Genomic DNA, 70,917 nt, shown 5'->3' with positions numbered 1-70,917 from the left:
GTATCCATGCGGTGGTGGGCTACCTGAGTCCTCAGCCTTTAGTACTTATTATTATTATTATTATTATTATTATTATTACTAGCGTTTACCCACCCTTCTCTCTCTTTCCAACCGTTCAGAGCGGTGGCTGGCTACCTGCGTGCCCTCAGCCTGAGCCCCAACCACGCCGTCGTCCACGGCAACCTGGCGTGCGTCTACTACGAGCAGGGTCTTATCGACCTGGCCATCGACACGTACCGCCGCGCCATCGAGCTGCAGCCCCACTTCCCTGACGCCTACTGTAACCTGGCCAACGCCCTCAAGGAGAAGGGCAATGTAAGGAAGAAGACGGTGTGTGTGTCCAAGCAGTGAGAGACTGCTCCGTTATTCTGCATCCCATCTGCCAGTGTGAGGGGCATGACGGTCCCAGCAGGCCGCAGCAGTTGTCTGTCTGTGCCCCGTGCATGCCATGCCTGTGTGCCTTCCTTCACCTAATTTAGGAGATGAAGGGGGGGTGTTTTCTCCACATATACAGAGAGGAGATCAGACTGGGTGTGGTTAGATGGATATGCATGACACCCTGGTCTTCTAGCTGGTCTGTTTCATGATTGTTGAGAGGCCATCCCTTTCAACACTGCTCCAGACAGAAAGATTATCTTGAAGTGCAAACATCCCATGTTCAGCTACAAACAGGGTTGCAGATATTGGTTCCAGCTTTCAGTTAGCAGTGTTTGTGTAGCTGTTGTCCCTGTTGTGGGTCTCCCTTTGTTGGCCCTGTCTGGGCCTTGGCGTCAGTCTGTACGAAAATGTATGTTTTTCTGTGTGAGGGTGTCTGTCTGTATCTGTGAATGCGTGAGTGTGGTTTAACCCTGTGTGGTTTAACCCCGTCTCTCCCAGGTATCCGAGGCTGAGGAGTGTTACAACACGGCTCTGCGGCTGTGTCCCACCCACGCAGACTCTCTCAACAACCTGGCCAACATCAAGAGGGAGCAGGGCAACATTGAGGACGCCGTCCAGCTCTACAGGAAGGCCCTGGAGGTGAGACGGATAACCATAACTATGGCAGAATGCTCAAAGAAAGCATTGAAAGTAGCATTGAAAAGTATCTCTCCCTCCCCTTCTCTTACCTGGCATAATGGGTTTAAGGAATGCTGTTTACAGGGCCTTGTTTTTTTCCCACCACAATCTTAATCACGTCAGCTCTGTGTTCTCTTTAAGGAAGTGTAATTTCAGGATTTTGGTGGTGACTGAACAATTGTTGGTTTTTGTAGGTGTTTGCAGCGGCCCACTCTAACCTGGCCAGTGTCCTGTTATATATACTCTAACCTGAAGGGTGTCCACTCACTGCCCAGAGAGGGTGAAAAACGTGCTTTCGTGATGAAATTTCACTTCCTTATGTTATAAAATAAATTTTACCAAGACAAATGATTATTCATGTTCTGAATCGTTCAGCGAGGTCTTTCTCGAACATAGTGCCTTCGGAAAGTATTCAGACCCCTTGTCTTTTTCCTCATTTAGTTACGTTACAGCCTTATTCTAAAATTGGATCCTCATCAATCTAAACACAATACCCCATAATGACAAAGCAAAAACAGGTTTTTAGACATTTTTGCACATTTATTACAAATATAAAACGCATACCTTTATTTACAATGCTCCCGAGTGGTTCAGCGGTCTAAGGCACTGCGTCTCAGTGCTAGAGGCGTTACTACAGACACCCTGGTTCGATTCCAGACTGCATCACAACCAGACGTGATTGGGAGTCCCATATGGCGGCGCACAATTGGCCCAGCGTCGTCCAGGTTTAGCAGGTGTAGGCCGTCATTGTAAATAAGAATTTGTTCTTAACTAGTTAAAGGTTAAATCGTTAATTTTTTTTACATAAGTATTCAGATCCTTTGCTATGAAACTCTAAATAGAGCCCAGGTGCATCCTGTTTCCATTGATCATCCTTGATGTTTCTACAACTTGATTGGAGTCCACCTGTGGTAAATTCAATTGATTGGGCATTTATTTGGAAAGGCACACACCTGTCTGTATAAGGTCCCACAGTTGACAGTGCATGTCAGAGCAAAAACCAAGCCATGAGGTCAAAAGAATTGTCCATAGAGCTCTGAGACAGGATTGTGTCAAGGCACAGATCTGGGGAAGGGTACCAACAAATTTCTACAGCATTGAAGGTCCCCAAGAACAGTGGACTGATTATTTTTAAATTGACGTTTGGAACCACCAAGATTCTTCCTAGAGCTGGCCGCCTGGCCCAACTGAGCAATCGGGGTATAAGGGCCTTGGTCAGGGAGGTGACCAAGAACCCGATGGTCACTCTAACAGAGCTCCAGAGTTCCTCTGTGGAGATGGGAGAACCTTCCAGAAGGACAACCATCTCTGCAGCACCCCACCAATCAGGCCTTTATGGTAGAGTGGCCAGACAGAAGCCACTCCTCAGTAAAAGGACATGACTGCCCGCTTGGAGTTTGCCAAAAGGCACCTAAAGACTCAGACCATGAGACACAAGGTCCTCAGGTCTGATAAAACCAAGATTGAACTCTTTGGCCTGAATGTCAAGCATCACCTTTGGCGGCAACCTGGCACCATCCCTATGGTGAAGCATGGTGGTGGCAGCATCATGCTTGGATGTTTTCCAGCGGCAGGAAATGGGACACAAGTCAGGATCGAGGCAAAGATGAGCGGAGCGAAGTACACAGTGATCCTTGATTTAAAAACCTGCTCCAGAGCGCTCAGGACCTCAGACTGGGGCGAAGGTTCACCCTCCAACAGGACAACAACCCTAAGCACACAGCTAAGACAACACAGGCGTGGCTTCGGGACAAGTCTCAATGTCCTTGAGTGGCCCAGCCAGAGCCCGGACTTGAACCCGATCAAACATCTTTGGAGAGACCTGAAAATAGCTGTGCAGCGACGCTCCCCATTCAACCTGACAGAGTTTGAGAGGATCTGCAGAGAAGAATGGGAGAAAATCCCCAAATACAGGTGTGCCGAGCTTATAGCCTCATACCCAAGAAGACTCGAGGCTGTAATCACTGCCAAAGGTGCTTCAACAAATTATTGAGTAAAGGGTCTGAATACTTATGTTAATGTGATATTTCTGTTTTTAATGAATTTGCTAAAATAAGTTTTTGCTTTGTCGTTATGGGGTATAGTGTGTAGATTGATGAGGGGGGGGAAACCATTTAATCTATTTTAGAATAAGGCTGTAATGTAACAAAATGAGGGGTCTGAATACTTTCCAAATGCACTGTATAATTAACATCATATCCAAGAAGTTGGATTTTGTAACGTAATACATCTGATAATAAGCACTTAGCTCTGACAGAGCGGTGCCGGTTTCTAACCCCAACTTTTGAGAATTTTACATTTTGTGGTCGTCTTCAGTCGTTTCCGCAGGTCACAAAAAGCTACATTTATGACACGGACCGAGTTGAATTTGAAATCAAAATATTGGTATGTGCTCCATTGACGTCTCACATCATCAGACGCTTGTTTCTGTGAGAAATCTACTGAAAATAACAGGAATTTCACATTAATATTAAAACATATACTAAAATATGGAAATACACGTCTCAAAATTGACATTATCTTGCCTCATTTTATGTCCTGCAGATTTGATTAAAAAGGATGACCAGTTCAACAGGCAGGTAGCCTTTATTCTGGACAGAATCCAGACTAGCTCATGCCGTTTCCCAGATTTTTTTAACATTTATTTTTTTAAACCACTTTTTCCTCTGGCCTTGATTTAGTCACCCTGTCTGGTCATCCTACAAGGGGTCAAATTGTGTATTTGATTGGGCACCCTATAACCTTTGTGGTTGGTGTCTTCAGGTGTTTCCAGAGTTTGCAGCAGCCCACTCTAACCTGGCCAGCGTTCTGCAGCAGCAGGGGAAACTCCAGGAGGCCCTCATGCACTACAAAGAGGCCATCAGGTCAGCAGACACACACCCTCTGTCTCGCTCTCTTTCATCTCGTGGTTTTAGGGACGGTATTTCAAGGTACTAAATCTAGTTGATAGATTAGCGTCCTACTGATTTGTTTCTGTGTCTCTGTAGAATCAGCCCTACGTTTGCTGATGCCTACTCCAACATGGGCAACACTCTGAAGGAGATGCAGGATGTCCAGGGAGCTCTACAGTGTTACACCAGAGCCATCCAGATCAACCCTGCCTTTGCTGATGCTCACTCTAACCTGGCCTCCATTCACAAGGTGACTTTCACCTGCCATGTCAGTTATAACCCCCAATCCTAAATCAACTCCTATCAGACCTACAGAAGTGCAGTGAAGTTGATTTGTTGTTGGTATTACTCTCCTTTTTTCTGTCACTAATATTCCCCAGGGCCAAATTCACCTATGCTTTGCAATGTAGTTATTTAATTCATGAGAATATTAAAATGTATTTATAAAGGAAGTTGTCTTATGATTCCATTATTATAATATGGTAATCTCCCTCCTCCCAGGACTCTGGTAACATCCCAGAAGCCATTGCGTCTTACCGTACAGCCCTGAAACTGAAGCCTGACTTCCCTGATGCCTACTGCAACCTGGCACACTGCCTGCAGGTACACACACACACACACACACCATCACAAGTCTCCTGTGCCAAGTTACTGCAGATACACTTAAAGCCAAATTCTGATTTGAGACTCAACTGTAACTTGAGTATAAATCATGTATTGATGTGAGATATTGCCAGAGATAAACCAAGTAAGGCCCAAGAGTTACTGCTCCTGTACTACGTTTCTCTGATTTACATTTCAGACCGCCTCTCACACATCTCCCTCACAAACACACTCACACAACTGTCTCCTCTCTCCCCAGATTGTGTGTGACTGGACAGACTATGATGAGCGTATGAAGAAGCTGGTGAGCATCGTGGCTGACCAGTTAGATAAGAACCGGCTGCCCTCGGTGCACCCCCACCACAGCATGCTGTACCCCCTCTCTCACGGTTTCCGCAAGGCCATCGCTGAGAGGCACGGCAACCTCTGTCTGGACAAGGTACAGGCCCTCATCAAAGCAAGTACAGTATTGACCTTTTATTCAGGTGAAAGTTGGGCTGGGGTGCTTGCATGGTAAAGGGTAAACGGTAAGGCAGGATGGCTTGGAAGTTACTCGTCTGGTACATTTTAAGTAAACTTATTAGGCCCGTTTTGTCTTTAATTCAGTTAAAATGAATCAGTAGAAAGCAGCCTTGGGTGGCAGAAGGTGGTTGGGTTGCTTGCAGGGTAAAGAGGTTGGTTGAGTCATAGATGGGTTAAGATGAGTTAGGTTTGGGTGGTTAGTTGGCTGTTAGGACAGGTTCAGGCTAGTTGTAACTGTGTTATGGACGAGTGATCTGGTGTTAATCTGCCTTGTCTAGTTGGACCACCTGAAAGTAGCTAGGTTTAAGGTCATTATCTGACAGGCTATGATGTTCCAATGTCCATACTAGCAATCATTCAAAGTAGGATGCTAGTGTAGATTTGTTTGGAAGAGAGCCTTGGGTTATGTCTCAGATGGCACCCTTATCATTACATAGTGCACTACATTTGGTTAAAAGTAGTGCACTATATAGGAAATAGGGTGCAATTTGGGACACAGTTTATCAGCTGTGGTATAATCTAACGGCACACACACCCCCCCGTACCACCACAGATCAATGCGCTCCACAAGCCGGCCTTTGAATACCCCAAGGACCTGAAGGCCAGCGCGGGTCGTCTGAGGGTGGGATATGTCAGCTCTGACTTCGGGAATCACCCCACCTCCCATCTCATGCAGTCCATCCCCGGCATGCACAGCTCTGACAAGTTTGAGGTGAGGGGTTTCTTACTGTTGTAACTCATTACCACTAGAGATGCTGTCAGGCAGATTGGCAACAACCAGTGATTTCACATTAACTGATGTTTGCATACCTGGATTTGATTGTCATTTGAACAAATGTTTTATTCTCAATGAGACTTAACTGAAAAATAATTGATAAATGAATTTATTATAGTGACCAAATGGTACATTTTAAATTTGTTTAAAAAAAATCTTAGATTGAGATATAACAGCCATACTATACTGGCCGTGCATCTGTTCTAACAGTTGGTCGTAACATGGTTATAACATGTCTGGTTGTTGCCCTTCCCAGGTGTTCTGCTATGCACTGAGCCCAGATGACAACACCAACTTTAGGGTTAAAGTGGTGGCCGAGGCCAATCACTTCACTGATCTGTCACAGGTCAGTTAACGCAGATGGAGAACTGAATCTAAGTACTTTAGAAGCAGCTTCATTTTCTCTTCACCCTTTCCTCTATACTGTAGAACATAGAGCCACTCTGAAGCCACATTCAACACTTGAGAGTACTGCTTTTTAAATCCTCTCCCTCCATCTCCACTCCTCCTGTCTGTCCTCTGTCAGCTCCCGTGTAATGGTAAGGCAGCAGACAGGATCCATCAGGATGGACTCCACATCCTGGTCAATATGAACGGCTATACCAAAGGAGCCCGCAACGAGCTGTTTGCCCTGCGCCCCGCTCCCATCCAGGTGAGATAATCAGGCTTTATTTGGCCATGTTAGTTTCTTATGAATTTTAGTTAGTTATACATTTGACCTCCCTAAGAATATTGACGTAGGCATCCAAAGGTTTGTATCCAGAGGCACAGGACTGATAGTGACTGGCCACTGGTTTGGCAAGAATACCTGGTTTGTCATAAAGTCAGTGCTAAGTGATACTTCCCCTGTTTAGTGGCTGGGATACCAGCCACTACAGGATGTAGTGCTGCTGTGGACTGGGGGATTGCCGCTCCCTCACCTTTTTTTTTTATTTAATTTTTTCAATTTGAGAATGCATGGCGCTGTTAAAATATTTCAGGAAAATTATATTTAATTACCAGGGAAAATTTCATGAACGATTATAAAATGACCATTGCAATAGATATGTAGGCAATAACGGCCTATAGGTAGGAAAATGGTGGTGTCTTCTGTCTGGCGGTGGGGCGAGTGATTAACTGTGTGTGCAGAGGCACGTCGGTCGGAGGCTTGACCACTTTGAGAGGGCCAAATCTGACATGACAAGACCAGCCACAGACAGAACTCTACCAGGGTTTGCTAAAACATCTGTCCACAAAAAGTGTCATGGACTTGGGGCTCATGTACGACGCACTTTAACTCGCCATACTGTCCGAGTCCTTAGCTTACAAAAAACGTAGAACTTCTATTTGCTATGCAGACAAACTGATCCACTGCATGAATCTTGTCATCCCACCAACGTGATATAGGATCCAAATTCACTGTGTGTCTGCATTGATGTTCATCAAATGCCACGGACCCCTTCTCTATAGTGGAACCCAGAACCCTGTCCTTTCAGCACCACGATTCGAAGAGTGCTCAAATCACTTAAAACCGCCCTCGTCAAGATCTGCCTACGCCTAATAGTCCTGCTCATAACTTATTATTATTATTATTATTATTATAGCCAAACCGATATGGGTTTTATGGGTCCGATACAGATTCCGATTTTTGGGGGGACAACTTACTGATACGATAGTGCCTTCGGAAAGTATTCAGACCCCTTTTTCCACATTTTGTTACGTTACAGCCTTTTATTCTACAATGGATTATTATTTGTTCAGCAATCTAAACACAATAACCCATAATGACAGTGAAAACAGGTTTTTAGAAATTTTAGCAAATGTATTAAAAATGTAGAACAGATACCTAATTTACATAAGTATTCAGACCCTTTGCCATGAGACTCAATTGTTCCATTGATCATCCTGTTTCCATTGATCATCCTTGATCTTTCCAGAAATTGGAGTCCACCTATGGTAAATTAAATTGATTGGTCATGATTTGGAAAGGCACACACCTGTCTAAATAGCATCCCACAGTTGACAGTGCATGTCAGAGCAAATGAGGTCGAAGAAATTGTCCGTAGAGCTCCGAGACAGGATTGTGTTAAGGCACAGATCTGGGGAAGGGTACCAACAAATTTCTGCAGCATTGAAGGTCCCCAAGAACAGTGGACTGATTATTTTTAAATTGAAGAAGTTTGGAACCACCAAGACTCTTCCTAGAGTTGGCCGCCTGGCCCAACTGAGCAATCGGGGGATAAGGGCCTTGGTCAGGGAGGTGACCAAGAACCCGATGGTCACTCTGAGAGAGCTCCAGAGTTTCTCTGTGGAGATGGGAGAACCTTCCAGAAGGACAACCATCTCTGCAGCACTCTGCCAATCAGGCCTTTATGGTAGTGGCCAGACAGAAGCCACTCTTCAGTAAAAGGCACATGACAGCCTACTTGGAGTTTTGCCAAAAGGCACCTAAAGGACTCTCAGACCATGAGAAACAAGATTCTCTGTTCTGATGAAACCAAGATTGAACTCTTTGGCCTGAATGCATCATGTCTGGAGGCAACCTGGCACCATCCCAATGGTGAAGCATGGTGGTGGCAGCATGCTGTGGGGATGTTTTTCCGCGGCAGGGACTGGGAGACTAGTCAGGATCGAGGCAAAGATGAACGGAGCAAAGTACAGAGATCCTTGATTACAACCTGCTCAGGACCTCACTGGGGCAAAGGTTCACCTTCTAACAGGACAACGACCCTAATCACACACCCAAGACAATGCAGGAGTGGCTCCGGGACAAATCTCTGAATGTCTTTGAGTGTTCCAGCCAGAGCCCAGACTTGAACCCGATCGAACATCTTTGGAGAGACCTGAAAATAGCTGTGCAGCGACGCTCCCCATCCAACCTGAAAGAACTTGAGAGGATCTGCAGAGAGGAATGGGAGGAACTCCCCAAATACAGGTGTGACAAGCTTGTGTCATACCCAAGAATACTTGAAGCTGTAATCGCTGCCAAAGGTGCTTCAACAAAGTACTAGGGTCTGAATACTTTTGTAGATTTCATTTCTTTCATTTGCAAAAACATCTCAACCCCTTTTTGCCTTGTCCATTATGGGGTATTGTGTGTGGGGTGGGGGGGGCTATTTAATACATTTTAGAATAAGGTTACTGTAACCAAATGTGGAAAAAGTCAAGTAGTCTGAATATTTTCTGAAGGCACTTAACAGCGAGGAAAGGAAAGTGACATTTTTCCACATCGTTCTCATAAATTACCATCCAAATGCCCAATTGTCAAAAACACACTTCAAATATTGAATTCTTACAATGTGACAATTTTTATTTAATATCTGTTATCTGTGCAATTATCAGCCGATGTCGGTAAAAGGCCAATGTCTTCCGCCGACAATATTGGTTAAACTATATACCAGTCACGCTCTGCTTTGTTATGATGAAAATGATCACTTCTCACGATGGTGCTCGTTTAGTAGGCCTAAAGTTAGAGCAAAGCCGAATCGATGTCTTGCAAAGATCACAGAATGATTCATTTGTATGTTACGTAGCCTAACAGAACAGAATATAATGGCATACATTGTTACGCCATAAACACCACAGTCATTCCTTATACGAAGCTGAATAGTCAAAAAACAATCCTCATGAAACCAAAACTCAACCGTGTGCACCACAGAACAGTGAACTGGATGTTTCGCTGGATGTATACATCTGAAGCAGCCGCTCGGCATTTCCACTCACCACCAGACAGCCCGGTGGCTGGCAGTGGGAGAAGATGGAGTGACATGGATTTTTGGCCTACATTCTGCGACTGGCCCATTTTAATTAAATAGTTTTTCTCAATATGGTTTTCTGTTTCCAAATCTAGAATCTTTAGCCTCTCTAGGGCAGGTGGCACCAAATCGTCCCACCTACGTAACAGCCAGTTGAATCCTGTGGCGCGATATTCAAATACCTTAGAAATGCTATTACTTCAATTTCTCAAACATATGACTATTTTACAGCATTTTAAAGACAAGACTCTCGTTAATCTAACCACACTGTCCGATTTCAAAAAGGCTTTACAACGAAAGCAAAACATTAGATTATGTCAAGAGTACCCAGCCAGAAATAATCAGACACCCATTTTTCAAGCTAGCATATAATGTCACAAAAACCCAGAAGACAGCTAAATGCAGCACTAACCTTTGATGATCTTCATCAGATGACACTCCTAGGACATTATGTTATACAATACATGCATGTTTTGTTCAATCAAGTTCATATTTATATCAAAAACCAGCTTTTTACATTAGCATGTGACGTTCAGAACTAGCATACCCCCCGCAAACTTCCGGCGAATTTACTAACAATTTACTAAATTACTCACGATAAACGTTCACAAAAAGCATAACAATTATTTTAAGTATTATAGATACAGAACTCCTCTATGCACTCAATATGTCCGATTTTAAAATAGCTTTTCGGTGAAAGCACATTTTGCAATATTCTAAGTAGATAGCCCGGCATCACAGGGCTAGCTATTTAGACACCCAGCAAGTTTAGCCTTCACCAAACTCCGATTTACTATTAGAAAAGTTTGATTACCTTTCCTGTTCTTCGTCAGAATGCACTCCCAGGACTTCTACTTCAATAACAAATGTTGGTTTGATCCCAAATAATCCATAGTTATGTTCCAACAGCGGCGTTTTGTTCGTGCGTTCAAGACACTATCCGAATGGTAAATAAGGGTCACGCGCACGGCGCATTTTGTGACAAAAGATTTCTAAATATTTCATTACCGTACTTCGAAGCATGTCAACCGCTGTTTAAAATCAATTTTTATGCCATTTTTCTCGTAAAAAAAAGCGATAATATTCTGACCGGGAATCTGCAATTAGGTAAACAGACGAAAGAAAATACAGCATGGGGTCGACTCTGGGCACGAGCCTAAGCCCTTTGTCCTCTGATCGGCCACTTGGCAAAGGCGATAATGTGTTTCAGCCAGAGGCTGCCTCGTCATCGTTCAGCTTTTTCCCGGGCTCTGAGAGCCTATGGGAGCCGTAGGAAGTGTCACGTTACAGCTAAGATCCTAAATGTTCAATAACCAGAGGCAAGAACAACAACACCTTGTCAGACAGGCCACTTCCTGCATGAAATCTTCTCAGGTTTTTGCCTGCCATATGAGTTCTGTTATACTCAGACACCATTCAAACAGTTTTAGAAACTTTAGGGTGTTTTCTATCCAAAGCCAATAATTATATGCTTATTCTAGTTACTGGGCAGGAGTAGTAACCAGATTAAATCGCGTGCGTTTTTTATCCGGCCGTGTAAATACTGCCCCCTAGCCCTAACAGGTTAAGAGTGGAGTAAGTTTTGTAGACTGCCAAAGTTTCCAAAAATTCTGTTTAGGAGCGTCAGGGCGAATTGAGTTATTGCTCATGCACACTTCACAGATTAGGTGTTCCCTAACAGCAATATGCTACAACACACCAATAGGATCTTGCTAACTCGTGCTTGATTCTGCCCACCTCGTTGCTTATTCTGCCCGCAGATTAATTTGCTCCTGTTGGATATGTCAGACCACAACCACTCTTGGGTTAGTTATAAAAAATCTTTGTCATGTTCCTGTAGGCAGGATATACTGAGTGTACAAAACATTAAGAACACCTTAATATTGAGTTACACCCCCTTTTGCCCTCATAACTGCCTCAATTTTTCGGGGCATGGACTCTACAAGGTGTCAAGCATCCACAGGTATGCTGGCCCATGTTGACTCCAATGCTTCCCGCAGTTGTGTCAAGTTGGCTGGATGTCTTTTGGTGGTTGGGCCATTCTTGATACACACAGGAAACTGTTGAGTGTGGAAAAACCCAGCAGCGCTGCAGTTCTTGACACAAACCGGTACGCCTGGCACCTACTACCATACCCCATTCAAAGTAACTTAAATCGTTTGTCTTTCCCATTTACCCTCTGAATGGCACACACACACAATCAACGTCTCAATTATCTCAAAGGTTAAAGAAGGATTTTTAAGCCATCTCCCTGCCTTAATCTACACCGAAAGTGGATTTAACAAGTGACATTAAGGGATCATAGTTTTCACCTGGTCAGTCTGTCATGGAAAGAGCTGTTCGTAATGTTTTGTACACTGTGTGCTTTGAAACAAAATAGGCCTATAAGTAAGTGTAATAGTTAACACCATCTGCTTTAATTTGCTCATGAAACAGTAATTCAACAAGATCTAACTGCATATCCCCATGAAAGTGATTGAGATCAAAGGATTGGCAGGTATGCAGTTAGAATGTGATGAAGGATCATTCCTGATGGACAGTGATGATGGCCTATTTGGAAAATGGGTATGCCTAATTTGGTGTTTTAAATTAAAAATGAAATGTTCCTTAGGCAACAAAAAAAATCCTGTCACATTTTATTGGTCACATACACCTATTTAGCAGATGGTATTGCAGGTGTAGCGAAGTGCTTGTGTTCCTAGCTCCAACCGTGCAGTTATTAGTATCTAACAAGTCACAACTATACACACATTTAAAAGAATGGAATTAAGAAATATATAAATATTAGAATGCTCAATTTCGGAGTGGCATTGGCTAAAATACAGTAGAATAGCGTATGTATATATGAGTAAAGCAGTATGTAACATTATTAAAGTGACCAGTGATTCCATGTCTACAGGGCAGCAGCCTCTAAGGTACAGGGTTGAGTAACCGGGTGGTAGCCGGCTAGTGATGGCTATTTAACAGTCTGATGGCCTTGAGATAGAAGCTGTTTTTCAGTCTCTTGGTCCCAGCTTAGATGCACCTGTACTGACCTCACCTTCTGGATGATAGCGGGGTGAACAGGCAGTGGCTCGGGTGGTTGTTGTCCTTGATGATATCTTCGGCCTTCCTGTGACATCGGGTGCTGTCGGTGTCCTGGAGGGCAGGCAGTTTGCCCCCAGTGATGCGTTGGGCAGATCGCACCACCCTCTGGAGAGCCCTGCGGTTGCGGACGGGGGAGTTGCCGTACCAGGCGGGGATACAGTCCGACAGGATGCTCTCAATTGTGCATCTCTAAGAGTTTGTGAGGGTCTTAGGGACCAAGTCAAATTTCTTCCGCCTCCTGAGGTTGAAGAGGTGCTGTTGTGCCGCCTTCAACACACTGCCTGTGTGGGTGGACCATTTCAGATCGTCCGTGATGTGAATGTTTGGTCGTAGGTCTATTCTAAAGTGATATTCAATAGGCTACATCTGTCGGTACAAACTTTGATTGAGTAATGATGATGTCATAAATAGTGTACGCTCCTCACCCCACAAATAAATGTGCACTACACCAGTGCCGGGGTATAATTAATGTCCAAATAAAGTTCACACTGCCAACTGTTCTCTCTCCCTTTCACAGTGTATGTGGCTGGGCTACCCGGGGACCAGCGGAGCTCCCTTCATGGACTACATTGTGTCAGACAAGGAGACGTCCCCCTTCGAGGTGGCAGAGCAGTACTCTGAGAAACTAGCCTACATGCCACACACCTTCTTCATTGGAGACCACGCTAACATGTTCCCCCACCTCAAGGTGAGATTCCTGTTTATCCAGTAAACAAAGGTTTGTTGACGTGTGACTTGAGTGAACCATATTATGCAGCTAATGTACAGTGATTGTTTGAAATTGCAAGCCCTCTTGTTCTGCTGTAATGGATCAGTTTTATGTGTTAATTTTGCGTTTTGAATGTTTTGTGTGGAAATCTTATTTGCATAATGTTTTTAAGGTAGAGATGGCGATCCACCATCTCTACCTCAATCCACCGCATCCGCCTGTTTCGCACTTCCGCATCTGCGATGGAAGGCGACCGAGCTAGAGCGGTGTTTGTCAGACCATGAGACATTCCATAAATCGGTCTTCTCACAAAATCTTCTGTAGCGTCCGAATAGTTTGGGCTACACACTCAAATCAAATAGTGAGTCGATCCTTGGTATGACCTTCTTTTAAACAATTCCATATAGACATTTACATTTAACCCCCTCCCCCGGCTTAGACTGTTTAGGGACGAAAATAAGGGGTTATTTGTCTGTCCTATATATCTCAGAACAAACTTCCTTTTTGATTTTATTTGTCCATCATCTATGTAGTGAATCTGTTATTCAATACGTTTGTATGGGCACATTTTTTGTTAGCATTTAGCTAACCGGCTATGTGATTTCGCTATTAGTTTGTGCTAATTTTGTTAGCATTCTGGTAATATATGCAAATGAACTATTCTTGCCTTTTTAGCTCACCCTTGTGTGCTATGCCGGTAATACCATAATTCGCGGGATGAGAGAAGAACAGTATGAAGATATAAAAATCTGGATACTGCCCAGCCGAGCTGCTATTTGTATAGAAAGCAGTTCTCTAGAAACTCCCATACTACCTCACTTTTTATTGGAAGTCCAGACACCATCAGACTCGTTCTTGTTAGCAGTTGATGTTATTCTTCAATAACACAGACCCCAAAGCAAATCAGGGAGAGAGATTGATTTGTTCTCTTTGAATAAACCTTAGTAGTTATGCTGGGAAGTAGATGGTCGATGTTCATTCTTCCCTGTCTTCAATGATTCTCCACAGGATGTAATTTATAACCCCTAGCCTGTGGTTGACCAATTAGAATTCCTTGCAGTAAAATTGGGCCAATGACCAAATAACAAGTATCCTGTTTCAGGCTCAATGTATAGAACATTCGAACCAATGAAAACTTGCCACTTGTAGCTATGAGTCCAGGACTGAAAGCCCTACACAGATTCTAACCAGATGCTGAACTGAAAAATAACTATTTCCATTGATCGTTAATTCCCTATTAACCTCTAGTCCTCTGTGTTGTGTATTCTTAAAATATTCTTACACTCAAGACTTGCTGGTTCTAGAGGTTCCTCTGGTCTCCACAGAGTCTGGGAAGATTGTTTTGTTATTGTGACCCTAGTGCATGGAATGACCTGCAGGCCACTGAGTCTTGACTGTCTGGTCTCGAAGAGTCAGTTCGGGACTTTGATGAGGAATGTGGTGGAGAACTGCACTTGTTTTGATTGATGTGAAACGTTATGCCTCTTTTGAATTAGATTTTGTTGAAATGTGAAAGAGTAAATTGATAGTGTTTTGAGACTGATCCTGTTAATTAATTGTTCCCAGGGCACTCTTGAAAATGAGACCCTGGAGAAAAAAATATATATAAATTGCCTTGATCTGAAAGAAAAAGACAAGCTTTGATGAATGAAAAAGACTGCTTTTTAGATCTACAACCCTGACTTGGTTTCTTGGAACGACACTTAACATGCAGTTCACCTCTTCACCTCCAGTAATCTTGTGGTGTTTTCTTCAACAGAAAAAGGCGGTGATTGACTTCAAGTCAAACGGCCACATCTTTGACAACCGCATCGTTCTGAATGGCATCGACCTCAAGGCCTTCCTGGACAGCCTGCCTGACGTCAAGGTGGTCAAGGTGAGACATTGACCTGGTGAATAGCCCTAACCCTTCCTGGACAGCCTGCCTGACGTCAAGGTGAGACAGTGACATGGTGAATAGCCCTAACCCTTCCTGGACAGCCTGCCTGACGTCAAGGTGAGACAGTGACATGGTGAATAGCCCTAACCCTTCCTGGACAGCCTGCCTGACGTCAAGGTGAGACAGTGACATGGTGAATAGCCCTAACCCTTCCTGGACAGCCTGCCTGACGTCAAGGTGAGACAGTGACATGGTGAATAGCCCTAACCCTTCCTGGACAGCCTGCCTGACGTCAAGGTGAGACAGTGACATGGTGAATAGCCCTAACCCTTCCTGGACAGCCTGCCTGACGTCAAGGTGAGACTGCGGGAACATTCTGTGACCATATTTCCATTTGACTAGGACCCAGCAACTATTGGAGAGAGACCCCCATTGTCTATTCCTGTTCTTCAATTTGAACTGTGAAGTTTTAAAAAATACAAAAAAATTAAAAATGTATTGCCCCCTTTTATCCTCCTGAAAATAAGAGGAAAATAAATGCTTTGTAAATCACTCCTTCCTTCCTTTTTGTCGTCTCCTCTCCAGATGAGGTGTGCCAGTGGGGACAGTGGAGTAGCAGAAACCAACGGGGCTCTGTCCATGCCCGTCATCCCCATGAACACAGCAGCTGAGGCCATCATCAACATGATCAACCAGGGACAGATACAGGTCACCATCAACGGATTCACCGTCAGCAACGGACTGGCCACCACACAGGTACTGGAGGGGGGGGGGGGCACTGATACCACAACACAGGTACTGGAGGGGGGGGGGGACACTGATACCACTCACAGGTACTGGAGGGGGGGGGGGGGGACTGATACCACCACACAGGTACTGGAGGGGGGGGGGCACTGATACCACCACACAGGTACTGGAGGGGGGGGGGGGCACTGATACCACCACACAGGTACTGGAGGGGGGTGGGGGGGCTGATACCACTACACAGGTACTGGAGGGGGGTGGGGGGGCTGATGCCACTACACAGGTACTGGAGGGGGGTGGGGGGGCTGATGCCACTACACAGGTACTGGAGGGTGGGGGGGCTGATGCCACCACACAGGTACTGGAGGGGGGGGGGGGGACACTGATGCCACTACACAGGTACTGGAGGGGGGGGGGGGACACTGATGCCACTACACAGGTACTGGAGGGGGGGGGCTGATACCACTACACAGGTACTGGAGGGGGGGGGGCGCTGATGCCACTACACAGGTACTGGAGGGGGGGGGGGACGCTGATACCACCACACAGGTACTGGAGGGGGGGGGGGGCATTGATACCACCACACAGGTACTGGAGGGGGGGGTCACTGATGCCACCACACAGGTACTGGAGGGGGGGGGCACTGATACCACCACACAGGTACTGGAGGGGGGGGGGCTGATACCACTCACAGGTACTGGAGGGGGGGGGGGGGGGGGGTCACTGATACCACTACACAGGTACTGGAGGGGGGGGGGGGCACTGATACCACTACACAGGTACTGGAGGGGGGGGGGGGGGGCACTGATACCACTACATAGGTACTGGAGGGGGGGAGACACTGATACCACTACACAGGTACTGGAGGGGGGGGGGGGGGCACTGATACCACTACACAGGTACTGGAGGGGGGGGGGGGGCACTGATGCCACTACACAGGTACTGGAGGGAGGGGGGGCACTGGTACCACTACACAGGTACTGGAGGGGGGGGGGGGCACTGGTACCACTACACAGGTACTGGGGGGGGGGGGGGCACTGATGCCACTACACAGGTACTGATACCACTACACAGGTACTGGGGGGGGGGGGGGGGGGGGGGCACTGATACCACTACACAGGTACTGGAGGGGGCGGGGGGGCACTGATACCACTACACAGGTACTGGAGGGGGGGGGGGCACTGATGCCACTACACAGGTACTGGAGGGGGGGGGGGCACTGATACCACCACACAGGTACTGGAGGGGGGGGCACTGATGCCACTACACAGGTACTGGAGGGGGGGGGCTGATACCACTACACAGGTACTGGAGGGGGGGGGCTGATACCACTACACAGGTACTGGAGGGGGGGGGGGGCACTGATACCACCACACAGGTACTGGAGGGGGGGGGGGACACTGATACCACTACACAGGTACTGAGGGGGGGGACACTGATACCACTGCACAGGTACTGGAGGGGGGGGGCACTGATACCACTGCACAGGTACTGGAGGGGGGGAGACACTGATACCACTACACTGGGGGGGGGGGGCACTGATACCACTACACTGGGGGGGGGGGGGCACTGATATCACTACACAGGTACTGGATAAGAATGATTAGCAGAATATTTTGCTGGTTGAATGAAGCAGGGAGCAACCTTTATGGTTGACCTTTGATCCCAGACATGACTGTGGTCTGTAGTGTTCCATCTCCTGTATACTGTGTGTTTTCAGATACTTCCAGGGGAGGAGGTTGTAGTGTCAGGGTCTGTAGTGCTCCAGGTATGTCACACAGACAGGCTAGTACTGGAGAAAGACATTGGGTTACTTGCATGGGGACTTTGGGGATTTGACACCTGGGAAAATGGTTCCAGTACTTTAGACTGTTTTCTCAGCTCTGAGACAGAACAGGGGTGTAATGGAAACACTGTCACTATGCACTGGTCTCTCCTCTGACCCTCTCTCTGCCCCCCCAACTCCTTTCTCTCTGGTCACACATCTTTCCATCATAACCACCGCCTTGTCCTCCATCTCAGATCAACAACAAGGCGGCTACAGGAGAAGAGGTGCCTCGTACCATCGTGGTGACAACTCGCTCCCAGTACGGTCTGCCTGAAGACTCCATCGTCTACTGCAACTTCAATCAGCTCTATAAGATCGACCCTCCCACCCTGCAGATGTGGGCCAATGTAAGCATCAAGCTACAAAACACTGTTCCAATCATCCTGTTGTCTGAGGTGTTCATGTTTCTTCAGGAATTCCTCTTTTCCCTGACTCTCAGGGTGAAATGGCATCTTAGTCCCTATGTGATAGTGTATTAGCTTTGACCAGGCCCTATGCTCTGGTCAACAGTAGTACACTATATAGGGAATATGGACTCTGGTCTACAGTAGTACACTATATAGGGAATATGGACTCTGGTCAACAGTAGTACACTATATAGGGAACATGGACTCTGGTCAACAGTAGTACACTATATAGGGAATATGGACTCTGGTCAACAGTAGTACACTATATAGGGAATATGGACTCTGGTCTACAGTAGTACACTATATAGGGAATATGGACTCTGGTCTACAGTAGTACACTATATAGGGAATATGGACTCTGGTCTACAGTAGTACACTATATAGGGAATATGGGCTCTGGCCAACAGTAGTACACTATATAGGGAATATGGACTCTGGTCAACAGTAGTACACTATATAGGGAATATGGACTCTGGTCAACAGTAGTACACTATATAGGGAATATGGACTCTGGTCTACAGTAGTACACTATATAGGGAATATGGACTCAGGTCAACAGTAGTACACTATATAGGGAATATGGACTCTGGTCAACAGTAGTACACTATATAGGGAATATGGACTCTGGTCAACAGTAGTACACTATATAGGGAATATGGACTCTGGTCTACAGTAGTGCACTATATAGGGAATATAGACTCTGGTCAACAGTAGTACACTATATAGGGAATATAGACTCTGGTCAACAGTAGTACACTATATAGGGAATATGGACTGTGGTCAACAGTAGTACACTATATAGGGAATATGGACTCTGGTCTACAGTAGTACACTATATAGGGAATATGGACTCTGGTCAACAGTAGTACACTATATAGGGAATATGGACTCTAGTGCCATTTCAGACACACAGCAACTATTACTGACCATCTCTCCTGTAGATCCTGAAGCGTGTTCCCAACAGTGTTCTGTGGTTGCTGCGTTTCCCTGCGGTGGGCGAGCCCAACATCCAACAGTACGCCCAGAACTTCGGCCTGCCCGGCTCCCGCATCATCTTCTCTCCCGTGGCGCCCAAGGAGGAGCACGTGAGACGGGGCCAGCTGGCCGACGTGTGTCTGGACACGCCACTCTGTAACGGACACACCACCGGCATGGACGTCCTCTGGGCCGGGACACCTATGGTTACCATGCCAGGTGAGACAGAGCGTATGATCGCAGGACAGAGATGTTTGCACTCGTTCACTAGTCTCCACAAATCAAAGAGTTGGATTGGTGTTGACATGGGCTGGAGGCAGTTTCTTTGTCCCAGTCATTTCCTTTCTAATCTGTGATGGGAACAAATGCACACGACAGAGAAAGGAGAGATGATTGGGATGAACGGTTCTGTGTGCTGTAGTAACGGTGGTGGGTGAACGACAGGTCGGTCTTGTAAATGTCACGTGTGCCCTTACAGGTGAGACCCTGGCGTCACGCGTGGCAGCCTCTCAGCTACAGTGTCTGGGCTGTCCTGAGCTCATCGCCCACACCAGACAGGAATATGAGGACGTGGCTGTCAAACTGGGCTGTGACATGGAATAGTAAGAACCTCTAACTAACACACACTCCAGCTAGCTGTCTTTCAATCTCCCCCCTCTTCTCACACTCAATCTGTCTCCCTCTCTTCTTACCATTGCTGTAACTGACCCGGTTCTCCCCCCAGTCTGAAGATGATCCGGTCCCGTGTGTGGAAGCAGCGTATCTGCAGCCCTCTGTTCAACACCAAGCAGTACACTATGGATCTGGAGAAGCTCTACCTGCAGATGTGGGAGCGCCACGCCAGCGGCGGCAAGCCAGACCACCTGGTCAAACTGCAGCCCGTCGAGAGCAGTGAGAGCGCCTGAAGTCCCAGACCCAGGGTGCGTCCCAAATGGCACCCTATTCTCTCTATAGTACACTGCCTTTGACCAAGGCCCGAGACAAAGGTAGTGCACTACAAAAAGGAACATGGTGCTATATGGGACGCTACCCCTCGAACCAGACGTCCCATCGATCGAAGCACGTCGCCCCACCCTGACCTCCAACCCCCAGACCTCTTAACTCCAGTCCCTCCAGAGCAGCAGAAGCATCTGGGCTTGAACTCTGACCCCCCATTCGCCCCTAACCCACCAATCTGCCCCTCCTGCCCAAAGCCTAGCACCTATCTGCTTCCTTTTAGCCCCCTTCATCCCTGCCTCCCTCTTCCCTCCCCTGTGACTTGGACTCTTGTCTGTTGTAGAGCCTGCAGGTGTCTCGCCCTACCCCCTCCCTGCCATTCACCTCCTCCCTCGTCATCATATCCCATCCATGTCCGTTTCCCTGAGCCAGATTGAGCCAGAATCACTCTGCCCTTCACCTGAGACTCTTCCCCCAAACCACAGCATCCACACTGGGTACGAGAGGAACACCCTCCCTCCCTCCATACAGCGCCTAGAAGAGACTCCCCTTGGCTTTTTCACTTCCCTTCTTCTGTGTGTGTGTATATGGGACTCGTTAGGGCCTTGAGGTTTGAGAGTCAGTCCCAAGCCTCCATGTAATAATTGAATATGTAATAAGAGTACAAAGGGACTGTGTTGCACCGCAGTCTGAAGATCTAGTCACTCGTCTTGAACTAAAAACATTGAATCAGCTTAAACATGTTAAAACATTGTCTTTAATTTGCAGCTGCTCTTGGTTTTTCTCATCTTATGCTATTGGTAACTCTGCCAGGATATGAGTAGTTTCATTATCAGATTTCAGAGAGAAAGATCATAACCACTTCCTTCTCCCACCACCAAATGCCAACTTTTAAGGATTTTGTCATGTGTCAATGTAAGAAAACAAAAAAATAATCTCGATGGCTTTGTCCTCTTGTTCGATGTCACGCACTATGCTTGTTAAGACCAAACCTTATGGATAAACTGAACAGAGAGGAGTTTGTACCCCATTGGAATGGCCCTGTATTTCTTTTACCCTTAGTTATGCTGCTCCTCTCCCCATGCAATGATTGATTTTTATCACTCAAACCAGGAATGGCCTAGGTAAGTCTTTTCTGAGCAGTTTTAGTTTTGTACTCTTGTCTTTGTTTTATTGAAGCTCTGTCTGGTATGCTGCAAGGCTCTGACTCCATTTCTGTTGAAATAAAGAAATAAAGCCAACTTCTTGGAATGTGTTGATCATTTGGCTGCCTTAATCAGGGTAGTGTTGGAGCACATTCACCCATATTGCTTCCACCTTACAGATCTGTTTGGTTTTTCTCAATTTGGTATAAAAACTAATTTAGAACTTTCTTAACTACACAAGACACGATGGGAACTGGGGCATTTTTCAAAGCGGTAAATAGATTTTCTAAATGTAACAGCCTGTAGTAGTGTAATAATTACAAAACACAGCAAATACATTCATCAAAATAAAACTGCCTGCTAAACAAATAAAACTATATAAATACACGGACTCCCCTTCAAAGTAGTGGATTTTACTTTTTCAGCAACACCCATTGCTGACGTGTACAATTGAGTACACAGCCATGCAATCTCCATAGACAGACATTGGCAGTAGAATGGCCTTTAATAAAGAGCTCAGTGACTTTCAACGTGGCACCGTCATAGGATGCCACCTTTCCAACAAGTCCATTCATATTGTTTATGCCCTGCTGGAACAGCGCCGGTCAAGTGCTGTTATTGTGAAGTGGAAACGTCTAGGTGCAACAACGGCTCAGCCGCGAAGTGGTAGGCCACACAACACACGGAACAGGACCGCCGAGTGCTATAGCGCGTAAAAATCTTTGGGGAATGCCAGGAGAACGCTACGTGCCCTAATGCATCATGTCAACTAAAGTTTGGAGGAGGAATAATATTCTGGGGCTGTTTTTCATGGTTCAGGCTAGGCCTCTTAGTACCAGTGAAGGGAAATCTTAATGCTACAGCATACAATGACATTCTAGATGATTCTGTGCTTCCAACTTTGGCAACAGTTTGGGGAATGCTCTTTCCTGTTTCAGCATGACAATGACCCCGGGCATAAAGTGAGGTCCATACAGAAGTGGTTTGTTGAGATTGGTGTGGAAGAACTTGACTGGCCTGGACAGAGCCCTGACCTCACCCCCAATGAACACCTTTGGGATGAATTGGAACGCAGACTGTGAGCCAGGCCTAATCTCCCAACACCAGTGCCCGCCCTCACTAATGCTCCTGTGGCTGAATGGAATCAAGTCCCCGCAGCAATGTTCCAACATCAAGTGGAAAGCCTTCTCAGAATAATGGAGGTTGTTATAGCAGCAAAGGGGGGGAGCAACTCCATATTAATTCCTGTGATTTTGGAATGAGGTGTTCAGCGAGCAGGTGCCCACATACTCACTTCACTGTTAAAGTATGTATGAGACACCAAACTCGTTCGCAGGGAGGTTAACTCTTGAGGTCCCTCTAGTCTCCACAGATGTAGGTAAATCTGCGCGCTCCATTTTTTGAATAACCTACAAAGTGTCCATCATCTTGACACTGGTGCCTCTAAGGCAGTTTAGGACTTTAATGTTGAATGTGTTAAACGAGAACTGTTTGGATTAAATGTAAATAATTATATTGCCCAAAATCAGTGCCCAACCTCACTAATGCTCTTGTGTCTGAATGGAAGCAAGTTCCAACATCTAGTGGAAAACCTTCCCGGGAGAGTGGAGGCTGTTACAGCAGCAAAGGGGGGGAACCAACTCCATATTAATACCCATGATTTTGGAATGAGATGTTCAATGAACAGGGATCCACATACTTTTGGTAATGTAGTGTATGTTTACTTATTCAAGTGAGCCAGTGTTTTCAGACCCGCCTTGTTATGTTGAATGATTTCTTGTTTTTAGGCCTGCGAAACAAGATTCCCTGGTCTGATGAAACAAAGATTGAACTCTTTGACCCAAATGCCAAGCATCACATCTTGAGGAAACCTGGCACCATCACTATGGTGAAGCATGGTGGTGGCAGCATCATACTGTGGGGATGTTTTACAGCGGCAGGGACTGGGAGACTAGTCAGGATCGAGGGAAAAATAAACGGAGAAAAGTACAGAGATCCTTGATGAAAAACCTGCTCCAGAGGTCTCAGGACCAATACTGGGGAGAAGGTTCACCCTCCAACAGGACCACAACCCTAAGCACACAGCCAAGACAATGCAGGAGTGGCTTTGGGACAAGTCTCAATGTCCTTGATTGGCCCAGCCAGAGCCCGGACTTGAACCCGATCGAACATCTCTGGAGAGACCTGAAAATAGCTGTGCAGCAACGCTCCCCATCCAACCTGACAGAGCTTGAGAGGATCTGCAGAGAAGAATGGGAGAAACTCCCCAAATACAGGTGTGCCGAGCTTGTAGCGTCATACCCAAGAAGACTCAAGGCTGTAATCACTGCCAAAGGTGCTTAATTAAACAAAGTACTGAGTAAAGGGTCTGAATACTTATGAAAATTGGATATTTCTGTTTTTTTATTTGTAATACATTTGCTCAAATTTCTGTAATCCTGTTTTTGCTTTGTCATTATGGGGTATTGTGTGTAGATTGAGGAACATGCATCTAATCAATTTTAGAATAAGGCTGTAACGTAACAACATTTGGAAAAAGTGAATGCACTAATTTCAGCTAATAGTATTGAAGCGGGTACCCATTTTTTTGTGTACTACATCATCCAATTGTGTACTATTTCATCCATTTTGTGTGATAAGTTACAAATCCAATTGTGCAATATGTTATGCTTAAGATCCTGGAGGGCATCTTTAAGTTAAAAAGTACATACTGCCCACTACTTCATCACACACTGATTTTTATCTGCAACAAGTCTGTTTGGTGGAACCACACCACTGGTGGGTCAATGCACGTTTTCTTTATGCAAACTACAATATTTGCATGGAAATCTGTCGCCATGGAAACCTAGCTAATGTAATTTACATGTGGTGGTAGTGGTGCAATGTGTTGCTGCTTGTGCCCCCCCCTCACTGTGCTTCACACGGCCATTCTGCATGTGGCCCCGCACCTTGTCCCCCTCTTTCTGGAACAAGGGACATATATATAGATAGACGATTTAGTCAACTGATCAATATGTAAATAGGCAAATCTATAACGCACATTGTAAAATTAAGTCACGCTGGCAGAATACAACAAAGTTTATGGTAAATGTTTCACATAAAGGGGCAAGCTACAATTCAAACAATAACGCAGCACCCTGTCTGTTTTGGTGAAAAGCTGAGATATGGTGCTGGAGAAACGTAACCACTCAAATTCAGACCGTGTTATGGATGCAATGACTGACCATACATAACATCCACATTAGTTTCAGTTCAAAGCTCATGATCAAAGCATTTCTAAGCTATATTCTGAGTCTATAGCTACATAATTCATTTTAAAATTCCAATAAATATATAGCAATAGAAGATTGCCGCATTAACAGTGATTTTTGCACCACAATGCCGACCTTCATGTTATGGAGAAGGTTGTACTTTCTCCTTGTCCCATCACTTCACTCAGCTCTTGATATGTTTGACCTTGATGGCTGTTTTACACTGCACAGGGTCAAAGGAACTCTTCATCACTGTGCCATGGCTGCAAATAGATACCACAGGAGATAGCAGTAATATATAAATACTATTTGATTTAACTAACAAACAAGCCTAATCTGTGTCTAACCTACCATGTTGTCATCCTCATAGCCAGCAGTCTTGTGTTGGTAGAGCTTTATGTAGGGGAGACCGTTGTGGTGGATCAGCGATGACGCACAAGTTCCAGGATTCACAAGATACATGTACACCGTTGAGAAATATATTCAAATTACACACGCCTCAAAGTATTCTCTTTCAAGGCCTTTGACTCTGACCTGGCATAACCCTTTCTCCTCACTGTCAAATGAGAGCTTCATATAACCTTACAGGAAACTGATCAACCAATCAACTATTACATGGCTTCAATAAGGCAATAAATCACAGGTAAGACGTTCAGGCAATACCATCTGAATTCCCATAAATGTGCACATTTCAATAATCAGTGTGAACCCTTGTCCAAAGGACATGAAATTAAACCATACAAACTATCCTCCCCGAGGTGATTCCCCAGTGTCGCAAATCTCCAAACAATCTGTTTGACAGCTGACTTCCAAACCAGGAAGCGCCAGAATCCTCGCCAAACACGAGAGACAGGATTACTCAGGTTAATTACACAAACTTTTACAATTTCAGTGGTTAAAGCAAAAAAAGAAAATCCCTTGACTGAAATTTAAGTGAGATCCACTGTTTGGGGCTAAGTTAACCTCCCCTTTCATCTAAGAAAGTCCTGGACATCATACGTTTAAGGGAAAAGGGATAATTTGGTACATGTATTAAACTGAGTTTGACCAATTCCAGTGTCCTTGCTTAGGGGGTCCGGGGTCCTCCCCCGGGATCATTTTTATGTAGAAGGACTGTGAAGCTGAGTTCTAGTGACTTTTTTAAAAGGACATTCTACTCTAAAATCAATGACAAAATGTCACCATCTGAAATATAATATCCACCTCTAGAAATGGGCCCAAAAACATATTAGTAACAACGATGTTTAAATTATTTTCAGATATTGGACTATGCATAAAGCCTAGGCATGGTCCGTCCATATTATCAGATGAGCCATTAGCAATAAGCATCAGCACCTGTAGCCAACTGATGAAGCATGGGGTTTTATAATCTACATTTACCCCCATTGAACCAAACATCCTGATTATTATAAATATATAAATAATTATTCACAAAAAAGTTCTTTCTATTTAAAAAAAAAAGTATTTAACTTCCCTTTTTTCCCCCTTTAAGAGCTCTGTTGCACTAAACCATGCTTGAAACTGCATTTGTTTAACGATGCCACACGCAATTGAAGGAGTATAGAAATAAACGTGGTAGCAATGTAAAACTGGGTCCTCCCTCTTTTTTTTTATAAAGGACAAAACTGCTTTTAAAAGTGTTTTTGTGAGATTGCATTAAGAATTGCTGTGTATTAACTGCTTGTCAGAGTACCTGTTTCCCTTCTATGGCTCTCACAACTTGAATGCACCTCGAGAGGAACATTTATCTCACATAGAACACACAACAAGCAGACTAGGTAAATAGGTCAACTATTCTACTATATGTTTGTCTGATTTTGTTTTAATAAAAATATTACATGGCAAAAACAGTAGCACTGGAAAGTTCCATCCTGAGTGATCAAGTTTAGGCTTTGAAATACTTTTACAGCAGCTACAAACAGCTGTCTGAGTTAAGCTCTGTGCATTATAGAGACTATTTCATTCTGTTCATCTAAACATCAGTGTCATCAACAACCATGCATGTTAGTTCAGTGCATTTTTAGTGACGGGCGAGCAGCTTCATCACATTCCATCTCATTCTCACTGTAGTCAGAGGGATGTCCTCCTCTCCTCAGGATCCGCCTGCACTCCTCATCCTTCACACGCAGAATTTCTACACACACAGAGACGGAGAGAGAACATGATGCATCAAAGACTCGAACCAGGGTCCAGCGACTGTCACCCCAACATCTTAGCCGTTACGTAAAGTGATCAAATCAAACTTTATTAGTCACATGCGCCGAATACAACAAGTGTAGACCTTACCGTGAAATGCTTACTTAAAAGCCCTCATCTCTTCTTGAACTGCACTGTTGGTTAAGAAAATATTTAAACTTGAGAAAAAAGAATTAAAAGTAACACAACATAACAATAATGAGGCTCTATACAGGGGGTACCGGTACAGAGTCAATGTGAGGAGGCTATATACAGGGGGTACCGGTACAGAGTCAATGTGAGGAGGCTCTATACAGGGGGTACCGGTACAGAGTCAATGTGGAGGCTATATACATGGGGTACCGGTACAGAGTCAGTGTGGAGGCTCTATACAGGGGGTACCGGTACAGAGTCAATGTGGAGGCTATATACATGGGGTACCGGTACAGAGTCAGTGTGGAGGCTCTATACAGGGGGTACCGGTACAGAGTCAGTGTGGAGGCTCTATACAAGGGGTACCGGTACTGAGTCAGTGTGGAGGCTCTATACAGGGGGTACCGGTACAGAGTCAGTGTGGAGGCTCTATACAGGGGGACCGGTACAGAGTCAGTGTGGAGGCTCTATACAGGGGGTACCGGTACTGAGTCAGTGTGGAGGCTCTATACAGGGTGTACCGGTACAGAGTCCGTGTGGAGGCTCTATACAGGGGGTACCGGTACAGAGTCAGTGTGGAGGCTCTATACAGGGGGTACCGGTACAGAGTCAGTGTGGAGGCTCTATACAGGGGTACCGGTACAGAGTCAGTGTGGAGGCTCTATACAGGGGTACCGGTACAGAGTCAATGTGGAGGCTCTATACAGGGGTACCGGTACAGAGTCAGTGTGGAGGCTCTATACAGGGGGTACCGGTACAGAGTCAGTGTGGAGGCTCTATACAGGGGGTACCGGTACAGAGTCAGTGTGGAGGCTCTATACAGGGGGTACCGGTACAGAGTCAGTGTGGAGGCTCTATACAGGGGGTACCGGTACTGAGTCAGTGTGGAGGCTCTATACAGGGGGGTACCGGTACAGAGTCAAGTGTGGAGGCTCTATACAGGGGGTACAGAGTCAGTGTGGAGGCTCTATACAGGGGGTACCGGTACAGAGTCAGTATGGAGGCTCTATACAGGGGGTACAGAGTCAGTGTGGAGGCTCTATACAGGGGTACCGGTACAGAGTCAGTATGGAGGCTCTATACAGGGGGTACAGAGTCAGTGTGGAGGCTCTATACAGGGGGTACCGGTACAGAGTCAGTGTGCAGGCTCTATACAGGGGGACCGGTACAGAGTCAGTGTGGAGGCTCTATACAGGGGGTACCGGTACTGAGTCAGTGTGGAGGCTCTATACAGGGTGTACCGGTACAGAGTCCGTGTGGAGGCTCTATACAGGGGGTACCGGTACAGAGTCAGTGTGGAGGCTCTATACAGGGGGTACCGGTACAGAGTCAATGTGGAGGCTCTATACAGGGGTACCGGTACAGAGTCAGTGTGGAGGCTCTATACAGGGGGTACCGGTACAGAGTCAGTGTGGAGGCTCTATACAGGGGGTACCGGTACAGAGTCAGTGTGGAGGCTCTATACAGGGGGTACCGGTACAGAGTCAGTGTGGAGGCTCTATAAAGGGGGTACCGGTACAGAGTCAGTGTGGAGGCTCTATACTGGGGGTACCGGTACTGAGTCAGTGTGGAGGCTCTATACAGGGGGTACCGGTACAGAGTCAAGTGTGGAGGCTCTATACAGGGGGTACAGAGTCAGTGTGGAGGCTCTATACAGGGGGTACCGGTACAGAGTCAAGTGTGGAGGCTCTATACAGGGGGTACAGAGTCAGTGTGGAGGCTCTATACAGGGGGTACCGGTACAGAGTCAGTATGGAGGCTCTATACAGGGGGTACAGAGTCAGTGTGGAGGCTCTATACAGGGGTACCGGTACAGAGTCAGTATGGAGGCTCTATACAGGGGGTACAGAGTCAGTGTGGAGGCTCTATACAGGGGGTACCGGTACAGAGTCAGTGTGCAGGCTCTATACAGGGGTACCGGTACTGAGTCAGTGTGCAGGGGTACAGGTTAGTTGAGGTAATTTGTACATGTAGGTAGGGGTGAAGTGACTGCATAGATAACAAACAGATCCAAACCTCTTGAGTCACTAGGTGTTGGGTTAAGGTCAGATGCATGGAACTGAGCATGGAATGGACTCACCCGGAGCGTGGACGTCACACTGCCTGAGTCTGCACTTCTGTCTGATCTTATTGGGTCCTCCAAACTTCCTCCTGTCTTTACAGAAATCACACTGAGCACATTCCTCAGTCCTCCTGCATGGCTCACACTTCCCACACATACGGATCGAACGCTTCTGCACACACATGGGAATCACATGGGAATTACATGGAAATCACACTACAGTGTTTTTTCTGTATATAAAAGTCTTGGGCAGGTAGTATATATAAAAAAGATTAATTAAAAAAGGGAGAAACACTAAACTTAGCCATGGCAAAATGCATAGGATTGCAGGAAATTTGCTTTAAAAACACAAAAATTCCCTCCGATGTTAAGATCTCAAAAGTGTTCTTGCCCAGAGCCTGGAAAGAATTCAGCCGTGCCGACCCATCCATTGCCACACCCACCACCTAAACCCCTTTTTAATCCAGGATCTCCCCCCGGGTCACTTCTGGTGACTCTTTAAAAAAAACATTCTACTTACAAATTCATTCAAATTAAATTGTGAACACCATATTAAAATGTTATCCCTTTAAAAGACTTAGAACATGTAGACCAACAGATGCAGCATAGCTGCTTTTAATAAATAAGCTGAAGCATGGGGTTGGCATCTGCATTTACCACAAAAAACTCAATTCATCAAATATACATTGTAACTTAAAAGCGCGTCTCGGCCGAACTAATATATGCCGCCACGCCAAAAAAAAAAATATATATATATACACGCACAATAAATAAAGTCATAAGCGTGGCGGCTACTCTGCTAAATGAATATAGGAGAAACCTTGTACATTCTGAGGAATTTAAGTATTTTCCACACAGGCATTCTTTATCCTTTTTATACGTTTTTCATACATATGACATAAAAAATGTTTGAGACAAAAGTCTTCCTACACAAAAAATATTTCACACACCTTGCAAGAATAAGGAGCAGCATACGTTTTCCTAGAGGATGTCAAATGGGGCAACATTGTGGCCATCCTGCCTCCAGCACTGGTATGGAACCTTTCTCCTTTCTCTATCTGTTTTCTCTTTGATTCGAGTGTCTTAAACCCTGATAGCTGTCCTCCACTCTCCTCCTCATCATCACTTTCAATGTTTTCACTCTGAGCTGCAGAACAGTCTGGAGTTACTACAGAGAGGGGCTGAGAGTCACTGGCTGGTTCTGATACTCTGTAATCATCTCCATCAGGTTCTATTTTGATCTCTATAGATGTGTAGGTGAGTAGAGAGTCCCTCTCTCTGTCCTCCACAGTTTGGGTTTGGTGAAGATGTGAGTGCTGAGATGGGTTCTCCTGATCACAGTCACTTTCCACACAGGGAGAAGTGAATATGGAGTCTTTGGTATCAAAGGGCCCTAGAAGCTGCTCTTCCTCTTGACTGGTCTGTAGTTCCTCCTGTTCCTCTTTAATCTGTGTGGGCACTGGGTCCTCCTGAATCAGACTGGGGCTCCACTCCTGCTTACAGTGCTGCTGTTCCGGGGGAACCTCTTCAGATATGGGGTGAGTGAGCTGGTGGGAATCTGATGGAGGAAAAATAGGAAATATATATGCAAATTATTCAATAATTAGACATTTTTCAATCTAAAACGGAATCCAAAGGTCAATTATCTGGGCCCTAAAACATGCAATTATGAAATGTTGAATAATCTACCTAGTTATTTTATCATTTCTGTTTGATTTAGATTTTGATTCAACGATACAGTTGCAGCTACAGTGCATTCTGGGGATCCGTATTTTACCACAGCGCATTCGGAAAGTATTCAGACACCTTGACTTTTTCCACATTGTTACATTACAGCCTTATTCTAAAATGGATTAAATAGTTCCCATTAAATCCACACACACACACACACACACACACACACACACACACACACACACACACACACACACACACACACACACACACACACACACACACACACACACACACACACACACCCATGACAGAGCAAAAACAGGGTGACATGTATTAAAAATAAAAAATGGAAATACACATTTACATAAGTATTCAGTACTTTGTTAAAGCACCTTTGGCAGCAACTACAGCCTTGAGTCTTTGGGGGATTCTTTATTTAACCAGGCAAGTCAGTTAAGAACAAATTCTTATTTTACAATAATGGCCTAGGAACAGTGGGTTAACTGCCTTGTTCAGGGGCAGAATGACAGAGTTTTACCTTGTCAGGTCGGGGATTCGATCCAGCAACCTTCTGGTTACTAGTCCAATGCTCTAACCACTAGGCTACCTGCCGCCCCATAATGAATGGGCTGGACATGCCGAGAGAAGAGTTTCAAATTGGTCTGCCGTGTAGCATCGATCTATAAAATGAGCTGCTTGTTATGAAGATCATCCTTTCTACTGCTGTTTTTTCTAAAGATATACCGTCAGCCATGGAGAACTGCTCTCAACCAGAGTGACTTGACAACGGGCCAAGCACGCTACACAAACTGAACGGAAACGACATGTTATTTAATGAAAGGGGTTGCAGTCTACCATGAAGCGTTCATCCATGTAAACGGGTAAGAGTCTAGTTACAGTTTCAGATATACGTTTGTTAATTGTCAGAAAGCAGTTTTCATTGCAACTTAAAGCTTACTGTTAGCTAGCTGACGTTAGGTGTATGATCTGCGTAATAATATCTCAGAAAACCATTTAGCATTGCTAGTTATAGCCTAATATTAGCTAGCTAACATTGAACCAATGTTGTTAACTTTAGCTAGCTATGACAATGGTTTTTATTGCTAGTACACTATGGATTGGGATTATGGTTCATTGTTTAGCTAGCTAGCTAGCTACATGTCTAAACAAGACTCCACTTGGACAGATGATTACATGACCTTTCAAGTTAGCCAAGTGTGTCTGGGGGTGATTACGGCTTTCTGGACTGTCTTTCAGCATCAGTACAACAGACTCTCCTCCACCAGTCATACAAGGAGAATGGGCTGATGCCTCCCATCAAAAAGAGAGCTGGTCCAAGCAAGCACAGGTTACACCTGAAGCATGAGGACTTGCAGCGAGTTGTGAACTTCATCAACAACTATGCAGAGGATAATGCAATATTATTACCAGGACGCCACCCAGGACACAAACACTTATGGAAACTGCTGCCATCACGTGACATAAGCAGCGGTGTGGCGTCTCTACAAGGAATTGATGACAACACTTGTTATGTGAAGCATAAACACATTTTGATTATTTAAATTGACCTCCAACATGATTGGCACTACTTTAAAGACCTCACATTATTTCTGAACTTTCCAGAGGTATGTGTCCTCAGACTGTCTTCCTTCAGGAATCTGTGGGGTAGAAGTTTTCTCCACATCAAGCACTACGCCCAGAACACACTTGCGCTGGCAGTACCAGAGGAACAACTATCAGGTCTTCAGATCTGCCAGAAGCTGTTAAAAGTCAGCCGAGCTGAAGAAGCAAGAGCAGCATCACCTGCTTCTTCAGAGTGAGCAGTCTGTCTACCAGAAGATGGTTGCTGACTGCAAGACCACCTGTCAAGACTAGAGGTCGACCGATTATTATTTTTCGATACCGATTATTGGCGGGCCAAAAAAGGCCGATACCGATTAATCGGCCGATTATTATGATTTTTTAAAATGTATATATACACACACACACACACAGCTCTGAAGTGACAACGATACTGAAGACAAATACTCTCAACTGTTTGAATAATAAAAATAGAGTTTAAGTTACCTGTGATGAATGCTGAAAACAAAAACTAATTTCTATATGCAGGAAATCCTATTTTAATAATGGGCATGGTAAGAATTGACTACAAAAGTGCGAATCATAATTCCCATGACACCTTCTAGCAAAATCTGAAAAGCAGTTCCTTCATTTATTCCATAGGATATTTTTAGATTAACTTAAAATAAGGTCTGTGTTTGGTTTAGGCTTACACCACCTTGCCAATTTTATAACTGTGTAGATATCCATAGGATATAACTCTGATCAATATAAGCAAAGATACAAAAATTTGTAGAGTGGATTTATGAAAATATGTTGACAAACGTTACCTAGTGAGATTTACACGGGTATCAAAACGCCGAGGCGGTTTAAGCACAAAACACAGACCTTGTTTGAAGTAGATCAAGACATTCTCTATGGAAGACATGAACGGTAAAATAATGAAGGAACCCCTTTCAGGTTCAGCCGCAAGTTATTACAGGAATTATGACGCGTCGACTATTTCTCTCTAAACCATATATCTTTGACTATTACGAGCCTGCTGCTGCCTACCACCGCTCAGTCAGACTGCTCTATCAAATATCAAATCATAGACTTAACTATAATATAATAAACCTTAGGTCATTAATATGGTCAAATCCGGAAACTATCATCTCAAACATTATTTTAGTGACATACGGAACCGTTCCGTATTTTATCTAACGGGTGGCATCCCTAAGTCTAAATATTCCTGTTACATCGCACAACCTACAATGTTATTTCATAGTTCCGTAAAATTCTGGCAAATTAGTTCGCAACGAGCCAGATTCTGTATACCCTGATTCTGCGTGCAACGAACGCAAGAGAACTGACACAATTTCACCTGGTTAATATTGCCTGCTAACCTGGATTTCTTACCTTGGCAACGTAAAGCAGGTGGTTAGAGCGTTGGGCTAGTTAACGTAAGGTTGCATCCCCAAGCTGACAAGGTAAAAATCTGTCGTTCTGCCCCTGAACAAGGCAGTTAACACACCGTTCCTAGGACGTCATTGAAAATAAGAATGTTTTTAACTGACTTAAATAAAGGTTTAAAAAAAAAGAGTAAAAAATATATATTTTTAAAATAATCGGCAAATCGGTGGCCAAAAATACAGATTACCGATTGTTATGAAAACTTGAAATCGGCCCTAATTAATCAGCCATTCCGATTAATCAGTCGACCTCTAGTCAAGACCTGCAGTTCTCTCTGGGGGCCCTACTGAACCTACAAGCAAAGACATCAGGATGCATTACAGCTTTGACTTTAATCAACAAGTCAGCAACATTTCCTACTTTTATACTGATTAAGGACATAGATGGGATATATACAAACTACATATGGGAAGTATTGGGATTTTTCCAGAACATGTGTGCTCATTTCAGAGGACTTCACAGGATGACATGGCTGTTTATTTCTGTTCCAGTGCTATGACCTGATATTTACTGTTGCTATTGTTGGTTATGCCTATCGGGAATTTTCCAGAACAGGTGTGCTCATTTCGAGGAGCCAGCAAGAATAGTGCAATCTATATGTGCGTTTGGTTCATTAGACACCATTAGACATGCACCTGTCTGGGGAGTGGACATGACTGTTTATTTGTTAACCATTGCTATGGCTCTAAAGTTTCCATGCCCTAATGTGAAACCAAACTAAAATTAGTGCAAGGCAAAAAGACAACGGTGGCTAAATGCCAGAGGGGATGAGTCATTAAGAGGAGTTGTGTGTGACATAAGGATGAAACCTGTATAAAGAGTGTGTGCCAAGGCTGGAAAGTTAGTTGTTTTCATGAACCAGCTCAGCTTTTATTATATTGTAATAAAGTCTATTTGAACTCACAGGCTCCGGTATTTGAGAAATATTATTGACTGAATATTTCCACGACAGATGCAGGCAAATGCCTTTCACTGAGCTGTGTAAAGACAGACTGACAGGGGTGAGACAATTCATTTTCATTTCTTAATGTTAGTTGTTTCCAGGTGCACTATCCTTCTGACCCTATGCAGCCAGGTCCCATCTACTATCCTTCTGACCCTATGCAGCCAGGTCCCATCTACTTTTTAACTCAAAATGTGGCTTGTTTGGTGTCTGCTGTGAAGGAATACCACAAGTCAACTACTTGATTGATGAAGGCATGTCACATCCAGCAAAGGCAGTAGCACAGTCAAACTACATGCACCATTTCTTCACCAACTAAGGAGTTGGGGAAACACGTGGGGACCTGAATTGTGATAACTGCAGTTGCCAAAACAAGAACAAGTTTGTGCTTTGGTATTGTGCCTGGTGGACCCTGCACAAGCTCCACCACAGTCTGGACCTTCACTTCCTGATCCCAGGCCACACCAAGTTTGCCTCCGACTGGTGCTTCTGGCTCATCAAGCAGCGCTTTTCAGAAAGACCAGATTGAACACTTTCTCCAAGATTACTAGTGTTGTGAAGGACAGCACAGTGACAGGGGTCAACATCCCACATCTGGTTGGACTGGAGGATGGTACAGTGCTGGTGGAAAGCTACGGCTGGCAACAACACCTGACTCCATACTTCAGGCCACTGCCACAGATCAAGCAGTACCAGCACTTCAGGTGAATATCATTTATTGTATGAGGTTATTCTTCTAATCTAAATTTGGGAGGTGAATTGTTCTTCTACATTTTTTGTTTTACAGCTTCGATGCTCTGGAGCCTGGTGTTGTCGCCAAGGAGCTTTTGGACCCAGTCGGGACCAGGTTTCAACTGCTGCGCAACGCTGACATCCTTCCTCCCATAGATGGCCTGCCTATACAAGCATCACCTGGACCGGACACAGCTAGACAAATTAATATTTTTGAGAGATCAGGGAGTTTTGCGACAAAGAGGCTATGGACATCACATGCCCTGCACCAAAGTCAAGGGCAGGACAGAAACAAGCTCTCCAAATATAGATTCCCTTGTTCATGCGTGGTTCGGACTGACCAGTTTATCACTGGGGGCGAGTTCCCAGTCATCAGCACAATCTGCAGTGTCTCTATTCACATGACTCTCCTAACACACAAACACCATACGTTGCTGCTGCTATTATTTTATTATCCTGCTGCTTAGCCACTTTACCCCTGATTGTATGCATAGAACTCACCACTGATATCATTATTGATATTATTCTTGTACTACTGTATATTATTTTGTTATTTCTCTACTGGCATTGACATTGTCTATTTTTGATATTGCTACTATGCAAGTAACCATTTGGCTGTACCGTTTGCACCTTCGGTAGAGACCCATCCACTTGGCAAGATGTGGCTGGTAGTTACAGCATTTCTTTCACATGACCCATGTTAGAATAATTTGTATGTGTTAAGAAAATGACTTAATGACTGTTCCACTCTGTTATTATAGAATAGGGTGATTTGTTTGAGAATAATGGGATGATAAAATCAGGATATGGGGAGATCGGTTAGGATTGTAAAACTGAGGTTATATCCTTTAGTAGGGATGTAAACAGAGTGAAGCTGTAGAGTAGGTAATAGAAAAACATTGGAGGGTTTCAAACCAAGAGGGTCATAAAGGGGGAGGGGAGGTGAAAGCCTTGAAGAATGTGGCAAATTTTATGATTCTTTGTAGTGAGGGGAAAAGTACTGGTTGTTTGAGAAGGGAGTGGACTAAAGATAGGAATATGTGTGTATTATAAAAGGACTGAGTCCTAATTTTTGACTTTAGAACATTCTCTGAATAAACTGTACAGACCTTTGGCAGAAAGCTGAGTCCTTGCCTAATTATTCTTAACCCAGTGTCTTACAAACCTTGGGGATTAGTCAAAGCTTATTGAATTATCATTGGGATTCAAAATTTCCGTAACACCCATCAATTTAAACAAGTGTGTCTGGGTAAGGCGTCATCTAATATTTATAAAATATTTTTTTATCATCTGGGGTCTTTCTGTTTTACCGGTAATTTTTCCTTATTGTAGGTTACTACTTTTAGTCTTAATCTTTACCTTTAGCACATGACCTCACGTGAATTCCTAGAGATGGGTGGCTTTACACGGAACCCAAACCGACTGCATGCGTGGGCCATCGTTCATGAATTTATTTTGTCCCCCCTTCACCAAACACGATCACGACACGCAGGTTAAAATATCAAAACAAACACTGAACCAATTATATTAATTTGGTGACAGGTCGAAAAGCATTAAACATTTATGGCAATTTAGCTAGCTAGCTTGCACTTGCTAGTTAATTTGTCCTATTTAGCTGGCTTGCTGTTGCTAGCTAATTTGTCCTGGGATATAAACATTGAGTTGTTATTTTACCTGAAATGCACAAGGTCCTCTACTCTGTCAATGAATCCACACATAAAACGGTCAACTGAATCGTTTCTAGTCATCTCTCTTCCTTCCAGGCTTTTTCTTCTCTTGACTTTATATTGCGATTGGCAACTTTCATAAATTAGGTGCATTACCGCCACTGACCTTGTTCGTCTTTCAATCACCCACGTGGGTATAACCAATGAGGAGATGGCACATGGGTACCTGCTTCTATAAACCAATGAGGAGATGGGAGAGGCAGGACTTGCAGCGCGACCTGCGTCAGAAATAGAACCGATTTGTATTTTAGCCCTTGAAAAGCAGACGCTTGTTGGTGCGCGCGAGCAGTGTGGGTGCAATAATTGAATGACAGATTTCTAAATTTATTTTGCAACGCCCACGCACACGATGCGAGCGGTGTGGTCAGTCTGTTAAACTAGAGGGTGTGAACAATGATTAATGGGTGTAGACAGGGGCAAGAATCTGATATCAACTTTGGAGGGGACAATTACATGAAATTTTCTCAAGAGCAATTCCTGAGGGGGACACCAAAAGTAGTGCTGTAACACATAGCCTACATTGTAATATGGTAAATGTATATTGAGGAACCAAAGAAATAAGGTGTTTGCCGTACTCCTAACTACCGGTACCCAAAACTACACAACTAATCACAACAGCAATACCATTGCCTTTAACAAATCTTAGTTCAGTCACAAGTTTAAGTTGAGAGTGGGGGTATCCATAGCATTTTCCAATTATGTTCCTATTTTACAAGTCAAAAAAATGGAGAACCTTTCATAATGTTGCCAAACAAAGACTCAACAAACTTACCTGAGACTCCCTGTCTCTGCCAGTCTGTCCCTGCATATCTGTCCCCAACTCTGCTGTCTGTGTGCCATCTGTTGCCTGCTCTGCCTAATGACATCATTGTGAAACATTTCCATTAGAATTTCATTTCTTTCTTATGAACATTTTATCAACTAGTCTTTGAGATATTAGGCTACTAGGGTTCTTACTATGTGTTTTGGTGTATTGAAAAATACTCTGATGTCCGTCTTTTATTTTTCTGCCATTTTTCTACCTGGCTGGCTGGCTACACACACACACACACAGTGTGTAGGTTATTTACAGTAGGGGATGGGCTTCTATCATCTTCAATCATTCTATTTGGGCTTCGATCTAAAAGGTAGCTAGCAAATGTGAAACATTAAAATGACAAGAGTTGACAGCTGTATGAGTTCACCATTCACACAACATATGCTGCAACCTTTTGTAATTTTAATAGTTTGTTTCATATTGGCTGGCTTCCAACAATAGCTGAATTTGCAAAGCTAGCGAGCACCAATTCAGTTTCAGTGGTGTTTGCTATAATCTTTGCTACCCGGGTTAAATAAAGGTGAAATAAAATAAATAAATAAAAGCTCCCTTGCGACAATTTAGCTTCTGCAACGAGACCATTAAATATATTTAAGACAATGGTAGAAGAGTGTAGTTCTGTTCAGTTTGGACTTCAGTTTATCGCTAATCTTATCACAGGGACTTTGAAGCACTAACTTACATCATCTGCGTGCTGATCTTGGAATACATTGACGAAAGCAAAGATTCCATCTTTGACGACGCCACATAAATGGAATAGGTACTAGCTAACTTAATAGTTAATATTTGTGCGCTAGCTCTGCATATTCAGCTAGTGTGTGTGTGTGCACGATTGACTGGATGAACCTCACGGCAGTTACGTGCAAACTAAGGAACTGGCAGTGGATCAAACCATTGTAAGGCAAAGGGCGGGGGGTCGCAATCTTTTGAAACTTAAAAACGCGCTATTAAGTGTCTATAATCAGCACAATTGCTTTCATTGCGTATTATTAATATTATTTAAATTACATAGTTATGCTTCAGTGATATATTGGGGGGGACAAATCATATTTTTCCCAGGACGGGGGGTCGTGTCCCCCCCGTCCCCCCCGGGATTTCCGCCCCTGGGTGTAGACTAAGAGAAGCTCTCCAGTAGGTGTACCAAAACATTCAAGGGCGGGTGGGTATAATTTGTGGAACATTTTAACAGGAATCTGTCCCAAAAACGTTGTAAATAACAAAGTAGGCAACAAACAACGCATACAAAGTTGTATAGTAGCAGAATAAGATAATTCTGAAAAATGTCTGTCCTCACTCTGGTAGCCTACTGACAAACATTAAGAATAAGCTACGCGGTGAGTTGATGCCTATTCGGCAGCTAGTTAGGTCAATTGATCATGCTACTTTGTATGCGTTTGTTGGCAACCTTGTTCTTTACGAAGTTTTTGGAACAGATTCCTTTTGGAACGTTCCACAAATTATACCCACCTTTCCAAGGGCCATTTTCTCAAAAGTGGCCCTTACAAATTTATCAACACTCAAAGCATAATTACTTTCCCATTGTTCTTCAGATGCAGCGCATGATATACCATTTTGTAGCTCTGTGTCTCTGCTTTGATCCAATGTATGAAAAAAAAAGTCAAATGTTGCAATACAGGACCAAATCAAGGCGGTCGGTCACATGTTGCCCCGTATTGCAACAATGACATATTTCTCACTTGGCGCTCTAAACTAGTCCCCATAGTCTTCACAGACTGAATGTTTGACGTCCCTAGTTTAAGAATTTAAAGTTACATTTTGACATATCGACTGCAGAGTTCCAGGTTCATTCATTTTTCTTAGCCAGCGCTCAACTCCGTGGAGGAGTTCAGATACCTGGCTAGCTAATACAGTAACCAGGCAATACAAACCTGCTCTGTGTAACTTTATCTCTGGCTTGAAAACCAAATCCAACAGTCTTCGTAGACGGCCATTCTCCTCCTTCAAACGGTAGATTTCTTTATGTAACTCCGCTATGGTTGTCTCTTTGGCTACGGATATCTCTGAAACAGCCGCTGTTAGTCGTTCACTAACATACACGTTCAACAACTGTAGTTTAGACATTTTGAGCGGAATGAAAGTCGACGTGTTCGTATTATTCTACTCTACCTGTAACATTATATCGACAAAAAAAAAACTACAATTGAGAAAGCCTATATAAATAGCGTGAAAAACAAAAGATACCGCTTCCCATTCGTTTTCAATGGAAGGAGAGCGGGACCTTTGTGCGGTGAAAAATATAAACTTTTCCCAACTTTATGCAAATCTCCAGCCAATCATATCGAGTGGTTCCCATGGTGAATTTGACGCTCTGAGACCCAACATGGCTGACAAAAATACTAGGATGGAAGTGATTATAACGTCTTAACGAATCATGCACAAAAATTACAGTTGAGATGAATATGTTAGTTAATGTAGAGACAAACGAGTATGCATATTTTTTTTTTTTGTCATAAAGTTAATTTACGAAAATCGCGATTTAGCAAGCTAGCTGACTAGCTAACATTAGCCAGCTAGCTGGCTAGCTTTATGGGTGTTGTGACATGAGAATGACATTGTAATTCGGGTTGTTTAATGTTTTAGGGACTCCTGAAACAACCAACAAACCATGTTGTCGTCTTGTGAAACAGTGGATGTAAAGAATCTAACTAGCTAAAGCATTTACTGCAAATTGAATGTACAATTTTGTAAGCTTGCCTTGCTGATATTTGCCATGCAATGCAGATAGATGAAGTAATGTAGCTAGCTAACTATTTTCTTGCTTATTGTGCAGTGGCGGATAAAAATACCTGTATGCCTCTGGATGTGTAGCTAGCCATGTAGCCGATCTGTTTATGGACACTAAAACATTTGGTTTACATATTAGTTCAGAACCTAGCTATGAACCTCAGCTATCATAGCCAGTTATATCAACTTCAAAACAGTCAATGACATTAATGAAGCCTATGGATTGAGTAGAATATAATATAACTTTGTGCCAAAGATGCAAGTCGTATATACATGTAGTTATTACCATTCTTGAGATTCCCACATTGTAGCCTGTACATTTAATATATTCACCGATCATGTACTCTACTTTGGCAAATAAATGTGTAGTTCAGGTATGAATGTCTTTGGGATTGTTTTTCAGTCATATCCAATACCAGGAGAATCAAATTCCTGTCTTTGTATGATGCTGTGTCTGCATGTTTGTATTACAATTATACACTCAAACAGTGTTTACCAATCTTGGTCCTGGGACATCAATGGTTACACATTGTAACTATGCATTAGACTAGAAACATGATTTTACTAGTTAAAGGCTGATTTGTAATTAATATATACAGAAATATCATTTGAAAACAGCACACTACCCTTCCTATGCATCATGTAAATACTCTAAAACAGGTTCATCGCAATATCTAATTTCCTTTATCTGCATTGATCTAGTAAACACGGGATAGGTGTAGTATTTCATCAAATGAGAGACTTAATTTCAACCAGTAGATACTGTGAAACGCTTTATTGAAAGAAGTTCATTATCCAAGTGTTATAAATACATAATACATGCATTATAAATATTATAATTGTACTATTATAAATACCAGTTCAATCTGTACTTCAATGCACATCTGTTGTGAATTATAAAAACGTGGCGAGAGGTGTAAAAGACAGAAAGAGAAAGAGGTTAGAACAGAGAAGCATGGAAGACAGCATATGATTAATGAATCACAGCGCTATCCTAATATTCTCTTAGTTCTGATGGATTCTGGGTACTAACACCTAAACATGGGATAGGGTTAATTATCAGGTATCCTATTGAAATATTGAGTGCTTTGGTTTAGAGGGTCTACACCAGAAGTTAATGGTTATCTGTAGGAAGAAGGTATATAGTGTGTGCAATTAAGCTTGGAATGTGCTGAGTGCAGGGAAAGCGATCACATTTGGCAGGCATTGATAACGGGAGAGAGCTATGGATTAGTGATGAAGGGGGTCCAGGTCAGGTCTCGTTAAGGGAGAACGAAAAGGTTATGGCTGTATTACTTAGTTTCCTGCCTAGCAGTAAAGATACAATGTTTGTTCAGATGTGTAGGAGGAGACTCAGCCTAGGAGAAATGGTTAAATATCAGTGCTTGTGTGAACAATGTCTTTGTCTAATGCAGTAGTATTGACCCTCTGGGAAGAATATACTCGGTTTAAGCTTTCATAGTGTCTGTTGAGTTTTTACTCTGAGAATTAGAACCTAACAGTTCATCACAATTACATAAGTGTCTCTAGTGGTGTTTCCTAACCAGCCTTGGGCTCCCAGTCAGCCCAAAGGTTATCTTAAGAAGGGAAGGGAAAGGGGGACACCTGGTCAGTTGTACAACTGAATGCATTAAACTAAATGTGTCTTCCGTATTTAACCCAACCCCTCTGAATCAGAGAGGTGCGGGGGGCTGCCTTAATCGACATCCACGTACGTCTTCGGTGCCCAGGGAACAGTGGGTTAACTGCTTTGCTCGGGCAGAACGACAGATTTTTACCTTGTCAGCTCGGGGATTCGATCCAGTAACCTTTCGGTTACTGGCCCAACACTCTAACCACTAGAGCGGGTGAGGTGGCGATGACGGGACTGGGGGTTGGCATCCTCTCTCACATCAAAACATACGTGCAGACGAAAGACAGATGGAGAAAGAGAGAGCATGTTTAAGCCTTGTGTTTTGTCTTTATTCTAACACTGCCAGGCATCATAATCATCAGGAGGTGAAATGCAAAACTGACCTTGGATCATTAACTCTGGGGACTACTACATCTCTATCTGTATTTCAATGTAAAGCATCTCTTTAATAATACTTCCTGTATAATATAAACTGACCTTGGATCATTAACTCTGGGACTACTGCATCTCTATCTGTATTTCAATGTAAAGCATCTCTTTAATAATACTTCCTGTATAATATAAACTGACCTGGGATCATTAACTCTGGGACTACTGCATCTCTATCTGTATTTCAATGTAAAGCATCTCTTTAATAATACTTCCTGTTGACCCGACCAAGTGACCTCTCACCTCTGATCATGCTGTGCCCTCTATGTAGCCAGTTCACATGCGTGAGGGGTTCACCGACACAGCTGATACAACCCTAGAGGATTTAGGGAGAAGGGGGAGAGAGGGATGAAGTGAAGGAGAGAGACTGTTATTGAGAAAATAAGGTAGTTAAAGAGACAGTGTTCAACAGGAATCTGTGTGTGGCCTCACCTGGTGTCCACACCACACCAAGTGGCTGCAGAGACTTTATGCTGAAAAACATGAACGGACACGCGAGGACAAACAATATAGCGTAGTTATAGAAATAATGAAGTGTCTTACTATTCTCCATGGTTGGTCCTCATGCCTATTCTTTGAAGGTGGAAGGAGCCACAGTTATACACCTGAGCCAGTTTACTGCACAGCACAATCCATCAATCAGATTGATACATGAGTGTGTAGGTGTGGGTTATATGGTGTCTAATTGTTCTACATTTTTTCAACATGGGTGATTTAAAATAGCCTGTTTTGTTTTTGTAGAGATATTACCCTTACCTAAACAGCACCCTCACCTGAGAAGTAGAAATCAAGGGGAGAGAAACTGGGAATTGAATAACTGTAGTTGACATAGCTACGTAAATGGAAGAATACTGTTATTTCAATGTGGATCTCTCTTAAAATAGTCTTTGGTTGTACATAGTGTCGTCTATGGTGTTGCCAGGGAACAGCACCCTCTTTGAAGAAGTAGGAGGTGAAGATCTCCCCCACACGAATTGCCTCTTGCTGCGTTGTTGGACCCCATGCTTGAAACATCCTGCAGAGCAGCAGACTTCTCCTCTGGCACACAGGGGCGAGCTGCAGGTCCCCCCTGGTCCTCGTGTCCATCCTCATGAAGTTATGCAGGACACAGGTAGACCTCATACACACCTGAATTCCCAACGAGGCAGTCCCTGATGGTCCTGGTCACCCAACTGTGCTGTGCCCTACATCGTAACTGTAGGAAATTGTTTTGAAGGAATCACCACTTGAAAGGTATTTGTAGGAATATGGAAGATAATGTCATTATTATACTTTCACATCACCAGGTCATTGTGGATTACTAAAGTATAATATCTCATATCAAATCATGATAACATTGGATAGAGAGATGGATGTGCACACATGTTCATGTGTAGCATGTGACAACAGCAGGATCATATCAAGGATAGCATCAATATGAATGCATAAATACCACTTGAAGATTGATGATGAGTTGATCATTTGATTCAGCTGTGCAGTGCTAAGGCAAAAACAAAAATGTGTACCCCTTTGAGTCCCCAGGATCAGGACTGAGAACCACTGCTCTTCATTGGGACCTCTTCATTTGCAGACAGGCTTTCACAGCTCTCTGTATCTGAGGACAAAAAACCTCACAAGAAACACTTTCTCACTAAAGCAGCAGTCCACTGGCACACTCTGATAATAAAATGTAACCAATGCAGCTCTGGTCGGTTAGCTCACAGTGGTAAGGTGCCAAGTTCCTGACGTCTATTGCCGTCTAAGTTTAAATCACCCTATTACCTTGAAAATTAAGATTAGAGTGCCCTTTACTGTCCCCAGCACAAGTTGCACCTGTGTAATGATCATGCTGTTTATTCAGCTTCTTGATATGCCACACCTGTCAGGTGGATTAATTATCTTGGCAAACACATTTGTGCACAACAATTGAGAGGAATAAGCTTTTTGTGTGTATGGAACATTTCTGGGATCTTATATTTCAGCTCATGAAACATGGGACCAACACTTTACATGTTGCATTAATATTTTTGTTCAGAATATACCTTCGCTTAGGCGGTGTCAGAGGAAAGCCCATAAAATTGTCAGAGACTCCAGTCATCCAAGCTATAGACTGTTTTCTCTGCTACCGCATGGCAAGCGGTCCCGGAGCTCCAAGTCCAGGACCAAAAGGCTCCTCAACAGCTTCTACACCCAAGCCATAAGACTGCTGAACTAAATCGCGATCGGACAATTTACATTGACCCCTCCCCCTCCCTTTTGTACAGTGCTGCTACTCACTGTTTATTATCTATGCATAGTCACTTCGCCTCCACCTACATGTACAGATTACCTTAACTAGCCTGTACCCCTGCACACTGACTCGGTACCGGTGCCCCCTGTATTTAACCTCGTTATTGTTATTGTGTTACTTTTTATTATTACTTTTTATTTTAGCCCACTTGGTAAATATTTTATTCTTCTTGAACTGCACTGTTGGTTAAGGGCTTGTAAATAAGCATTTCTCGGTAAAGTCTACACTTGTTGTATTCAGCATTTCACGGTAAAGTCTACACTTGTTGTATTCGATTCGGTGCATGTGACAAAATGTTTGATTTGATTTTCCACATTGTTGACACCTAAATTATTTATCCCTTGTATGAGTTCTCATATGACATTTAACCCTTAGATACCCAGACCCAGTTGTCCTTGCATGAAAATGAAGCTGTGATTAGGAGACCCAAATAACATATTCCATATACTGTAACATATAACGTCTCTTTTAAATACAAAACACAGAAACCACTCAGTTTATCAAATCTTACAGCTTTATTTCAATGTGAACCAAGTATAACCCTGAGTTAAGTCCTGAATTGCAAAAGAAACGGCAAAATCTTCATAAATACACAAAATCTCAAATAATAATTCATAACATACTTGACTCTGATAAAGACAGAAGAGAGTGTGTGAGAATCAATGTGTAACATTGGGTTTAAATACAACAATAGCAATACAATGTCATAAAACCATTGAAATATAAACGTTCATCACGAAGCCTGACTCATTACTTCTGAACACCAAGTTCTAAAAGGAGCATCATATATATGAAACAAGTTGTTCATGTTGTCAGTGTGTCATTATTTCTGCATTGTAAACATCTTGCACTAAGGCATGTGGTACAACTTGTAACAATTCCTCTCAAAAGTGAAACACAGTCTTACGTCACATTTCTGACAGAGGGTATTCGTTACATTTTTCTGGCAGACTTTGCAGCGACCCCGGGTCTCACACTTCACCGGCCAGTGTTCAATTTGATCCGTGCGGACGTCATCAGTAACTCCAGTACGGACCACTTTGGGTGGCTTTGGAGGGTGTATGGCGTCAGCAGCTGGACGTCCTCTTGTATTAGCTTGGTTCAGGCCTGTGGCAACCTAACCAAATAATCACACAATATCATCATTATCGTCATTATTATCATTATGAGTTACTATTATTATTAGCAGTTAATCACTGTCGTCATAGTGATGAATGCAAAAGCATCTTGAACAGTTGAACGTTTCTTGGGTGGGATGTTGAAAAAAGATGAACACGTATGAAATACAGCCAGCCAGAGTGTGTACACACACACACACACACACACACACACACACACACACACACACACACACACACACAGAGAGACAGAGACACAGACAGACAGACAGACAGACAGACAGAGACAGACAGACACTACTTTTGAGATGGTTATTGTTCAACCAGTCTGAGAATGCATTGCGTGACAAATTACTGGGATTTATCAAACTTGCACGCAACATATACGCATGTTGTCATTGATAAATCATAGCCAAACTAATTTGCTGTATGATATAGAGATGTTGGAACTGGGCCATGACAATTTCTAAAAGAAAGCGCAATGGCAAATTTGATCACATTTCTGTAGGTTTTTTTTTAAATCTAAAAATGCATGCTGCCTATAGCTGGTGCCAATCACTGGCCGTGCATTCTGCAAGATTGATTGTCTATTTGAACAATTTAAAAGTAAATGCTACAACCCACACTTTTATGAAAAAGACAAATTGTTGTTCAATATTTAACTTCAATACATGATTGTGTTTCTATCTCCTGCCTTGGTATAAGCTCTGAGATGAAAGGCTATGATGTCATGTTCCTATCGCACAACAATGCTGTAGCATATCCATATTGTCAAATATTTTAAATAGGCTATGGGTCTATTTACTTTCGAGCATTGTTGGCTATTGAATGACCCACTTCAATTTGCATACCGCCCCAACAGATCCACAGATGACACAATCTCTACTGCACTTTACACTGCCCTCCTCCACCTGGATATGAATGGACAGGGTAGGCAACAACACCTCTGCCACACTGAACCTCAACACAGGGGCCCCTCAAGGGTGTGTGCTTAGTCCCCTCCTGTACTCCCTGTTTACTCACGACTGTGTGGTCACGTACAACTCCAACACCGTCATCAAGTTTACTGACAGCACGAAGGTGGTAGGCCTGGTCATGGACGAGGCAGCCGACAGGGAGCAGGTCAGAGACTTGGCAGTGTGGTGCCAGGATAACAATCACTAAGGACATAACATGGTCCACACCAGAGGATGGAAGTGGAGCTGGAATGGAGCTGTAGTGGAGCTGGAGTGGAGCATAATTTGGCTGGAGCGTGGTGGATAATTATTTTTTTTTAAAAGTGGAGCGTCTGCCCATTTCAATTTTGCTCCGGTACCGATCAGCCACGAGCTCTGGGCATTTTCCATTTCCTTCATCACTGTTCTGTTGTAGTTATTTAGCCTATCCACCACTAATGCGCAGAGAAGTTGATATGAGTCGACCAAGAAATAGGTCACAGTCTGTGTAATATATATAGCCAGACAACCAATAAGCCCATGCAGCAACATTGCAGATGTTTTGATTTCTATAAAAGCTATTGTTAAAAAAGAGAAGTCTACGTTTGTAACAGTGAAAAAGTTGTCTATCAACTGTAAAATGTGAGCGCAACAGAGCCAGTTACAACTGAAGTATCTGATCATCAATAGATTGGAGAAATTGCCAGTTGTTTTAACCCAGCGTTCTCATATCATCATGTAGGTCCTGGTTCAATAGCCTACATGTTGTTGGAATGTTGAAGGTTCTTGCGATAGCCTACTTCAAAAACAAATGGTACATAGTCACAAAAGTAGATGAGGAGTTTGTTAAATGAATTTGGAAAGGCAGTATTTTTTTCCCTTTTCCCCAGAGACATGTCCTGTAATATGATTATGATTTAGTCCTATATAATAATAGACATGTCCTGTAATATGATTATGATTTAGTCCTATATAATAATAGACATGTCCTGTAATATGATTATGATTTAGTCCTATATAATAATAGAGACATGTCCTGTAATATGATTATGATTTAGTCCTATATAATAATAGACATGTCCTGTAATATGATTATGATTTAGTCCTATATAATAATAGACATGTCCTGTAATATGATTATGATTTAGTCCTATATAATAATAGACATGTACTGTAATATGATTATGATTTAGTCCTATATAATAATAGACATGTCCTGTAATATGATTATGATTTAGTCCTATATAATAATAGAGACATGTCCTGTAATATGATTATGATTTAGTCCTATATAATAATAGACATGTCCTGTAATATGATTATGATTAAAGGACTTTAAATAGTAAAAGTAAAATCAATATATGATATACCAACGGCAAATGCATCCGTTTTTATCATTAGGATTACATTGTCTTTTTATTAGCCATTATTATAATTTCCATCAAAATAACATTTGCTTGCAATACAGTTGATCAACCACTAGGAGTTGTGTATATGCATGGGGGGAGATGCGCACACTTCCTATCAAGTTCAAAACTGATGAATGCCAACCTTTGTGGGAAAACTGGCGCATGCTAGGTTTAGAGAATATTTTGTGCCCACACACTGATAAACGAGGCCCCAGGTGTTTAGAGACACTGTGACATGCCACACCAGGCGTTAACAGGTTAAGGTGTACGTTCTGTGTGTAGTATGTCCTACATTGATTGCACCAATATGGTTTGTCTCCTGTGTGACTCCTATGTATTGTGTGATTACTATTCTTAAGAGAAACATTTGCCACAATCATGACAAAAAATGTTTTCTTCAGTATGAGTTTGTAGGTGACCTGTCATACTTTCTGTAGAATATACGTTTTTTCCACACACACAACACTGGCATTCCTTATGCTCTGTGTGTGTTTTTCACAAATAAAAAAAATATTTCACACACCTTGCAAGAATAAGGAGCAGCATACGTTTGACTAGAAGATGTCAAATGGGGCAACATTGTGGCCGTCCTGCCTCCAGCACTGGTATGGAACCTTTCTCCTTTCTCTATCTGTTTTCTCTTTGATTCGAGTGTCTTAAACCCTGATAGCTGTCCTCCACTCTCCACCTCATCATCACTTTCCATGTTTTCACTCTGAGCTGCAGAACAGTCTGGAGTTACTACAGAGAGGGGCTGAGAGTCACTGGCTGGTTCTGATACTCTGTAATCATCTCCATCAGGCTCTATTTTGATCTCTATAGATGTGTAGGTGAGTAGAGAGTCCCTCTCTCTGTCCTCCACAGTTTGGGTTTGGTGAAGATGTGAGGGCTGAGATGGGTTCTCCTGATCACAGTCACTTTCCACACAGGGAGAAGTGAATATGGAGTCTTTGGTATCAAAGGGCCCTAGAAGCTGCTCTTCCTCTTGACTGGTCTGTAGTTCCTCCTGTTCCTCTTTAATCTGTGAGGGCACTGGGTCCTCCTGAATCAGACTGGGGTTCCACTCCTGCTCACAGTGCTGCTGTTCCGGGGGAACCTCCTCTTCAGATATGAGGTGAGTGAGCTGCTGGGCATCTGATGGAGAAGTATAAAGTTACTTAGAATTCAATGTTAAAAATGCTACTTAGCTATTTGATCACTTCCATATTATTGATTAGGACATCTTTATAGAGTCAACATTACAATTGAAGCTCAATTCTTGTATTAACTTGCTATCAATTTGATGAATGTAAGTTGAGCTAATACAGAGGTAGCCTGAATAGATTCCGACCCTAAACTTGCTATACTGCTGCACTGGGGTCGGACCGGCTTCCTGAGGGACAAGAGAGAGAAAACAAATTTTGATCAGTCATGGAAATAAATGTGCTGAAAACGAATTGGCTCCCCTTTTAAAAAGAAAATGGAGAAAAGGATATGGAGTTTTGGTGAACTAGCAAACTAGATAGATAATTAGCACAGGTGTTCAGACAACTAGATAGATAATTAGCACAGGTGTTCAGACAACTAGATAGATAATTAGCACAGTTGTTCAGACAACTAGATAGATAATTAGCACAGGTGTTCAGACAACTAGATAGATAATTAGCACAGGTGTTCAGACAACTAGATAGATAATTAGCACAGGTGTTCAGACAACTAGATAGATAATTAGCACAGGTGTTCGGACAACTAGATAGATAATTAGCACAGGTGTTCAGACAACTAGATAGATAATTAGCACAGGTGTTCAGACAACTAGATAGATAATTAGCACAGGTGTTCAGACAACTAGATAGATAATTAGCACAGGTGTTCAGACAACTAGATAGATAATTAGCACAGGTGTTCGGACAACTAGATAGATAATTAGTACAGGTGTTCAGACAACTAGATAGATAATTAGTACAGGTGTTCAGACAACTAGATAGATAATTAGCACAGGTGTTCAGACAACTAGATAGATAATTAGTACAGGTGTTCAGACAACTAGATAGATAATTAGCACAGGTGTTCAGACAACTAGATAGATAATTAGCACAGGTGTTCAGACAACTAGATAGATAATTAGCACAGGTGTTCAGACAACTAGATAGATAATTAGCACAGGTGTTCAGACAACTAGATAGATAATTAGTAATAGATAGATAATTAGAACAGGTGTTCAGACAACTAGATAGATAATTAGCACAGGTGTTCAGACAACTAGATAGATAATTAGAACAGGTGTTCAGACAACTAGATAGATAATTAGCACAGGTGTTCAGACAACTAGATAGATAATTAGTACAGGTGTTCAGACAACTAGATAGATAATTAGCACAGGTGTTCAGACAACTAGATAGATAATTAGTACAGGTGTTCGGACAACTAGATAGATAATTAGCAGAGGTGTTCAGACAACTAGATAGATAATTAGAACAGGTGTTCGGACAACTAGATAGATAATTAGCACAGGTGTTCAGACAACTAGATAGATAATTAGCACAGGTGTTCAGACAACTAGATAGATAATTAGCACAGGTGTTCAGACAACTAGATAGATAATTAGCACAGGTGTTCAGACAACTAGATAGATAATTAGAACAGGTGTTCAGACAACTAGATAGATAATTAGCACAGGTGTTCAGACAACTAGATAGATAATTAGCACAGGTGTTCAGACAACTAGATAGATAATTAGCACAGGTGTTCAGACAACTAGATAGATAATTAGAACAGGTGTTCAGACAACTAGATAGATAATTAGCACAGGTGTTCAGACAACTAGATAGATAATTAGTACTAGATAGATAATTAGAACAGGTGTTCGGACAACTAGATAGATAATTAGCACAGGTGTTCAGACAACTAGATAGATAATTAGCACAGGTGTTCAGACAACTAGATAGATAATTAGCACAGGTGTTCAGACAACTAGATAGATAATTAGCACAGGTGTTCGGACAACTAGATAGATAATTAGCACAGGTGTTCAGACAACTAGATAGATAATTAGCACAGGTGTTCAGACAACTAGATAGATAATTAGCACAGGTGTTCAGACAACTAGATAGATAATTAGTACAGGTGTTCGGACAACTAGATAGATAATTAGCACAGGTGTTCAGACAACTAGATAGATAATTAGCACAGGTGTTCAGACAACTAGATAGATAATTAGCACAGGTGTTCAGACAACTAGATAGATAATTAGAACAGGTGTTCGGACAACTAGATAGATAATTAGCACAGGTGTTCAGACAACTAGATAGATAATTAGCACAGGTGTTCAGACAACTAGATAGATAATTAGTACAGGTGTTCAGACAACTAGATAGATAATTAGCACAGGTGTTCAGACAACTAGATAGATAATTAGAACAGGTGTTCAGACAACTAGATAGATAATTAGCACAGGTGTTCAGACAACTAGATAGATAATTAGAACAGGTGTTCAGACAACTAGATAGATAATTAGCACAGGTGTTCAGACAACTAGATAGATAATTAGTACTAGATAGATAATTAGAACAGGTGTTCGGACAACTAGATAGATAATTAGCACAGGTGTTCAGACAACTAGATAGATAATTAGTACAGGTGTTCAGACAACTAGATAGATAATTAGCACAGGTGTTCAGACAACTAGATAGATAATTAGTACAGGTGTTCAGACAACTAGATAGATAATTAGCACAGGTGACCGACTATGTCTTCCATAAAAAAAAGAGCTGTAACATGGAGATATGGCCGTGGGAACACTAACCCCAATCCTATGGTGTATAGTCATTTTGGAAATAGTTTATTGTTGATATGAAAGATACGTTCCTTATGTTTCCAAAAACCGTACAGCAAGCGATGCGTTTTAATGTTAAGAACGAGAGACGGGGCTCTTATTAACACAAGTCCCCTGACCATAAGATACTATCACTAGGCTGCAGCAGCAGTTAGCGTGTAGAACTATGAACGGGGTCCGACCCCAATGCAGCTGTAAGCGACTGTAGGGTCGGAATCTATTCTGACAAATACAGTAGCTAGTCAATACAAACCTGCTTTGTGTAACTTTATCTCCGGGTTGAAAACCAAATCCAACAGCCTTCGCAGACGGTTATTCTCCTCTTTAGAACGGGAGATTTCTTCATACAACTCTACTACTGTTCTCTCGACCGCCACGGATATCTCTGCTACTGCCGCTGTTAGTCGTTCACTAACATACACGTTCAGCAACTGTAGTTTAGACATTTTGAACGGAATGAAAGTCGATAAATCCGTATTATTCTGCTCAGCCTGTAACGTTACATTTCACGTAGTCAAAATGTAGCAAGTGAGCTTCTTATTCTATGGTATAATGGTTATGTACCAGTAATAGATATAAAGATACATATTATATCAAAGACGGTACAGTATGAAGACTTGTAGGCGATGTCATGGCGACGTTGGATAGCTATGCTCATGCGCAGAAACACATCATTGTTTGGAGTAATAACATGTTCAACTACTTGGCTCGAATATAGGTTATGCCTTTGGATTTCGAGAAAATTAACAACTAAGGAATAACTTTTCACTTCTCTCATTGACTTCTCAAACCCCGGTCTGGTCTGCTTGCGATGTTGCGCGTCTGGGTTTAGAAAGTCTTTGATGCAAAACATGTAAAAAAAAACGATTATCCGGATGAGAGATCAAATCTCTCACGTTTCCTTTCTGCAAATGACAGCTTCCGCTTCACCGAATGGCTTTGGCCGTGGGCGCCATCGTGTGGCCAAACAAAAGTAGTCTCTCTACTGTAAAAGTCTAAACAATAAAATATGATTACATGTCTAATGCTATATACGTTGTATCCAACCTTTCATGTTTTTGAAAAGGTAATAAGCAATGTAGCCTAACCAACATCTTCCCAAGATGAAACAAGTGTAAGCAGAACTTGGTTGAGACTTTAACTGGCTGAAATGTAATTTGCATCAATCTGCAATACATTTTATTTTATTGAACCTTTATTTAACTGGGCAAGTCAGTTAACTTGTTTGGGATAGGGGGCAGTATTTTGACATCTGGATGAAAAGCGTGCCCAAAGTAAACTGCCTGTTACTCAGGCCCAGAAGCTAGGATATGCATATAGATTTGGAAGATTTGGAACTGATTTAAAACTGTTCAAATAATGTCTGTGAGTATAACAGAACTGATATGGCAGGCGAAACCCCGAGGACAAACCATCCCCCCAAAAAAGAAATTCAGCCTACCACCATTTTCAATGGCTGTCACTTTAATTATAAAGCGAAATCCTCCCAGATTGCAGTTCCTAGGGCTTCCACTACATGTCAACAGTCTTTAGAAAGAGTGTCAGGCTGGTTTTTGGAAAAATTAGCCAGAAATTGAAGTTTTTCTAGGTGGCTCCCATTTTGGCTGTAGTGTTTCCAAGCGTGTGAATGAGAGCTTGTTCTTTGGTATTTTTCTCTGGTAAAGACAATAACGATTCTCCGTCTTAAATTTTACCGTTTATTTACATATTAGGGTACCTAAAGTCTGATTATAACCGTTGTTTGGAAAAGTTTATTAGTAACGTTTGGGATTCATTTTGTATGCATTTTGATAGAGGGAAACTGGGTAGATTATTGACTGAAGCGCGCCAGCTAAACTGAGTTTTTATGGATATAAAGAAGGACATTATCGAACAAAAGGACCATTTGTGATGTAACTGGGACCTTTTGGAGTGCCAACAGAAGAAGATCATCAAAGGTAAGGCATTTATTATATCGCTATTTCTGACTTTCGTGTCACACCTGCCTGGTTGAGATATGTTTTTCATGGTTTTGTATGCGGGGCGCTGTCCTCAGATAATCGCATGGTGTGCTTTTGCCGTAAAGCCTTTTTGAAATCTGACACAGCGGCTGGATTAACAAGAAGTTAAGCTTTATTTTGATGTATCACACTTGTGATTTTATGAAAGTTAGATATTTATAATTCTGTAGTTTGAATTTCGCGCTCTGCAATTTCACTGGATGTTGTCGAGGTGTCCTGCTAGCGGCACGCCTTTCTCAAAGTTAAGAACAAATTCTTATTCACAATGAAGGCCTACCAAAAGGCAAAAGGCCTCCTGCAGGGATGGGGGCTGGGATTAAAAATTAAATAAATAAAATGTAAATACAGGACAAAATACACATCACGACAAGAAAGACAACACTACATAGAGACCTAAGACAACAACATAGCAAGGCAGCAACACATGACAACACAGCATGGTAGCAACACAGCATGGTAGCAACACAACATGACAACAACATGGTAGCAACACAACATGGTAGCGGCACAAAACATGGTACAAACATCTTTGGGCACAGACAACAGCACAAAGGGTAAGAATGTAGAGACAACAATACATCACGCAAAGCAGTCACAACTGCCAGTAAGAGTGTCCGTGACTGAGTCTTTGAATGAAAAGATTGAGATAAAACTGGCCAGTTTGAGTATTTATTGCAGCTCGTTCCAGTCGCTAGCTGCAGCGAACTGAAAAGAGGAGTGACCCAGGGATGTGTGTGCTTTGGGGACATTTACCAGAATGTGACTGGCAGAACGGGTGTTGTATGTGGAGGATGAGGGCTGCAGTAGATATCTCAGATATGCGGGAGTGAGGCCTAAGAGGGTTTTATAAATAAGCATCAACCAGTGGGTCTTGTGACGGGTATACAGAGATGACCAGTTTACAGAAGAGTATAGAGTGCAGTGATGTGTCCTATAAGGAGCATTGGTGGCAAATCTGATGGCCGAATGGTAAAGAACATCTAGCCGCTCGAGAGCACCCTTACATGCCGATTTATAAATTATGTCTTCATAATCTAGCATGGGTAGGATGGTCATCTGAATCAGGGTTAGTTTGGCAGCTGGGGTGAAAGAGGAGCGATTACAATAGAGGAAACCAAGTCTATATTTAACTTTAGCCTGCAGCTTTGATATGTGCTGAGAGAAAGACAGTGTAGCCACTCCCAAGTACTTGTATGAGGTGACTACCTCAAGCTCTAAACCCTCAGAGGTAGTAATCACACCTGTGGGGAAAGGGGAATTCTTCTTACCAAACCACATGACCTTTGTTTTGGAGGTGTTCAGAACAAGGTTAATGGTAGAGAAAGCTTGTTGGACACTAAGAAAGCTTTGTTGTAGAGCGTTTATCACAAAATCCGTGGAGGGGCCAGCTGAGTATAAGACTATCATCTGCATATAAATGGATGAGAGAGCTTCCTACTGCCTGAGCTATGTTGTTGATGTAAGAAGAGTGTGGGGCCTAGGATCGAGCCTTGGGGTACTCCCTTGGTGACAGGCACTGGTTGAGACAGCAGATGTTCTGACTTTATACACTGCACTCTTTGAGAGAGGTAGTTAGCAAACCAGGCCAAAGACCCCTCAGAGACACCAACACTCCACAAGAATGGATAAAAATAGCAGCACAACATTGCTTAGAATCAAGGGCAATGGTGACATCATTGAGGATCTTTAAGGTTGCAGTGACACATCCATAACCTGAGCGGAAACCAGATTGCATACCAGAGAGAATACTATAGACATCAAGAAGCCAGTCAATTGATAATTGACAAGTTTTTTCAACACTTTTGATAAACAGGGCAAAACAGAAATAGGCCTATAACAGTTAGGATCAGCTTGATCTCCCCCTTTAAATAAAGGACGAACCATGGCTGCCATCCAAGCAATTGGAACCCCAGAAAGGAGACAGATTTAAAAGGCTTGGTGATGATAGGGGCAACAACCTTACAGAAGGGTCTAAACCACTGACCAAGATGTTTTTTTCGTGTCAAGTTTCAGGAATTCCTTTAGCACCTCAGACTCAGTGACCGCCTGCAGGGAGAAACTTTGTAGCGGGGCAGGGGAAAAAGAGGGAGAAGCGTTGGGGCTAGTCGCATTAGAAGGGGTGGGACATGAGGAAATGTTGGACAGGCAAGGAGGCATGGCTGAGTCAAATAGGAATCCTGACTTCATGAAGTGGTGATTTAAAGAGCTCAATCATGTTCTTACATGAGCAAGAACTCTGATTGCTTTTTTTCATTTAACCTTTATTTATACAGGTAATTCACATGGAAATACAATTAAGTTTGCAAGAAAAGAAACAAAACATTTGAACAGAAATGCACACATATCCATAGTAGGGTTGTAGAAGATGTGATAAAAATATGATGTAGAAAACTCCCACATGCTGAAGAAATGTATGGAAAATACATGTTTATCCGTCACGTAGAGCAGGGCACGGGATCGTGTCAGTTCTATACATTCGATTTTCTATCTGAAGGTTTTACTCTACTCAGGATTAACTCCATTGTCATATGTTCTCACTGTTGTGAACAGTCCTCATGTGTCTTTTACAATTTGCTTCATCAGTAAAGCATCTGCTACAGTAGCTGCAACAATAGGATTTCTCCCCTCTGTGGATCTTTATATGTTTAGTCAGGTTTCCACGCTCAGTGAAGCGTTTCCCACATTCTTGGCACTGATGTGGTTTCTCCCCTGTGTGAACTCTCATATGCCTGCTCAGGGTCCCTCTTTCAGTGAAGCTTTTCCCACATGTTTTGCACTGATATGGTTTCTCCCCTCTGTGGATCATCATGTGATTGGACAGGGTATTCTTCTGTGTGAAGTATTTCCCACATTCTTTACACCTAAATGGTTTCTCCCCTGTATGAGTTCTCATATGATTTTTAAGGTGTACTTTCTGTGTGTAGCATTTACTACATTGAGTACACTGAAATGGTTTCTCTCCTGTATGACTCCTAATATGTGTTTTGAGATCACCATTCTTGGAGAAACATTTGCCACAAACATGACAAGAAATGTTTTCTTCAGTATGAGTTTGTAGATGACCTGTCATACTTTCTGTAGAACATAAGTATTTTCCACACACACCACACTGGCATTCCTTATGCTCTGTGTGTGTTTTTCGCACATGATAGATTAAAAAACCGTATGACAGAAAAGTCTTCCTACACACCTTGCAATAATGAGTATTAACACTAGAAGATGTCAAACGGGGCAACATTGTGGCTGTCCTCTTTTCTCCTTTCTTTGTCTGTTTTCTTTTTGATTTGAGTGTCTTAGATCCTGATGGCTGTTCTCCACTCTCCACCTCATCATCACTTTTCCTGTTTTCACTCTGAGCTGCAGAACAGTCTGGAGTTACTGCAGAGAGGGGCTGAGAGTCACTGGCTGGTTTTGATACTCTGTAATTGTTTCCATCAGGTTCTGTTTTGATCTCATCAGTTGTGTAGGTGAGTAGAGAGTCCCTCTCTCTGTCCTCCACAGTTTGGGTTTGGTGTAGATGTGATGGCTGAGATTGGTTCTCCTGATCACAGTCACTTTCCACACAGGGAGAAGTGAATATGAACTTTATGAGATCAGCCTCCCCCAGTCCTTGAAGCTGCTCTTCCTCCTGATTGGTCCAGAGTTCCTCCTGTTCCTCTTTAATCTGTGTGAGCTTTGGGTCCCCCAGACTGGGGCTCCACTCCTCCTCACAGTGCTGCTGCTCAGGGGGAACCTCCTCTTCAGATATGGGGAGTGTGAGCTGGTGGGGATCTGATGATGAAAAATATGAAAAATAAGAAATATATAGCTGCTGATAATTCAATAAATATTTTGTCTAACCCTAAATGCAAAGTTTTTTTTCGGCAATTACAAAATGTTAAACAGCTAGCTAACTTGTTTATTGGTTTTGGTACACAGAGAATACTGCTGTGGGATTCAAAATTACAATTGCAGCTTTGCTTTTGTACTTGTATATTTACAATCGTGTATCTTAAGCTTCTATCTTGCCAAGTTTCCATATGATTGACGTGTGTTAATACATTTGCAAGTCGTCAATGCAAACCTCTGTGTGACTTTATCTGTCGGGTGAAAACCAAATCCAACAGTCTTCGTAGACGATCATTCTCCTCCGTCGAACGGGAGATTTCTTCATGCAACTCCGCTATGGTTGTCTCTATGGCTACGGATATCTCTGTAGCAGCCGCCGTCAGTCGTTCACTAACATACCCGTTCAGCAACTGTAGTTTAGACATTTTGAGCGAAATAAAAGTCAACAAATTCGTATTATTATTGTGAACAAAGCAACCATTTGTTTGACTTCGGCCTAGTTCCGCATCTAGCTACGTCATTATTACTCGTTTTCGAATAGCCAATGACAACTTCCGGTTTAAAAAAAATATACAACTTCCGTTGTGCAGTTTTGAATTTTCGTTGGTTGCATTCAGTCGCTGTCCGAAACGTGGGCGCAAAGCAAAAAGTTATTATCATCATCATCCTCAAAGGTAACGTTATGTCACGATTCGCTAACATCAAAACATATATCTTGTTTTATGCATTTCCCAAAGAGGGCTATCCAGTGGCAGAGCTACAGTAGCTATCAGTGGTGGGTACGCTACCTGGGCATGTTTTTAGCAGATAATTGTTATATTGTCCCCTTTACAGCGAGATACACAGAGAAAAGTACCATGGATGACGACAATCACAGATTATTTCAAAGAGTTTCACAGAAACTGGGCTGGTCAGAGAAGGGAGGGTTGGAAACAGCAGAAGAACAGGTATGTTGTTATCTTACTTAACTTGGTCACATTAATCAGAACTAACAGTGATTATGTTATCAATTGCACACTATTCCATATGAAGTGCACTACATTTGACCTGAGCTGTGTTCGAATACTCATACTAACCTCACTAAAAACCGTACTATTTGTGACGTAAATTGAGTATGTAGTATGCTTATTGGTCATGGTATGGATAGAGTTTGGATGCCAAAAGTTCCCGGATGTCGTACTACGTTCGCCAAAAACACGATACTGTTCGTTTACAGTATACTAAAATTAACTAACAGTATGTAGTATACTCATTAAGTATGTAGTATACAATGCGTTAGTATGGGTATTCAAGCACAGCCCTGGTCAAAAGTACTGCACTCTATATGGAATACGGTGAATAGTGCACTATTTTTGATCGGAGTACTATACAGTACGTTAGTATGGGTATTCGAACATAGCCCCGGTCAAAAGTAATGCACTATATAGGTAATAGGGTGCCATTTCAAACACATCCCATGTCTTCTTTACAGCTGATTAAGAGCATCAGTAAGACTCGGCGTCCGGCCACAGGCGTTCACTTCTCCAGGGGTGCTCAAGACCTTCCTCCCCGAGTCCAGCTGCATCTGCCAGACAGTGAGGAAGAGGATGACGGAGGCTCAGGGAAAGAGAACCAGGTCTCCAAGGGCAACAGTTACAGGACCAAGGTGTTGATAGAGTCCAGCGATGATGATTTCGACCAGTGTAAGTGAGGGTCAGTGGGTTGGGTTGTCTATTATAATAAAAAGGGCCTGTTAGACATATTCTCTGCTTCTGTGCCGAGTGTCTCCTTGTTGCAATTTATATTAAACCTGGATTGATGTTTGATTGACTTTACCTACGACTGCTGTCTTTTTGTTCACCTGGAAGATTCCTTTACACCTGGTCCAGAGCTGTATGAGCATTGGCCAACTCCTGATTATGGTTGTCATGGTGCCAAACATGTAGGTCTATGACATGATAGCCATGCATTGAAATACTGTAGTTGAATGAATTAATCTCCATGTTCTTCTTGTCTGTAGTTCTTGTGGAGCAGGCTACACCCAAAGCTGCTTCTCGGAAACATTTCAGTGCTGCTAACAAAGTCAGGTAAAGTAGTGATTCGCCCAGCTAGTGCTGGCACAAATACTGTGTAACCAACGGTTATGGATGAAGACTGTCGGGAAAATAAAATAACCTTCAAAAAATGTGTTTGCCGTGGAATAAACAGCTCACTGAAGATGGGACCGCATTCGTGCGGTTTAGTCCGTTTCAAAGATGATGTATAAAATAAAATAGTTCTCTCAGGCCGTTTACCATTGAACAAAAAGTGGTCGGCTCCGTTCTGCTTAATGGGATGGTTATCCCATAGACACCAATGAAATAGCAGCAGAGTCTGGTCTGCTTAGTTCATTGACTGTAATGTAACCAGAAAAAATGAGGGAGTGGGGTGTCTCGCTTCCGTCTCTGTCCGTTTCTGCTGTAACAACGTGATGAAACTTTTTTGCTGAAACAAGCAAACAAGTCTTCGATTGCCTAGGCTATACCTCCCACAATGCAGCAGCAGCACATATAGAAATATAATGAATAGAACAGACTTGGAACCTCTAACCCTGGCAATTTGACTGGTAAACTCATGGGTACACTCGAAATGGCTGCCTGGTATTGTGATGCAATTTCCATGGTAATGTAGAATGTTCATTCAAATGATGTTAACTGATGTGGCTCAGGCAATGGAATGTCATTATTGTAATGTCAAGTGACTTGAATCAACAAATTACAGCACATATTTTAGGACATATTTTACTTCCTGCTTTGTTCATATTAGTACACTCGCAATGGCTGCCAGTCCACCCATTATGCCATCATTGACTTGAATGGGGACACCTGTTCTATTAATTCATTTTCTATGGCAGCACATACAGTCAGGAGCAGAGAAGAGTAGAAAATGTAATAAAAAAATAATGTTTACATTATGGTGAACGCTGTCATTTGGCTGGCTAATGACAGTCATCCAAAATTCCATGACCGTCACAGCCCTACTTCCAGCCTATAGCCTTGTAGACTTAGGTCTCTATTCAGTCTGGATACTTGAAGCCTTACAGATTGCCCAATAGAAATCTAAATGTAATGTCTGATTGAGGAGACATGCAACGTTTACCGTGAACGCAATACCCACTTACCTGGGAACGTTGCGTTTAAATTTCAATCACGCTGTAAAGCTAAACTTCCACAATACGGATTGAATAGTGCCCTTAATTCCATTTCATCTATCTGGTCATTCAATTGTACAAAATGTGTTGTTTATTTTCTGATTCTCTCCCCTCTAGTGAACCAGTCCTTGTATTAAGCTCAGACAGTGATGGCGGCTTTGAAAACTGTAAGTACCATACTGATGCCTTGACTTCTGCATTAGTGAAGTCATGTTTTGTATTGGGTGAGGCTTCAGAATTCTTTATTGAAACAATGTTCGATGTCACTTCTGAATGGGTGTTTGTCATGTCTAATTTGGTGTATGTCATTTCTAAGTCAAACAACAGTATTGTTTATGACTGTCCAGGGCCCCGGTTTCCTAAATGCATCTTAAGGCTAAGTTTGTTGTTAGAACCTTCGTAGGAGCATCATTAAATCTCACAGCTGTTTCCCAAAACCATCGTTACTAAAGTCGTACTTGAAAAGGCTAATTATTTACCGGCTGCCCCAAACCATTCGTAGAACAGCAAAGTGCGTTGTTAGATTTATCACTTCATACACAGACGATCTCCGGTAAACAGAATTAACATATGTATCAGTATCTCTGTGACCGCCAATAACTTCACAACCAAGTTGACTACAAATACATCGTTTCTAATGTCTTCGCAATTGTTACAAACAAGCAAAGGATAAAAAGATTTGAAAACAAATCTTAAAATAAAAACCCAAGATGACTGCATTAAAAGATAAATAGCCTACCTACAGTATAAACTATAGGCTTGTATATTTAAATGATATTGAAATCAATTTCATGTTAATTCAATTGTTTTATTTTGCTATTTGGATACTGTCTGTCATTTGTGCCTCTATATTTCATAATGTGCAGCCTAACATGCCAAATCTGTGAGTTAGTGCATTATTATAGCGTAATCGTTAGAATAAGCCGCCTCAATATTTGCAGCCATAGATGACAGGATCTGATCTGTCATCAGTATTGTGAAATCATTCTAATGTTTAAGGTAAAATTTGAATGGAGAAAGCTGTTCCGAGAGCAGCGCTGCTTTTCTTTTGATCCTATCAGTATTGACACTTTCCTCAACGACCAACTTGTGAACGTTCTCTCTGCGTGGTGTTCTGGGAAACATGTTACATCTTCGTCTGTTGTAGTGAAGATGACTCGGAAGTTCCATCGCTACCGGGAAACGGGCCCAGGTCTCTTCGATGTCTCCTTACTCATGTCATTGTCCCCCAGATGAAATCGGGGAGGGGACTGTGGCTCGCTCTCCGTCCGTTCATACATTAGTCACATGCGATATCTCAGACAGCACTGGCCTGCTTTTGCAGAAACTCTGGTGAAGGATGCGTCTTGTCATAGAGATCCCGCATTTACACAATTACACTGATTGGCCCAAAACGGAGCTTTAGTAATTAACAGAAATTTGTGAGTCACAGCAGAAGAGGAAGATGCGAAGCAAGAGGTATAACTGGCTCTGCGTCATTCATAGGGGATGACATGTTTACTGTTCCCTTGTGTCTTCTCTGATGCCCCTGAAGTCCTGAGCCGTGTGAAAACTCCCAAGCCTAAGCCCAAGGAAGCGGAACGTGGCAGTGTAGACAGGTACAGTGGTTTAAACCTCTTACCGTGACTATGGTCCCTATCGTGTGTTAAATACTCAGGTTTATCTCCTGTTTTGTCCTCAGCCTCAGAAACTTTATTGTCGACAGCTTTTCCTCCGACGATGACTTTGTCCTCCAGAAGAAAAAAACACCTACCGCCAAAGGTAACACTACTGTGTCCTTAATGGCAATCTATTCCCTATATAGGGCACTACTCTATTCAAAAGTAGTGGACTATATAGGGAATAGGGTGCTATTTGATACACTACCATTAACTGTCAACATGCATGCTTGTAATGAACTGAAATCTGTTTCGAAGAAGTTCTTTCTGCTCAATGTCAGTTCAGCACTGTGGTGACTTTTCTTCACATAGCCAGAATTGAAGTAATACCCAGGAAGCCTTGGTTAATTTGATATATTGTCACGGGTAGGGGGAGTTGTTAGGCCAACAGCGTTACCTACTCAACAGTCACTGTCTGTTTAACTCATGGAGATATGATTCAGTCCCAACAACAGGTCACTGTGTCTGTCTTCTACAGGTGCCTCTAACACCCCTAAACCGTCATCCTCCCAGCTCCCAGTCAGAAGACCCCTGTCCCAGTGTGACTCCCCAGTTTTCCTCAGCAACAGTGAAGATGATGGTATCGTGATGAAGAGCACGTGGAGGACGCGCCACCCTGTGCGCCAGCCGCCGACGTCTCGGACACACAAGGTCAAAGTTCCACAAAGAAACCAGAAGGACATCTTCTTTCCCTCGACCTCCCCTCCTTCTCTGGCCTCTCCCAGCTCTCCTCCTCTCCCCTCTTCCACCCCGGCCCCCCTTCCACAGCGGGCCCACTCAGCCCCGTCGACGCTGGAGGACTCAGCCAGCTCAGAGGAAGAGTTCCTCAGCTTACTGGACAGAATTAAGAAGAACCACAAGACCGGCAACACCCCAACACCTAAACATGACACAGGTAACACCCCAACACCTAAACATAACACAGGTAACACCCCAACACCTAAACATAACACAGGTAACACCCCAACACCTAAACATAACACAGGTAACACCCCAACACCTAAACATGACACAGGTAACACCCCAACACCTAAACATAACACAGGTAACACCCCAACACCTAAACATGACACAGGTAACACCCCAACACCTAAACATAACACAGGTAACACCCCAACACCTAAACATAACACAGGTAACACCCCAACACCTAAACATGACACAGGTAACACCCCAACACCTAAACATAACACAGGCAACACCCCAACACCTAAACATGACACCGGTAACACCCCAACACCTAAACATAACACAGGTAACACCCCAACACCTAAACATAACACAGGTAACACCCCAACACCTAAACATAACACAGGTAACACCCCAACACCTAAACATAACACAGGTAACACCCCAACACCTAAACATAACACAGGTAACACCCCAACACCTAAACATAACACAGGTAACACCCCAACACCTAAACATGACACAGGTAACACCCCAACACCTAAACATAACACAGGTAACACCCCAACACCTAAACATAACACAGGTAACACCCCAACACCTAAACATGACACAGGTAACACCCCAACACCTAAACATAACACAGGTAACACCCCAACACCTAAACATAACACAGGTAACACCCCAACACCTAAACATGACACAGGTAACACCCCAACACCTAAACATAACACAGGCAACACCCCAACACCTAAACATAACACAGGTAACACCCCAACACCTAAACATGACACAGGTAACACCCCAACCTAAACATACAAAGGCAACCCACACCTAAACATAACACAGGCAACACCCCAACACCTAAACATAACACAGGTAACACCCCAACACCTAAACATAACACAGGCAACACCCCAACACCTAAACATAACACAGGTAACACCCCAACACCTAAACATAACACAGGTAACACCCCAACACCTAAACATAACACAGGTAACACCCCAACACCTAAACATAACACAGGTAACACCCCAACACCTAAACATGACACAGGTAACACCCCAACACCTAAACATGACACAGGTAACACCCCAACACCTAAACATGACACAGGTAACACCCCAACACCTAAACATAACACAGGTAACACCCCAACACCTAAACATAACACAGGTAACACCCCAACACCTAAACATAACACAGGTAACACCCCAACACCTAAACATAACACAGGTAACACCCCAACACCTAAACATAACAAGGGTAACACCCCAACACCTTAACAAGACACGGGTAACACCCCAACACCTAAACAAGACACGGGTAACACCCCAACACCTAAACATGATGACACGGGTAACACCCCAACACCTAAACATGACGACACGGGTAACACCCCAACACCTAAACATGACGACACGGGTAACACCCCAACACCTAAACATGACGACACAGGTAACACCCCAACACCTAAACATGACGACACAGGTAACACCCCAACACCTAAACATGACGACACCGGTAACACCCCAACACCTAAACATGACGACACCGGTAACACCCCAACACCTAAACATGACGACACCGGTAACACCCCAACACCTAAACATAACACAGGTAACACCCCAACACCTAAACATAACACAGGTAACACCCCAACACCTAAACATAACACAGGTAACACCCCAACACCTAAACATAACACAGGTAACACCCCAACACCTAAACGCGACACATACGTAAAAAATAAATTACTTGTTCCTGGAGTTGGATCAGAGAGGGTAACGTAACAAAGTAAATCTGCACGATGGTATACTGCTCCCAAAGTGTTTTAAATATATCTCCTATATTTCTGTTCACAGTGTCCACCCACAAGGCCTCTGCCAGCTGTGGTCTTTAATTGGTACATTCCATTATTTGTTTCTGTATAATTTCATCTCATTGGCTGCTTCCTCGTGTATGAATCCAGGGCCCAATCAGAAGCCCCCCCTGTCAGCTCCACGGCCCAAAGCCTCGAAAGAGGCGGGCCCTCGGCCGGTAGGGAGAACACCATTGGATCTGAAGACTCCAGCGCGGCTGCTTGTCACTAAACCCTCAGAGACCAGACTCCAGACCAGCAGCCTTTCGTCCTCCAGGTAATACTAAGCAGGGCCTAGGGCTGTACCTCAATACTCTACTGATCAGGGCCTAGGGCTGTACCTCAATACTCTACTGAACAGAGCCTAGGACAGGCTGTACCTCAATACTCTACTGAACAGGGCCTAGGACAGGCTGTACCTCAATACTCTACTGAACAGGGCCTAGGACAGGCTGTACCTCAATACTCTACTGAACAGGGCCTAGGACAGGCTGTACCTCAATACTCTACTGAACAGGGCCTAGGACAGGCTGTACCTCAATACTCTACTGAACAGGGCCTAGGGCTGTACCTCAATACTCTACTGAACAGGGCCTAGGGCTGTACCTCAATACTGTACTGAACAGGGCCTAGGACAGGGTGTTGATCAATACTGTACTGAACAGGGCCTAGGGCAGGGTGTTGATCAATACTCTACTGAACAGGGCCTAGGACAGGCTGTACCTCAATACTCTACTGAACAGGGCCTAGGACAGGCTGTACCTCAATACTCTACTGAACAGGGCCTAGGACAGGCTGTACCTCAATACTCTACTGAACAGGGCCTAGGACAGGCTGTACCTCAATACTCTACTGAACAGGGCCTAGGACAGGGTGTTGATCAATACTCTACTGAACAGGGCCTAGGACAGGCTGTACCTCAATACTCTACTGAACAGGGCCTAGGGATGTACCTCAATACTCTACTGAACAGGGCCTAGGACAGGGTGTTGATCAATAGTCGAATCTGTGTCCTCTCCGTCATCTGATCTACACTGATCTAAGAACATAGGATCAGTGAAGTGTCTGTCTGCCTGTGTGGTAAATACAGTAGTGTAATATGTCTGTTTGTTTCTCTGTGTTAGACTCCAGGCTGTGTTTCTCTCCTCAGGGTGTCAGACTCCAGGCTGTGTTTCTCTCCTCAGGGTGTCAGCAGCAGGTTGTGTTTCTCTCCTCAGGGTGTCAGCAGCAGGTTGTGTTTCTCTCCTCAGGGTGTCAGACTCCAGGCTGTGTTTCTCTCCTCAGGGTGTCAGCAGCAGGTTGTGTTTCTCTCCTCAGGGTGTCAGACTCCAGGCTGTGTTTCTCTCCTCAGGGTGTCAGACTCCAGGCTGTGTTTCTCTCCTCAGGGTGTCAGACTCCAGGCTGTGTTTCTCTCCTCAGGGTGTCAGCAGCAGGTTGTGTGACTCCGGGATGTTTCCTCCAGTGTCTGTCTGGACCAGGCTCCATCTTCAGCCGTAACTTCAAACAGATCAAGGAGGAGCTCACCAGCAAACTGTATCGCCTGTACAACACCAGCGTGTTCGACAGCAAGGTACGCGCACACACACACACACTTTAAGCATACATAGGCTATACAGTGTTAAACACACAGGTTATAAGCATACATAGGCTATACAGTGTTAAACACACAGGTTATAAGCATACATATACCTCCATATCACTTGGAGAGTGATGAAGATGCCATCTTATACAGTGTTTTGCATTGACCTACACCATAACATCATGTGACCTGGGATTATCTTGCATGTTTTACCTCCTCTTACCTTTGTAACATCATTGTGCCCCAGCTGCCCAGTAACATGTCAGTGAGCTGGAATAACAAGATGAGAAAGACTGCTGGCTACTGCATCACAGGGCAGGAGAGAGGAAGTGGGAACCGATACGCCCGCATCCAACTCTCTGACAAAGTCTGTGACTCTGCAGGTAAGGCTTCACTGGTTGAAAAACTAATGACATGACGTTAAATCTATCTTGTTATAACGTCGTTGAACAGCCCGTGTCTGTATGATTAAACCTGTGTAAAAAGTATCCTGCTTTCTCTCCCACCTTCCCTCATTCTCACCCATCCTTCCTCTCCTCTCTCTCCCATTTCCCCCCCTCTCTTCTTTTCTCTCCCGTGTTACTTTCCATCCTCCCTCTTGCCAGACCGCCTGCGGGACACATTGGTTCATGAGATGTGCCACGCTGCCACCTGGTTGATCAACAGTGTGAGGGATGGGCACGGCCCCTTCTGGAAGCTGTACGCCCGCAAGGCCACGCTGGCACACCCCGAGCTGCCCATGGTCACCCGCTGCCACAGCTATGACATTAACTACAAGTACCAGTACCAGTGCAGCTGCTGCAAAAACACGTACAGTACCAGTCAAAAGTTTCATTTCAGGGTTTTTCTTTCTTTTACTATTTTCTACATTGTAGAATAATAGTGACGACATTAAAACTATGAAATAACACATATGGAATCATGTAGTAACCAAAAAAGTGTTAAACAAATCAAAATATATATATTTTTTATTCTTGAAAGTAGCCACCCTTTGCCTTGATGACAGCTTTGCACACTCTTGGCATTCTCTCAACCAGCTTTGAGGTAGTCACCTGGAATGCATTTCAATTCATTTTAATTAACAGCTGTGCCATGTTAAGTTCATTTGTGGAATTAGCAAAGAGAAACGACAGTCCATCATTACTTTAAGACATGAAGGTCAGTCAATCCGGAAAATTTCAAGAACTTTGAAAGTTTCTTCAAGTGCAGTCGCAAAAACCATCAACCACTATGATGAAACTGGCTCTCATGAGGAGCGCCACAGGAAAGGAAGACCCAGAGTTTCCTCTGCTACAGAGGATAAGTTCATTAGATTTACCAGCCTGAGAAATTGCAGCCCAAATAAATACTTCAGAGTTCAAGTAATAGACACATCTCAAAATCAACTGTTCTGAGGAGACTGTGTGAATCAGGCCTTCATGGTCGAATTGCTGCAAAGAAACCATTAGTAAAGGACAGCAATAAGAAGAGACTTGCTTGATGGCTAAACTCGAAAACCAAATGATGGCTAAACTCGAAAACCAAATGATGGCTAAACTCGAAAACCAAATGATGGCTAAACTCGAAAACCAAATGATGGCTAAACTCGAAAACCAAATGATGGCTAACTCGAAAACCTATTGATGGCTAAACTCAAAAACCTATTGATGGCTAAACTCAAAAACCTATTGATGGCTAAACTGTTTTCTTCTTCCTGCCCTCTGTAGACTCGGTCGTCACTCTAAGTCTCTGGACACCCAGAGGTTTGTGTGTGCCCTCTGTTCGGGTCCGCTGGTCCTGCTCACCCCCGCCAAGCCCCGGGCACCCACGCCCTTCGCCAACTTCGTCAAGGAGAACTATGGCAGTGTTCGTCAAAACCTGGTGGGTCAGAGCCACGGTGAGGTAATGAGGAAACTCAGTGTTGACTTTGCCACCAAGACCAAACTCAGCCAGAACTGAGAGGGAGGGGTCAGCTGTCCCTATATTTCACTAACTGTATCCTTGGCTTGAAGGTTTTCACTGGTCTCACATGATTTGCTAGGTGTGAAAGAGATGAGGTGGAATCATTCTGAGGCTGTTGGAGGGCGTGGTTACATGGATCTGGATTAGCCCTACACTGCTCTTGTCTCGGACTATAAAGCACTCAGGATTTTAATAATAAGACATGTTTTTTGTTCAGGAGTAGCTGTAAAAACCCTCGCTGAACATGTATTCTTCTCTTGAAGGTTTCCACTGCTCTGATTTGAAGCAATGATTGGATCCTTCTCTTTCAACCATCCTAATGTGTAAGATTAGTGGGATCTTCAAGTCGATAGGTCTGTCTTAAATACCTCTGTGGTTATATCAGGTTTTCAGAGGCAGCTATGGTGAGTCTGTCATTCCTTAGCTCTGTAACTGGAGTCTCACCATTACAGTGAAGTGAGCCAAGAGACACACTGAACAGTGACTAAAGGCAACGTGAATCAGTCGTATATTGTTGTCAAGCCTGCCTGTGCCATGGTTTCATACCATTCAAATATCATTTTTGGGGCTTTAGAGATTTAAACATATGGTGACACTGTTTTGAATTACTTGAAATTGTAATAATTGAAAATTATTGTAATATTTTTTCAGGTATATTTTTGTTCCATTAAATTTTAATCAGTGCATAACAGGCAGATGTGGCAACTTCTCATTCATGCGAGGGAAATATATGTAAAAAAATGTACGTTTGTCTTAATATGTGTTTTTTTCCATGTTTTGTTGATGACAACGTTGAATTTTTTTAATAAAGATTTGATGTTGTACACATCCGTGTCAACTGTGCAATATAAACATATGTGTTGATTTGCTGGTAGACTAACATTACTAAGGTGAAGAATGTTATCTCACTCTTGTTCATTATAACCATTCTGCTTGCTTTTCTACATGTATCGTCTCTGCAAACTACTCCTCTTCTCTGGTCTATTGACTCAGCTATCCAGATTTACCATTTCAGGGAACAATATCAGCCTAGTGGTTCACAAACGACAAATATAGTGTTATCAAAATTCACAAGCTACTTCGGGACAAACACAGGTGGCGATGAGGTATACGTAGTGTACAAAACATTAAGAACACCTGCTCTTTCCATGACAGACTGACCAGGTGAATCCAGGTGAAAGCTATGATCCCTTTTTGTTGTCACTTGTTAAATCCACTTCAATCAGTGTAGATGAAGAGGAAACCGGTTAAAGAAGGATTTTTAAGCCTTGAGACGATTGAGACATGGATTGTGTATGTGTGCCATTCTGAGGGTGAATGGGCAAGACACAATATTTAAGTGCCTTAGAACGGTGTAAGGCAGTAGGTGCCAGGTGTAACCGGTGTGAAATGGCTAGCTAGTTAGCGGGGTATGGGCTAATAGCATTTCAATCTGTGACATCACTCACTCTGAGACCTTGAAGTAGTTGTTTGCCTGTGGCTTTTGTGGAGCGATGGGTAACGATGCTTCATGGGAGGCAGTTGTTGATGTGTGCAGAGGGTCCCTGGTTCGAAGCCCATGTAGGGGCGAGGAGAGGGATGGAAGTAAGACTTACACAGGCGCAACGGTTTGTGTCAAGAACTGCAACGTTGCTGGGTTTTTCACGCTCAACAGGTTCCTGTGTGTATCAAGAATGATCCACCACCTAAAAGGACATCCAGCCAACTTGACACAACTGTGGGAAGCATCCCTGTGGAACGCTTTCAACGCTGTGTAGAGTCCATGCCCCACAAATTG

General features: G+C 43.2%; 4 protein-coding genes and 2 long non-coding RNA genes across 18 annotated transcripts in view; 4 read left to right on the top strand and 2 right to left on the bottom strand.

The window, feature by feature from the left end:
• LOC115167776 (UDP-N-acetylglucosamine--peptide N-acetylglucosaminyltransferase 110 kDa subunit) overlaps nucleotides 1–21,387 on the top strand; it is a 43,412-nt gene extending 22,025 nt beyond the window's left edge. For 2 of the 6 annotated variants that reach the window (XM_029722422.1, XM_029722390.1), the window contains exons 7-22: nucleotides 120–330; nucleotides 877–1,017; nucleotides 3,820–3,920; nucleotides 4,044–4,197; nucleotides 4,449–4,550; nucleotides 4,810–5,007; nucleotides 5,626–5,784; nucleotides 6,104–6,193; nucleotides 6,374–6,499; nucleotides 13,186–13,356; nucleotides 15,137–15,253; nucleotides 15,842–16,012; nucleotides 18,023–18,175; nucleotides 19,177–19,429; nucleotides 19,689–19,812; nucleotides 19,935–21,387. In XM_029722422.1, coding sequence (XP_029578282.1) covers nucleotides 120–330; nucleotides 877–1,017; nucleotides 3,820–3,920; nucleotides 4,044–4,197; nucleotides 4,449–4,550; nucleotides 4,810–5,007; nucleotides 5,626–5,784; nucleotides 6,104–6,193; nucleotides 6,374–6,499; nucleotides 13,186–13,356; nucleotides 15,137–15,253; nucleotides 15,842–16,012; nucleotides 18,023–18,175; nucleotides 19,177–19,429; nucleotides 19,689–19,812; nucleotides 19,935–20,115 — 2,452 coding nt within the window. In that variant the 3' untranslated portion in view covers nucleotides 20,116–21,387. The remainder of the gene's footprint in view (nucleotides 1–119; nucleotides 331–876; nucleotides 1,018–3,819; nucleotides 3,921–4,043; nucleotides 4,198–4,448; nucleotides 4,551–4,809; nucleotides 5,008–5,625; nucleotides 5,785–6,103; nucleotides 6,194–6,373; nucleotides 6,500–13,185; nucleotides 13,357–15,136; nucleotides 15,254–15,841; nucleotides 16,013–18,022; nucleotides 18,176–19,176; nucleotides 19,430–19,688; nucleotides 19,813–19,934) is intronic. The other 4 variants (XM_029722412.1, XM_029722429.1, XM_029722393.1 and 1 more) reach the window with 3 other exon arrangements.
• LOC115167809 (uncharacterized) lies at nucleotides 15,260–15,743 on the top strand. Its single transcript, XR_003870575.1, has 2 exons — nucleotides 15,260–15,553; nucleotides 15,614–15,743. It is a non-coding gene; the product is annotated as an uncharacterized LOC115167809 (long non-coding RNA).
• A 4,957-nt stretch (nucleotides 21,388–26,344) lies between the features above and the next one.
• LOC115167736 (uncharacterized) lies at nucleotides 26,345–40,308 on the bottom strand. Of its 4 annotated transcripts, none has more exons than XM_029722385.1 (5): nucleotides 39,730–40,308; nucleotides 29,883–30,490; nucleotides 28,951–29,104; nucleotides 26,829–26,872; nucleotides 26,345–26,676 (listed from the first exon to the last, which is right to left on the bottom strand). In XM_029722385.1, the coding sequence occupies exons 1-4, from the start codon at nucleotides 39,920–39,922 to the stop codon at nucleotides 26,853–26,855; spliced, it is 975 nt and encodes a 324-aa protein (XP_029578245.1). In that variant the 5' UTR covers nucleotides 39,923–40,308; the 3' UTR covers nucleotides 26,345–26,676; nucleotides 26,829–26,852. The 4 variants fall into 4 exon arrangements, with proteins under 4 accessions (XP_029578245.1, XP_029578248.1, XP_029578240.1 ...); XM_029722388.1 differs by having other exon boundaries at nucleotides 28,951–29,025; XM_029722380.1 differs by lacking the exons at nucleotides 26,345–26,676; nucleotides 26,829–26,872 and having other exon boundaries at nucleotides 28,826–29,104.
• Nucleotides 40,309–45,411: 5,103 nt separating this feature from the next.
• Nucleotides 45,412–58,531, bottom strand: LOC115167702 (gastrula zinc finger protein XlCGF57.1). Of its 3 annotated transcripts, XM_029722366.1 has the most exons (4): nucleotides 58,256–58,531; nucleotides 57,734–57,963; nucleotides 48,902–49,282; nucleotides 45,412–46,033 (listed from the first exon to the last, which is right to left on the bottom strand). In XM_029722366.1, the coding sequence occupies exons 1-4, from the start codon at nucleotides 58,443–58,445 to the stop codon at nucleotides 45,767–45,769; spliced, it is 1,068 nt and encodes a 355-aa protein (XP_029578226.1). In that variant the 5' UTR covers nucleotides 58,446–58,531; the 3' UTR covers nucleotides 45,412–45,766. The 3 variants fall into 3 exon arrangements, with proteins under 3 accessions (XP_029578226.1, XP_029578220.1, XP_029578218.1); XM_029722360.1 differs by lacking the exons at nucleotides 57,734–57,963; nucleotides 58,256–58,531 and adding an exon at nucleotides 52,446–53,095 and having other exon boundaries at nucleotides 48,902–49,512; XM_029722358.1 differs by lacking the exons at nucleotides 45,412–46,033; nucleotides 48,902–49,282 and having other exon boundaries at nucleotides 56,387–57,963.
• Nucleotides 50,199–51,291, top strand: LOC115167725 (uncharacterized). 2 transcript variants are annotated; one of them, XR_003870543.1, is made up of 3 exons: nucleotides 50,199–50,523; nucleotides 50,839–50,937; nucleotides 51,253–51,291. It is a non-coding gene; the product is annotated as an uncharacterized LOC115167725 (long non-coding RNA). The 2 variants fall into 2 exon arrangements; XR_003870539.1 differs by having other exon boundaries at nucleotides 50,839–51,168.
• A 74-nt stretch (nucleotides 58,532–58,605) lies between the features above and the next one.
• On the top strand, nucleotides 58,606–69,968 carry gcna (germ cell nuclear acidic peptidase). 2 transcript variants are annotated; one of them, XM_029722347.1, is made up of 14 exons: nucleotides 58,606–58,694; nucleotides 58,855–58,967; nucleotides 59,492–59,702; nucleotides 60,020–60,086; nucleotides 61,307–61,356; nucleotides 62,724–62,787; nucleotides 62,871–62,950; nucleotides 63,326–63,742; nucleotides 65,732–65,897; nucleotides 67,040–67,190; nucleotides 67,447–67,582; nucleotides 67,805–68,009; nucleotides 68,906–69,059; nucleotides 69,404–69,968. In XM_029722347.1, exons 2-14 carry the CDS (start codon nucleotides 58,878–58,880, stop codon nucleotides 69,422–69,424), a joined length of 1,812 nt encoding a protein of 603 aa, XP_029578207.1. In that variant the 5' UTR covers nucleotides 58,606–58,694; nucleotides 58,855–58,877; the 3' UTR covers nucleotides 69,425–69,968. The 2 variants fall into 2 exon arrangements, with proteins under 2 accessions (XP_029578207.1, XP_029578199.1); XM_029722339.1 differs by having other exon boundaries at nucleotides 68,906–69,968.
• Nucleotides 69,969–70,917: the final 949 nt, after the last annotated feature.

This window comes from Salmo trutta, chromosome 3, assembly GCF_901001165.1.
Source record: "Salmo trutta chromosome 3, fSalTru1.1, whole genome shotgun sequence".
Classification (NCBI taxonomy): Eukaryota; Metazoa; Chordata; class Actinopteri; order Salmoniformes; family Salmonidae; genus Salmo; species Salmo trutta.
This window is presented reverse-complemented; position numbering and strand designations above follow the sequence as displayed.

Bases quoted from the DNA above. Each gene is read 5' to 3' on its own strand.
- LOC115167736 (XM_029722380.1), bottom strand. From the start codon at position 39,922: ATGTCTAAACTACAGTTGTTGAACGTGTATGTTAGTGAACGACTAACA. The intron at 30,491-39,729 runs GTTTGTATTGCC...TTCCTCCATCAG, and splicing joins GATAAAGTTACACAGAGCAG to ATTCCCACCAGCTCACTCAC. The intron at 29,105-29,882 runs GTGTGTGAAATA...ATGTGTGTGCAG, and splicing joins CTGCTCCTTATTCTTGCAAG to AAGCGTTCGATCCGTATGTG.
- LOC115167702 (XM_029722358.1), bottom strand. From the start codon at position 58,445: ATGTCTAAACTACAGTTGCTGAACGGGTATGTTAGTGAACGACTGACG. The intron at 57,964-58,255 runs GTTTGCATTGAC...TTTCATCATCAG, and splicing joins ACAGATAAAGTCACACAGAG to ATCCCCACCAGCTCACACTC.
- gcna (XM_029722339.1), top strand. From the start codon at position 58,878: ATGGATGACGACAATCACAGATTATTTCAAAGAGTTTCACAGAAACTG. The intron at 65,898-67,039 runs GTAATACTAAGC...TTCTCTCCTCAG, and splicing joins AGCAGCCTTTCGTCCTCCAG to GGTGTCAGCAGCAGGTTGTG. The intron at 68,010-68,905 runs GTACAGTACCAG...TGCCCTCTGTAG, and splicing joins TGCAGCTGCTGCAAAAACAC to ACTCGGTCGTCACTCTAAGT.